Here is a 72089-nt window from a genome sequence, read left to right on the forward strand (position 1 = left end):
AATAGTATTAAACCAATGTCATGATGAAATTAGAGATTAGGATAGGATTTCATCAATGTTTATGGGTGGAATTGAAGCCATATGGTTGGGAAGGTGGTTAGTAAATGTAAAAATTAGATATTTGTAATATTTATATTATATAATTTGTATATAAATTAGCTAGCCTACTTTAGAAGGAAGGAAAGGGAGTTAAACACAAATTATAAATTCTAGTGAGCCATTGTAAGAGTGTGGAAATTAAGAGAGAGAAAGAAAGGAGTTTGGACCGGTGTAGAGAATTTACCCGACTACGCGCAACCGGCGAATTTATTTTAAATCCAAAAAGGCAAGTTATTATCTATTTTTCCCCTTTGAATTCATAAATTAATTGTTTAAATTATTTAGATTATGATGGGGCATTGAGAGCATGCTTAAATTTTATTAAATGATTTTTTTTTTAGTTTATTAAATTAATGAATTTTTAATTATTTAGGATGGTATATAATTAGTTATTATCCTATGATGTTCAAAATATCTAAAAATATTTCCTTAAGGCATTAGGGAATTTTTTTTAGAATTTTTAGGAATTTTCCGGGCATTTTCTGTAATTTCCGGCGAGACTCCGGCGAGTTTTCCGGCCACCGGCAGTGAGGAAGGTGACCAGAGTTATCTGGTGTGTTGCGGTGTATTGTAACAAGCATGCGCATGGATCAGCAGCCGTTAGATGGGTTGTGAATCCTTAGATTGATTCGGTTTAGCGCGGGACACCATATGATGGTGCGCGCTAATCATCAGCCGTAGGATGAAAGGAGCATAGGTGGATTGATCCGGTGTGGCGCGCGTGTAGGAAAGGTGATGCAGCCAACCAACCAGAGGACGCCACGTCAGCAGGAAGCCATCAACGCGCGCGTGGGAGCGCGTGCGCGCGCGTGGAACTCTCCAGACGCGCGTGGGAGCGCGTGCGCTCGCGTGGCTGATGCCAGACGCGCGTGGAGGCACGTGCGAGCGCGTGAAAGAGTGGAAAGCATAGGGCTGCGCGTGGGGAAGCTTAGGGCGGCGCGTGGGGGCGCGTGAAGCGCCGGTCAGCTGCTGGAAATTACCAAAATACCCCTAGGGCCTGTTTTGTAATTTCCAGAACCTTAAACTTGCACTTTTGGGCCTATGGTTGGTACTTACGGGTTTAACAGGATATTAAATTATTATTTTATTAACCGTTAGTTATTATTATGACTGATTAATATTTTTAAATATTAATTGTATCGTTTTCAATACAGATCACCATTAAACGGATGTAGTTAATTTAATGACATTGTTAATCATTAATTGTGTTATTATTTTATTAAACAGTATTAAATCATTAATGTTAAAATTAAATGATTACATGGTTTTAATTCAAATAAATTGTTCGTTATACATTGCAGGATTATTTATGATGTTAATGATGTACAAACCATGATTATTATGCTGTGTGCATTTCAGGAAATAAATGGACTGTTTAATTATGTCACATTTATATTATATGGATGAGTTGCCATATAGAACCATGTGAGCTGGCTAATACGTTTAGACTCATTTATACCCTATGCATTCGTTGCGATAGACAGATGTATGGCTGTCGGGGTATGTGGTTTAATATTATTGGCATGTGTTGCCTAATCGACATACTCGGTATATTTATTAATATTGTTGGCATGTGTTGCCTAATTGATATACTCAGTATATTCATCAGTACTTTGAGAGGTGTTATCACTGTATAGTTCGTTATAGTCTGTGTTGTCAGTACCGTGCACCATGTATAATAGCTGATTTCCCGGGTAGGGAAAGGTGACACTTAACCACCTAGTGTGAGTCTAAGTGATCACCGTCTATTCTGGTTGAGGTCATGTTATACATGGGATAGTTCCCTTAGGATGTATACAGATATAGTACTCAACCGATTTATAATGATTAATTTATTTGATTCTCTGATTTGGGTCATAGTAGAGAGGACTTGCTCGTAGGGTTGACCCACCATTGTTGTTATTTCAGGATACGGTCAGTACCCGTTCCAAGGTTGAGGTTAGCAGTGTGGGACCACCATCCGAACTCATCTACTCTTACGATCCAGTTCAGGGTAGAAGTTTTATGTATTACTTCAGTTTCAGTTTTTATTTACTTTTGACGTTGAACTCTCAGGGTTATATTTAGGGATCCTTGACATGGGATTTCCAAGTTGTAATGAAGTACTGTATTAAATAAAGGATGGATGGATGTTGTATTATTTAGTGTTCCTTTCTTGTCTAAATTCTTTTATTATCATCATTTTGTATTCCATGCTTGTATATTGCCAATTGTTTTTGATATCCCTCGTTTTTCGTGTATAAGCCTGATCAACTTATGCGTGAAAAATGTGGGGGTGTTACACGTCTGATTCATGCAAAGTTGAAGAATAATTAAAGTTGAAGTGCTCCTAGATGCGAGCCTAAACTGTTGATGAAACTCGTTGACACGAGTATAAACTGTCTACTTTAAAAAAAAAATCAAGAACTCCTTAACACGAATTTATATTGTCTACCTGAAAAAAAATCAAGAACTCCTTGACACGAGTATAAACTGTTTACTTAAAGAAAAAAAAAATCATGAACTCCTTGACACGAGTTTAAACTGTCTACCTGGAAAAAAAATCAAGAACTCCTTGACACGAGTTTAAATTGTCTACCGAAAAAAAAAAAAAATCAAGAACTCCTTGATACGAGTTGAAATTGTCTCAAAAAATAAATAAATAAATAAATAACACTCCTTGACATGAGTTTAAACTATCTACCTGAAAATATATATATATATATATATATGAAACTCCTTGACACGAGTTTAAACTGTCTCCCAAAAAAAAAAAAAAATGACACTCCTTGACACGAGTTTAAACTGTCTACCTTTAAAAAATAAAAAAAATAAAAAATAAAAAAAAAACTCTTTGATACTAGTATAAACTGTCTGGAAGAAAAAAAAAATTTTGAACTACGTGATGACTTGATCCCTGTTCAGGGTACGTAGGCATCTTGGAGGCCTGTTCCAAGTTCTGTCCACCAAAAAAAAAAAAAAAAGACTCCTCAAAGTTGAAAAATGGCGAAGTCACTCTTCATGCGATATCAAAAGTGCTCGTCGCACCTGTTAACTTGGCACGCCACCAAAGTATAGCTGCAAGGAAGAAATTTGGCCCGCTGCCAAGGTGTAGCTGCAAAGAAGAATTTTGGTCTGTCGTCATAGTTGTAACTACAAAAGAATGTTTGATCCGGCAAAGTGTAGTTACGAAGAAATAAATTGGTTCGTTGCCAGACTGTAACTGCCTAGAAAATTTCTACTCATCGCTGAGGTATTGCTAAAAGAGAAATTTTGTTTGCCGCCAAGGCGTCGCTGAAGAATCCGGTTCATCACCAAGGTGTTGTTGCAACAAAATTTTAACTCACCACTGAAGTGTCGTTGAAAGAAAAAAAATTATGCTCACTGCCGAGGTGTTGCTGAAAGAAAATTTTGACTTTCCGTCGAAGTATTGCTAAAAAATATTTGCTCACCGCCGATGTATTGTTGAAAGAGAAATTTGGCTTTCTGTTGAGGTGTCGTTGAGGAAAAAAATAATTCTGCTCGTCGCCGAGGTATTGCTGAAAGAGAAATTTGGTTTTCTGTTGAGGTATCGTTGAAGAAAAATTTTGATTGCCGCCGAGGTATTGCTGAAAAAGATTTTTGGCTTTCTACTGAAATGTCGAAGAAAAAATTTTGCTCGCCAATAGAACCATAAAAGAATATTAATGGCTGGGTACCAACATTCGAGGAATGCTATGAATACATTTCCATGGTGATCATATGAAGATAGCTCGCCGATAGAACCATAAAGAATATTAGTTGCTGGGCACCAACATTCAAGGAATGCTTTGAATACATCTTCATAGCGATCATATAAAAATAGGGAGGCAAATAGAGCACCATATAGTTGTTGTTTTGATAGAAAGTCATGGAAACGCGCCAAGACATCTTCTTACCACTCCCAATGTAGTTCGGTGTTTGGCAATTCAGCAAAAAGTATGCAGGGAATACTCCTTGATACTTCCTTCGCCTGAACATTGAGACCCAAGAGTGAAAATTGGTTTTCCTCAACAACTCTCTCATGAAGTGAATAATTTAATATCAAGACTTCCGAGACAAAGGATTCTTCATTAATTTGATCAAGACTAAAGTTGATAAGGTTGCCTGTAGCCTTGCGTGTCCAATGAGAAGAACAATGTTCATTGTCGGGATCTGGCATTTGAATGCGTGTCCAATGAGAAGAACAATGTTCATTATTAGGATCAGGCATATGAATGGCATTGCGACCGAGAAGTGAGTCAGATACGCTTAATGTGGTTCCTTGGCTTCTTTGACTATTTTCGCTCTCTAAGATAGCCATCTTTTGCTTCATAAAACACTTGAATACCACCATGATAGAACAACAAGCAAATTTGAAGCTCGATCGGTGTTATCTAGAAGGAAGATTTCAATTTCCGCTATGGCTAGCAAAATCAAGTTGTTATACCCAATCAAACCCTTAAATAAAAGGGGGGGAGGTTAGAGGAACATGAAAAAAAAAAAAAAAAAAAAAAAAAAAAAAAAAAAAAAATTTGCGGGAAAGAAAAAAAGAGAAAAAGGAAAGAAAAAAAAAAATATCATACCGATTATTCAAGTAGAGACCACAATCTAACAAGTCTTCAGAGACTTTAGAATTGATGGCAAAACCTATAACATTGGTGGTATAGGCAACAAAATATCTCCTGTTTGTACTGGGATTTGTATAATTCAGTTTAAATAGGAAATTAAAATTCTAATCCAAAGTTGGATAGAAAAGCAAAAGAGGAAATCTTACAATCCAAAGTTGGATTTAGAAAAAAAAAAAAAAAAAAAAAAAAAAAAAAAAAAAAAAGAAGAAGAGAAAAGTTGGATACTTCAAGTCCCATTTGAAAAAGGAAATAAGTCTTGTCAAACTTGGGATTCGAAGTGGGGGCAATTTGTTGACACTAAAATTTTAGTGGGCTTTGGTTTTGACAAATGGACCCATTAAATATGGGCCAAATGTTTAATTAAGTTATTTAATTGGCCCAAGCTTAGTCCACTTAAATTATTTAATTAGTCCAGCCCAGATGGTTAAATAAACAGATAATTATTCCTAATAAAATATATTTGGAATAATTATTTTTAAGAATAATTATTATAATATAACCGGCTCGGCCTAATTATAATTTTATCCTTATCAGGAGATGACAAGTGTCATCATCCTAACAACCCAAGAAGCCTATAAATAGAGGCCTAGAGGAAGAAGGGGGAATACACAAATTCAGAATTCAAAAATCCAGAAACTCGGAAATTCAAAAGGTCCAGAAACTGAGAGAATCAATAATCCCGAGGGCAAACCTGAAGGCGAAGAACACCAAGCACATCCAAAGTCGTGCCGTTCTTCACCAAATTCAATAAATTCTTTCATCTCTGAAGACGAAGAACAACAAACACATCCAAAGACGTGTCGTTCTTCCTCAAATTCAACAAAGGACACAAATTCAGAATTTAGAAGTCCAGAAATTTAGACACAAATTCAGAATTCAGAAGTCCAGAAATTCAAAGACTCAGAAATCCAGACACAAATTCAAAATTCAGAAATCCAGAATTTCAGAGAAAAATTCTCATCCCCAACATCCAAACCTAAATATGAAGAACACCAAGCACATTAAATCGTGCTGTTCTTCATCAAATTCCATGGTGATCAACAACAAGCACATCAAATCGTGTTGTTCTTCATCCAAATTTCACGGTGATTCAAGATCAAGCTCATACAACCCTTGGATCCAATCAACCAAAAAGGAGATCGAATCAAATAACCTTATTCTTTGCAAAGAATATTACAGTGGGTTGTACTCCAATTTTTCCAATTTAATAAAATATTATTTTTGTTCCATATTTTGTCCTTATTTACAAACTACAAAATTTGTGTGTACAGGGTTAAATAGTCATTTTTTCATATATAAAAGATTTATAGGATTGTGTATGTATATATTTAAAATTTTAAAGGGTGTCAATGTAAATTAAGTGCGTGCGAAGTATAATTGCAAATAAAAAGATTGTTTGTATTATTTGTTAGTTACAATGTATAAAGATTGTTTGTATCACTTGTTAGTTACAATATATAAAGATTGTTTTGTATCACTTGTTTTTATCTAATTTAATTTAATATTCAAATTCGCATCAATATTCAATGAAGGCAGGTTCTTGGAAGCTGCTTGCTTGAGAAGACTTGGTTAAATTGGAATGTGTGGGTTTGTTACATTAATTGTGAGGTAACTGAATACCCAAATTTTGTAACAAAAAAATTAAGGAAAAAAATATTGAGCAAATAATAATTTTATTGATTTATAAAAAATTGGGTACAATTTGAAGTATTCTTTACAAAAGAAAGAAATTCTAGTAGTGTGAGATTATTAAGACGTTTATGTTTGTATTTTGCTCATGCCTTCTACCACTGCCATTTTCCTCCTCCTCCTCTTTTAAAATAATTATAGAAGAATATTATTTTGATAATTTAAATATATATATTTTTTATCACTTAGAGTTCTTTAAAGAATCTACATTCCAACCAAATATTAGAAAGGTGATGATTATTTCATTTCTACATCATATTTCATATTTATAACAAAGTAGAATGAGAATGACCAATATTTCATTCTCATTTCGTTTCCACTTACACTCCATTGTCATTTTGCACACCAAACGTAGTATAAGTGAAATTCCAACAATGCCATCAGTTGAAAAAAAAAAGTCCAAAGTAATATTATTATTATTTGTAGTAACTTATGTATCCACATGTGATATGAAAAGAAAATTGTCCTTCGATAAATTTAATCATATTAATATAATTTTATTAAATATCTAATTAGCAAGTAGACATTTTTAATATTCATATTAAATATACATTTAATTTACTAGTTCTATAATTAAAAAGGTAGACATTTATATCCATATTAAGTTTGGCGACCTTGTGGACAGGTGTGCGTGGACTGGCGCGAGGCACTCGTAGGCTATGTGTGCACAATCTCACATTCCTTGGGTCTGGAAAAAAGAAGTGTTATATATGTAGGTGATACTATCTCCAAATGGTATGAGTTAGGTCTTTTGAAGTAAAACTTTTGAACAAAATCGTGCAAGCTCGGACGCAAAATAAATAATATCATATCATGTGATGAAGTTTGGCTAACGAGGATGTTGGACTCTAGATTTACATTAAATATACATTTAATTATAAAAACACGTATACATATTCTATATATATACATATTCTATATATATATATATATATATATATATATATATATATATATATAGTATTTAAGCTAAAAATGTCATGGTACATAATTATAAAATTTGAATTATTTATTCTAAATTTGGATAATTAAGTTACTGAGTTTGCAAATTAGAAACCTAAAGTTTATATATAATATATATTTGCAACTTAAACATTGCTAATTAATATTTCAAATTTGCAAATTATAAATGTTGCAAAATTAACTTATAAACCTGCAAAGACCTCCTTATAATTTCTAAGAGCATCTCCAACCGTTGTGTATATTTTTATCCTTATTTAAAAAAGTGTGCAAAAAATACCTCTAATCTTTTTACATTGTGCAAAAATATCTCATTTGACATAAATTAGTGTTGTAATACTCGTAGTGTTGTAATACTCGTTTTGCCCTTTTACTCTTCCAAAAATGCCCAAGAGGTATATATGCTATTAATCTCATAATATAGGAGTGTTATGTGCACATTACCTTTTATATATATATATATATATATATATATATTGGAAACTTTTTTTTCTATATATATTTCTAAATATTTTTTTATAAAAAAAAACTATGAGAATTTGTAGAACAAGGATTTGAATTTTTTGAGATTCCAGTTTAGGCTTTTTTACTAATTTTTTTTCTTTATTTTTTATTTTTTGTACCAACACTGTTAAACCAAAAAAAAATTCCCAATATCATGTGCACTGGTTTTCGGAGTTTGGAAAAATTTTGTTTTCTTTAGTTTGCACTTTATTTTTGTTTTTTGTTTTTTTTTTTCTTTCTATTTTTATCTTTACTTTTCTTTTACAGTTTTATTTTTATCTTTACTTGTCCATTGCCGTCATCCTTCAATAGTGTCATTTCTGGTCATTTTATAAAATTATTTATCTATATATATTTTATAAAATGGTTCAGTAAAGGTAATTTAGTCAATTCATGGTTTAAATTTGTCAGAATGACCTATTTGCACTAGATTGAAACTTTAGGATTATTTTTTGAGGGGCATCTCCAATAGTATCATTTTTTTGTCATTTTACAAAACACACACACATGTAAGCATAATAGGGATGCATTTATTATAATAGTCCTTGCACTTGGAAAGTTGTCAACAATCCTTGCATTATATTGTGCATGGCCAGGCCCAACGTTGAAAATAGAGAATTTTAAGGCCCATCAGCAAACAAATTATGAAAATATTTGTCACGATCCAAATCCGTAGGATCTGAGTCATGAACGGATATGGATATAAGCCTGACTTCTACTCAAGCCCAAACACCACACTATGAGTAAAATGGTCATTCATAAACGTAGCTATCAAGCCTATCATGTAGCTAGTCAGACATTTTAGAACATAGGAACTTCAATGCAAAATTTCGTGAACGTTTGAGAAAATTGGTATAAAATGAAACAGTTCCAATGCATAGAAATCATGTTTTGGTTTTGAAGGACCCGTTTGAAAGAGAGGTAAAATGACACTGCTATAATTGCCAGACCAACCTTATAAAAACCTTAAAACATGCACAAAGTGACAATGCAGAAGTCCCCTCACACACCCAGTGAAAAACCAAGTCAAAATCATATTTTTCCTTTGAACAACCAATTTTCTAAAAGACTGAAACAACCAATTTTCTAAAAGACAATGAGAAAAGGTGGGAGAACCTATTAGAAAGCTAAATTCATTTTATTTTCTTTCGGAGAGCTGGCTACTCTACCAACTAGACCACTAAATAATGCCCGATTTATTTTTTTTACTATTATTAATTTTTTTTTTTTCAAACATTACATGAGCAACATTAGAGGCATTGCATTTGCCATCAATTGTTGCATTATATTTTGCTTGTTTCTTATTGCAAAAATGGCATTTGAATTTTCAAGAGTGCAGCATTGAGCTTGGGCACTCGGCCCAGGGTGGCTTTAAAGTGCCTCTATAAGCTTTACAATCAAATCAAAATTACAATTCATGAACAAAATCTTCAATTCTCACCAATCCTAAAAAAAAAATCAATGGTTCATGCGAGAAGGTAGAAATTAATCGTTAAAGGAGCACTTGGGTGCTCAATATCAACTAGAATTTGACTTATCTTATCGAAATTTACCGATATTCTACCATTATGCAAACATTATTACTAAAGAAAAGGGCAAAATCCAAAAGATCTAACTAGAAGTTGTGATTGCAAACAATGTTGAAAATGACCGGAAAAAACGCAAGACAAATTTCCCAATTGAGGAGACTAATTGCTCTATATTCCCCATGGCAAACAATGTTGAAAATGACCAGAAAATAGAAAAGGTTTTTAAGTCTAAACTGCTAAAAATTCGCAAGCTCAATGGTGTCTTTTTGTTAGTTATAGAATGATACCGGAAATACTAAGTTCTGCACTAAAATTAGATCTAATCATCTAAATGATCAACCCAATGCATTGGTAACAGAGATACTATATATAAATTGGCAAAGCATTTTAGTAAAGAATATCTAAGAGCTTTAAAGAACTATTTAACGGCCATACAAATAAAAACCAATCCAGGGATCAATCAAATTATATACTACTGATCGGTACTGGCATTACAAGTGAACACAACTACTCATTAATTAAGCTCTCAATACTAAGCTAAACATTGATCAGCAATACATTTACTTTCAACCAAACTCAGATCCTCTATATTATGATTGAGCCCTTAAAAGTAAATTCAAGACATGCCAGGGAATTAAAAAAATACAAAATAAAAAATTCAAAGAAAAAAGAAACAACCACACTAATATTTAATTAAAGGTCTTACAAGCTTGATCCCCATATTTTATTACAGCAAGAGATAAAAATAGATTATTTTACCACATAAAAATGCTAAGCAAAAAAAAAAAAAACACTAAACTAAATTAACTCTAAACAAAATTTCCTAAAACAGTTGGCACAATCCAAATCGAGGGTGGCATATGATTATGTGAAGAATCAATGATGTAATGTGTCCCAAAGTTTCCATTCTCTATGTTGAAGATACCAATATCTCGGCGCCCAGATGGGGGTTGGTATAAAATTAGACTATAGTCATCTGTGTAATATATTGAATTCGCCTGACATCCAGGCCATTTGGAAGTTGAAACACAAATGGAATAGTTATCTCCCAAAAATAGCGTGTCTCCATCCAAGTTCTTCACTTCAAGTCGCATAAGCCAACCTTGCTCAAATTGCTCTAAAAGCAACTTGAAAACCTTAAACACTGAAGTTGCATGCTGTGAATCGTCTCCAATATCTAAAAATCTTTTTACAAGAAGTAAGTCCCCACTAGATGATTCGACAAGATACGTCTGTTGAGAATAGTTATTCGCTTGCGATGCAATTACCTCCACTTGTGGAGGTCTTCCATTAACATCAATCATTAGGACTCTATTTCTACTATCAACTGCAAAAATATGGCCCTTAAAATACATGATATCACGGACGGACATAAATCTCTTATCTATGTAAGTCCAAGCTTCATCTCCTGCCCAAATAAATGCCAAGTTATTACAACCACCATAGATGATGGTAACAATATAGTCATCAGTAAACAAAGCAGGGTCAGCTGACAATATAGTCTTCGTAACTTCAAACTCAACCTGAAGAGGACTATCATCATTGTTTTCAGGAGAAGGTTCCAATTCTGAGAGGTCCATAATTGGAGGAAGCTCGATAGTAGCGCCAGAGAACGGATTCATTAGAGTTACGCTCGATGGTAGTGCCAGAGAACGGATTCATTAGAGTTACGCCCAAGGAATCTTCCACTGTAAACAGCCAACCATGTGAGGAATCAAAAAGCCTCTTTTTGTAAGACACCCGTAACCGGAAATCATATAGCTTAGGGTAAAGTGCAAAAAACCCCCTTCAACTATTGGTCATTTTGCAAAAAACCCCCCTAATCTACTAATTTGACATATAACCCCCTTGAACTAACCAATTTGGTGCAATTAACCCCGTCCGGTGATGAGCCGGTTGAATTTCACCGTGAAAGCGCACATGATGGGTCACATGACAACCCAAATTTCTTTAAATGACCATACAACCCTTTACCTTTACACCCAAAACCACTTAAAACACCCAAACACGCCCTTATGCTAAATACACACTGTTCATCGTCAATAAAACAGATGATACCATCACCATCGTCCGGTCCGTCCCCCCAACTACACCTTCGACAACGACTTTACCCAAATCAGCCTCCGCTCCTTCCCGGTGCTTGACAGCGATAGGGATAGGCTCAATTGATGGTGTCGGCTGTGATAGAGGCGGCGGCGAGCTCGAAACGAGAAGCTCGGCCGATGAGGCGAAGCTCAGCGCTGACTTGCGGCAGTGCTCAGAACACGGACACCATAACCGCACAATACCCAATACACCAACCCTGCTAACAGATCCAAGAACCTCCTCACCATCCTCCGCCGTAAATCTCTGGCGCCCGCCGCCGCCGTCAACTGCAATAAAATTAGATTTCGCCGCTGCGTCACCGTTTTCTTTCTTCTTCTCTTCTGGCGGCAACCAGGCTTATTCGACATCTTGAAGTTCAATCCAATCGCAGAGCACCATGGATTCACAAGGCACGAATTTACGAAATTTTTGGATGCTATCGAGGTCGTCGCCGGTCTGTAGGAGGGTGCTGTCAGGGAGGAACTGAACGAAATAGCACCACGTGTCGATGAGGGTCGGATTTGGTTGGTCTGGAGGTCCAAGGCGACAGAGATGGGCTGATTGGATTAATCCACACACATCCATCAAAGCCACGATCTGAAGCTGTGTAACTCGTCGTACGTGTGTGAAACACTTCGCGAGAATGCTCTGTCTTTTACTAAAACAACGTAGTTTTATGTAAGGGGTAAAATTGTCTTTTACTATTTTCGTTTACGCCAATTGGCTGGAGATGTCACATTGGGGGTTAATTGCACCAAATTCAATAGTTCAAGTGGGAAAATTATAATTCAGGGGGGTTAATTGCACATGACCAATAGTTGAAGGGGTTTTTTTGCACTTTACCCTATAGCTTATTATGAGTGAAGTTATATAGACTACGTCTTTCGTCGCTATTATCTTTCAAAGGCACCATCAAGGATGGAACTTGTTAGAAAAACTTATTTTGAATGAATTTAAGTTGGTTATCCATTGCCACACAATGCCATGGTTTGCAAACCGCACCAAATCGAACATATTCAGAAAGCAATACCAACTTGTCCAGAATCATATCCAATAAGATCTTTGGAAGAAATGCCCAATCTGACTCCTCCATTGTCATATCCAATAAGTTTTTTGGAAGGGATGCCCAATCTGAATCCTTCATTGAACTCATAATGTTTATTTCCCTAATAACACTGCGATCTCAAACAAATATATAATAATCACAATACATCATATCTGCAATACTCCATACTCAATTCGAATGGATTCACAAAAAACAATACCTTGCTAGATATAAGTATGAATTACTTATTGGTGCAATACTTCTTTCATTGTACACTGAAGGTAACAGTTTTTTTTTTTTTTTTTTTTTCGGTAATTAAGGTAATAGACTTGCTACTAACAAATTTGAAAAAACTATTCTAATAAAATTAATTTTCAATATTAAAATCTAATTAAGCCACTACCGAATCCAAATCCCATAATCTTAAACTTATGATAGATAATCATAATCTAATTGATTTTATATATATATTGTGAATATGAACCATCAAAACAACTTACCTCAAGGCTGCAATAATCTTAAACTTCACAATTGGCCGCGATGCAAACCTTACAATATATATAAAGATGTAATCTTTTTCCTAATCCGGAAGGAATCAGAGGGAAATTTCGTACAATCCTAATAGAACAATGAATGGAGAGTTTAGGGATATTTAGGATGTACAAGTCAAGGTAAATTGCACTTCAACCCCCTCACCAAAGATTAAATTGCACACAGCGTCCTTGTCAGGTAAATTGCACTTCAACCCCTCACTAATGATAAAATCGCACAGAGCATCCTTGTCGTTTCATAGCATATGTTCCGCTTAGACGTTTGTGTTTCATAGCACTTGCCATGTAAGCATGGTTTACCCTTGTCACGTGAAAAGGTGTGGAAAAGATTCGGTTGGCCCCTCACAAAATTTGATTTAAGAGTCAGGGTGACGGTATTGGTTATAATCGTGCGGTGTAATAGGTTTGGATAAAATCAATGTAAACTCGCTAAGACATAAAAAAGGATTGTGTAATAGTTAATAAATTATATATATATTATTATTAAATGTGCAAATAGTTTCAGTATTTTAATATTTATTTATTAATTGGTATAAAAATTTAAATTAACAAAATATAAAAAGAGTCTAATTTAAATTACAAATTATCTAATAAAATTCAAAATATACTATATTATCATTTATATCGCACGATACAATAAATACAAAAATAGTCCTCCTCATGGTGAGGGAGAAAAAGAGTCTGTTTTGGAGTTAAATAAGGTCGCTAATACAAATTATAAAAAAAATATTTATTAATTAAATCTATATTCTCTTTATATAAAAGTCATTTTTGCCTTGATCTAATCACATCAATTTTCTTTTTTCCAAGGTACGGGTCACCCCCACCCCCTATTGGTAGAGGAACTCATGATGATGTATTATTTTTTTCACATAATTCATAATCCATGTTTTTTAGTACCGCTTGTTTTACCCATGCTCTAATTATATTTTTTTTCCATGCTCTAATCACATCAATTTTCTATTTTTTTTCCAAGGTACGTGTTACCCCCACACCCCCTATTGGTAGAATAACTCATTAGTTATGTCTTAATCATGCATTGTTTTATTATTAATCTTATGTTTTGATCATGCATTATTTTATTATATATATTGCCACATTTAGTGTATGCAAAAATAATAAAAAAAAAAAAAAAAACCTAATCAATTGTTTTTCTCTTCTTCTTATTATTTTTTCCAACTTTTGCCAAGATCGAAGACTTTTTTTGGCAAGGTACGTGGGGGTATTCATTAATTTTTTATTTTATATATATATATATATATTTGGGTTGTAATTATAATTTTTTTTAATTAAATTTGAATATTGTTATTGTTCTCTCAATATAATAAATTTAATTGAAAACAAATTTGTCAAATTTTGATTAAGTAAGTTTTTGCCTTGATTGTCCCAACTTTATTCCGGGTGGTTACGAGCCTTCTTGGTTCAATTTTTTGAATATAGTCTTATAATTTTAGGAGAATAAAAAACTTGTAAAAAAAAAAAAAATCATTTGGTTTAATTTTTTTTGAAAGCTGAGTTAAGAAAAAGGTAATTTCATATTGTTAATGCCTTTGAAAAAGTTGCGGTGTATCTTCAGAGTTCTTGAAATCTGCACCAAACATGCCATATATCACTGGGATTATTTGCTGAACTATCAATATAAGGGAACATAATGTGAAGTAAAGTGTAAAGTCTTAGCTCTCTAGAGTTCTTCCAACCTGAATGGGACTAGTAATTCTATAAATAATTTATTCAGCCTCTTTTTTATGTGTATGTTGGATAAATACTAGCATATGAATTGTAAAATTAAATCTAACTGGTGTTGATATGACGTACAACAGGAAAGAACGAAAAAAGAAAATTTATTTGGCCAATCCAATACATACATGATGAAGGTACACAAGGATGATGATTATGAATGATTTTTCAAACATTAAAATATACTAGCATATGAATTGAAAAATTAAATCTAAGTGGTGGTGATATGATGTATAATAAGAAAAAACAAAAAAAGAGAATTCATTTGGTCGATCCAATCCATACGTGATGAAGGTAAGGATGGTGATTATGAATGATTTTTCAAACATTAAAGTGTCATGTATTAATTTAGTGAAAATTTTCTTGTCATAAGGAATGTATTTAGACTTCAACTATTCGACGTTCTAAACATCCACAAAACCATTATCTTAGGTTTATAAATACTTTTGTTATTTTGCTAATGAATCAATTTTTTTTTTGAATTAATTGGGCTTGTCAAGGCTTGTTGATTTGTTGAACGAACTGATATAAAAAATATAATAATTTATCTAAAATTACATTTTATTACGAGTTTTTTAATAAAAGAAAATCTAATTAGGATATATTTAAAGAAAATAAAATAATTTCTATAAAACTATAGCGCAAATTACCTATTTTATTTTCAATAAAACTCTATCACATTAGACAAAGATATATTTAAACAGTTTTTATAAAACTCTATCACAAATTACCTATTTATCTATTTATTATGAGTTTTTTAATAAAAGAAAATCTAATTAGAAAAGAATTATTAATATAAAAATATTTATTAATTGATATAAAAAAATAAAATAATTTCTCTAAAACTCTAACACAAATTATCTTTTATTATGAGTTTTTTTTAATAAAAGGAAATCTAATTTAAAGATAATAAAATTATTTCTATAAAACTGTACCATAAATTACCTATTTTATTTTCAATAAAACTCTATCACATTAGACAAGTATATATTTAAAATGTTTCTATAAACTCTAACACAAATTACCTATTTATCTATTTATTATTATGAGTTTTTTAATAAAATAATATCGACAAAAAAATATTAATATAAAAAATATTTATTAATTGATATAAAAAATAAAATAATTTCATTAAAAATTTACCACAAATTACCTTTTATTATAAGTTTTTTAATAAAAGGAAATCTAATTAGACAAGGATATGTTTAAAAAAAATAAAATAATTTATATAAAACTCTACCACAAATTACCTATTTTATTTTCAATAAAACTGTATTATATTATTAAAGAGTTTCTATAAAAACTCTAATACAAATTACCTATTTATCTACTTATTTTGAATTTTTTTAATAAAAGAAATCTAATTAGACAAGTATTATTAATATAAAAAATTATTTATTAATTGATATAAAAAGTGGTTTTAACACAAACTACCTATTTATCTATTTATTATAAGTTTTATAATAAAATGAAATCGGTTTTGAAGGACCGTTTGAAAGTGAGGTAAAATGGCACTAATATTTTTCCTTTGAAGGTTCTGAAAAGTCCAACTGGAACCTTTTTCTTTTTCTACTCTCTTCCGGAAAGTTGGCAATGAGAAATGGTACGAAACTTTCTTTCTAAAAACTTTGTGACAGAATTGGAAAATGATTGGGATTTTGTTTGTTAACTTAAATTTATTATATATATATATATGACTCTCCATAATGTTTAGACAAGTATTATTAATATAAAAAATTATTTATTAATTGATATAAGAAGAGTTTTTAATACAAATTATCTATTTATTTTTTTATTATAAGTTTTATAATAAAATGAAATCGGTTTTGAAGGACCCGTTTGAAAGTGAGGTAAAATGGCACTAATATTTTTCCTTTGAAGGTTCTGAAAAGTCCAACTGGAACCTTTTTCTTTTTCTACTCTCTTCCGGAAAGTTGGCAATGAGAAATGGTGCGAAACTTTCTTTCTAAAAACTTTGTTACAGAATTGGAAAATGATTGGAATTTTGTTTGTTAACTTAAATTTATTATATATATATATGACTCTCCGGAATGTCTTGGAATTCACAAATCAATAGTATCTCTTGGAATTCACAAATCAATAGTATAAGACATCTTCCTGAACCAAAAGATCATTGAATTATATAAACTCTGGTTAAGACTATGAGATCCGTGAAGCATACCGCAGCATTTGTCGGAAGAGACATCTTATAATATTAATCTTATATATAATATTTCAATACTACAAAAAAAAAAATCTTACATTTATAACCTGAATCCAGTTTCTTTGAAGGAGCACAATGTTCTTCCAGTCACGATCAAACCTGCATATTCAGCGTGCTTTCAGAGAATTCCATAAAATGATTCACAAATATAAAAAAAGTGAAGAGTTTGAATATAAATTATCAGCGAAAATCAAACTATCAATTATGTTGGAAATTAAATTGTAAGACTAAATACAATATAAAGTTTTATATACCCCTAGTTTTTATTTCAAGAGAAAAAAGAAGAGTCTCAATTAAAAAATTGCATTCAAGCAAACACACGGATTGGGCTTAAGATATATTGTGAAGCCTATGGAATCCTTGAAGAGATTGAAGGCCAACTAGAAGCTTAAGGCTGCTTACTCTCTAATGAGGAGATATTGGTGGCTTGACTTCCAGCTTGGTTTAGGGACAATTACAGGTGCACAACATTCTTCTACATTAAGTTAGCCGAATTCAAATGCTATTAAAAAGTTACTTCAGGAAGTGGTCAGTACCTCTAGTCAGATTTCAGTTTGGGCTGTGGATAATTACACAAAGCTTTTTACAGGTTCTTCTACAATTAATACTGAGGAGTGTATTGAGCCTAGGAAGAAGCTGTCCGCTGTTTAGGCTCTGGAAGTAGGGTGACCGAGGCTGAGATTAAGAATGTGGTGATGGGATTCTCTCCTGACAAGGATCCAGGACCAGATGGGTTCCTTGCTTAGATTTTATATCAGTGTGTAGGGCTGTTCAGTTTTCCTTCAGCAAGTGCAAGATGAGCTACCCTACTGGCTGGGCATTTCCACCGTTACTTGTCATTAAGTAAGAACCTAATACTAGTACAATATTGTGCACCCGTTTTTGCCTAATTCCAAATTGAAGAACCTAATACAGTACACAATATAAGCAATTTTGATTCCCCTGATATACGAATATACCAAATTGGAAATAACAATCAAATACCTAATTGAAACCCTAATATACCAATTTGTTGTTTGTGTATAACTGTGTGTGAGTTGTAGAGACAAAATACCCAGATTTTAGCTTAGTTGATGGCATTTCTCTGCTAAACTAGATTAGTATATTTATTTGAATTTTAGTATCTGCAAAAAAAGACCACATACTATGAGAAAAACAAGATGTTTCTTAGGAAAGGACTCTAATAACATATTATATTATTTTTCGTTAAAGAACTTATAAAGAAAAATAAAATTTTAGTAATATATATTGGTATTATTTTTCTAATAAAATTTCAGTAATAAATACTGGTATTATTTTTCTTTTCAAGATTTCTATTATTATTTTGGTAATTACTAAAATTAAATATGAAAACTAAAAATAGGGTAAATTGGTTGTGTTAAAAGGAAGGGATATAGGTTGGTTTGGAGAATGACCGTTAGAGGATTAATTTTCTTTCTTGCTCCATGGGGACCAAGAGATCGTGACTCTATATGGATGTGTATATATATATATATATATATATGCGTGCGTGTGTTTTTTTAATTTATTTGTTCATTGTTTATATTTTTGCAAGTACTGATATTTATTTTTTGCTTATGATTTTATTAATAAGCCATTCGCCTCCAAATTAAACAGATGAAGTTGGGCAAAGTTGGTACTCAATTTCCGGTTTACCTCGCCTCTGTGAGGTAGAGGCGAGGATGGTATACGAATTTTTAATTCCGGAGTAGGGGCCGAGTTGGTACTCAGTTTATCCCGTGGAGGCAGGGATGGGATACGAATTTAAAACTCTTTCTAGAGAAGGGAAAAGTTGGTATGGATGATTAAGGTTTAACCAATTCCATACTTAACCCACCTCGTTGCCATCCCTACCGTTACCTAACTTAATTAATTGCTTCAAAACCCGATTTACATTATTATGCTCGATAAAAGGAATGTGGGAAGCTCCAATAAATAAAAAAATGGAAGGAAAAAAAAAAACTTCCAAGATGAACATGTTCCCATGCAATAGTAAGGAAATAGTATGGAATTTTTGACGAAATCGAGCTGGAACAACATGTTCTTCTTTAGGATCTCTAAACACAGGCCCTCCTCTACCAAGGCAGTGGACAACGCACACAACTCAGATTGGATCGGGATCGGGATCGGTTTAGGTATATTTTGAAATCAAATCGATCCAATTGAAACATTCAGTTTAATCCAATCTTACGATTCTAGATCAAAAAATTGGTGAATTGAGTTTTCAGGCAAGCTCAAAAATTTCTGGAGTCTAAGAAGCTAGGTTGGCTACACAAAATAGAATCGGTCTGAGGGGTTGTTTGTGTGTGTCCAAGGATGGATTTGGGTTCTCTGTTTTCTAGCACAAGGCAGAGTATGAAGATAGAAATCTAGGTATGGTAACTAGGGAAAAGGAAATGATCTAAGTTGTGCAAATATAATGGAAATGAAACAAATTAAGCACAAATCAGTGTTTGCAATTCACAACAGAAATGGAGTTCAAAGAATAGAGAAATTGCAAACTACGAACACATTAATTTTTAAGGTTCGACACCTGCCTACGTCATTGCCTATAGGAGAGCCTCCCGAGGATTCTTAAATCTCACTATCTTTCTGCTCTTTACCGTGTAGAGAAGAAACCTTGATGCTAGTCCTTTTCACAAGCTCGAGCCTCCCGAGGACTTTGATTGGTGCCATCACATGTTGAATAACCAAATAATCAAATAAATGAAAATCTCTACTTTTAGTCATCATAGTGAATACTCTAGACAACTTGAATAACCAAATAATCAGTAGATACCTATGATTAAATAAAAAAATAATTGATTCAATCAAACGAAGAATACAAGAAAACGTATACTCCTAGTCAAAGAAGTGCTACAGCTCCATGAAGTACAATAAAGTACAATATTTATTTGTTGATATATCTAAATGAAATTCAACGATCTTTTTTATCATCACCACGCCTAATTATAGAATAGTTGAATATATAAATTCATCACTTTGAATTAAACCAAATAAGAGATTCGAAAAAAGCAAACAACTCTCACTAGTTTATTTATTTGTATTGACATTCTCTGCACAGATGATTTTGGCAATGGCGGACAATTGGAGAAGAGAGAGAGAACGGTAAATATATATATATATATTGTCCTTATTCTATAATTTATCTTTTTAATGTGATTAATTCAGGAAAAAAAAAATAATGTGATTAATTTGATGTATTTAGGAATTCCAAACTGAATAGGAAGGAGTAAACAATTACGGTATAATAATAATAAAAAAAACCTTTTAGAATTCCAAACCGAATAGAAGTTAACAATTTTAAAAAAAAAAATTAATGTATTAATGAAAAAATATTTCATAATAATCAAAGACCTCTTTTATATTTGATTTGACAAAAATGATAAATGCTAAGAAATATGAAAAGGGGCTTACATTTTAGAAGTTTGGACTATTGTGGATTAGGCTCTAGAATTTTTGGGCAATTTTTAAAAAAAATTTGGGAAGCTAAAACTTTTTTAAAAAATGGCATTTTTTTCTTTTCTTTTATTTTTTTGTTTGGAATATTGTGGATTAGGTAATTTTTGGGAAGGTATGATTTAATGAGACGTTCTTAGAATTTTTATTAATAAATAAATAAATAATGTTAATGAGGTATGAATCATAAGGTTATTTAATGAGATGTTAATGAACTTTTTTATGTGAAAAAATAAAATAAAAAATGTTCTTTTGGTCTCCCTCAAATTTTTTTTTTTTCATAAAATATTTGGTGCTATCTAATATATACATTTATATATCCTTGTCCTATACTATTAATGATGTATGAATTATTATGCTTTAATAAAAAAATTTATATGAAAAAAAAAAAATACCTACTTTAACATTTTATACACAAATATATATATATATATATATATATATATATATATATATATATATATATAGAATACATATGGATTTTTATTATTTTTTTTTAAGTAGGTATTTCAAGAGATGTAACTCATGCAATTAAAAATCATAAAAAATTTCATATAAATTTTAATGAAAATGATTTATTATATACAAAATACTTTTTTAAAAAAAATAAAAATTGTTAAGAAATTACATATGGGTGTTTTTTTTTTTTAAAGTAGGTATTTCAATAAATGTAACTCATGCAAATAAAAACATAAAAATTATTTTTATAACATTTAAAGCAATTTTTTTTATTTGACTATTAAGCATAAAAAATTATCTAAAATGTAAAAAATAAAACATATGTACAGTGTAGATATATATACAAATTTATTATATAGTACACATATGAATTTTTTTGTATGGATTTTTTTATTATTATTTTAAGTGGGTATTTCAATAAATGTAACTCATGCAATTAAAAACATAAAATTATATACAAATATATTATATAGTATACATATGAATTTATTTATTTGTACAATGTAGATATTTATACAAATATATTATATAGTATACATATGGTTTTTTTATATTTTATTTTTAACGTATGAATTTCAAGAGACATGCAATTAAAAACATAAACATTTATATTTCCTTATCTATATTATTAATGAGGTATGAATTATTATGTTTTAATGAGTTTTTTTTATGTGAACAAAAAATAAAAAATATTAAGAATATATATATATATATATATAGACACACACCCACAAATCTTAAACCCACGCCAAATAAGATAGAGCAATACAAAAAAAAATGAAAAATGTATGTTTAAGTGTGCTTATGTGTATGTGAAAGGAAAAACAAAAATAAAGTAGGTGTAGAACCATTTCGGATGATCGATCATTCAATTCCTAAATCAAAAATCAAGAAAAAAAATACCGTAATCAAACTATGCAGACGATATATACACATATACATACGAGATCAAGCAATACAAACGCTTGCCCGGATTTCGATGAATTATTTAACCGGCCAGTTCTCAAGGTTTTTATTTTTATTTTTATTTTGGCATAAATACTCAAAAACGTTTATGCCTAAATTTATTTTTTGGTTCCCTCTTCTTTATTTATATCTTTCAAGTGTCTGAAAATTTAAGAACTGAGACTCTTAAAATTGAAATAAAAATAAATTTTGTTCAAACTTTAAATGAAAAATTCTCCAATTTTAATTTCAATGTATCAATTGGATATTCTAAAATGTAACATTACAGTATATTTATTGATAAATTTACTTATACTTTAGAATGTGAACTTGTAAAAAAACCATATACTATTGAACACCGGCAACAATAAAAAATAAAATAAAATTTTAGTAATATATACTAGTATTATTTTTCTTTCTAAGATTTCTATTATTATTTTGGTAATTACCTTAATGGTAAAATTAAATAGTTGGTTTGGAGAATGACTGTTAGATTAGTGTGGATTAATTTTCTTGCTCCATGGGGGCAAGGGATCATGACTCTATGTATACACACACGTATGCGTGCGCCAATGTTTTTAATTTATTTGTTCATTGTTTATATTTTTGCAAGCATTGATATTTATTTTTTGCTTATGATTTTATTAATAAGCCATTCACCTCCAAATTAAACGGTGCAGTTAGTATTCGATTTCCGATTTACCTCGCCTATACGAATTAATTCCGGAGTAGGGGCCGGGTTGGTACTAGGTTTACCCCGTGGAGGCTGGAATGGTATACGAATTTAAAACTCACCCCAAAGTAGGGGCAGAGTTGGTACGGATGATTTCTCAACTGGATAGAGTAAGGTTTATCCAACTCCATCCTTAACCCGCCTCGTTGCCATCCCTACCGTTGTCTAACTTAATTAATTGCTTCAAAACCCGATTTGCATCATTATGCTCAATAAAAGGAATGTGGGAAGCTCCAATAAATAAATAAAAATGGAAGAAAAAAATACTTCCAAGATGAACATGTTCCCATGTAATAGTAGAGAGATGTAGATGTCTCAGTAGCCTACTGAGTAAAGTGCCTCTAGTGAATTTTGGAGTGTAAGGCTTCAACTATTTGCACATGCTAATCTAACTTCTAACTTGCATAAAAAATTTTTAAAAAAAATGCAATAGTAGAGAATTTTTTACGAGCTGGAACACACTCCCTCCTCTACCCCACAACTCAGATTGGATTGGGATCGGTTTTGGTATTTTTTGAAATCAAACCGATCCAATTGAAAGATTCTAGATCAAAATATTGGTGAAATGAGTTTTTAGGCAAGCTTAAAAATTTCTAGAGACTGAAGCTAGGTTGGCTACACAAAATAGAATTGGTCTAAGGGGATGTTTGTGTGTGGCTAAGGATGGATTTGGTTCTCTGTTTTCTAGCACAAGGCAGAGTCTGAAGATAGAAATCTAGGTATGGTAACCAGGGAAAACGAAATGATCTAAGTTGTGCAAATATAATGGAAATGAAACAAATTAAGCACAAATCAGTGTTTGCAATTCACAACAGAAATGGAGTTCAAAGAATAGAGAAATTGCAAACGATGAACACATTAATTTTTAAGGTTCGACACCTGCCTACACAATTTTTATTACTATCTTTCTGCTCTTTACCGTGTAGAGAAGAAACCTTGACACTAGTCCTTTTCACAAGCTCAAGACCATCATTTACACTCTCTTTTCTTAGGCTCAGAAATCACCTCTCACTTGTTGAGGAGTAGCACTCACTCAAACTTTCAGTAAGGTCACAGGGGTTGGCTCACACTGAAATTCAATACAATCTTCTCTCAAAGAGATATACAATCAGCTCAATACAATGGTGTCTCTTCTTGGACAAATGTACAATGAAAGCCACACTACGAGTTCTCTCTCAAAGAAAGATATACTAGATAATGAATTCTCAAGTCTTCTTCGGATATTCAATGTACACCCCCCATGTTTGCCTTCCCTCCATCACACAAGAAGAACCTCCCTTTCTCTCCAAAACCACCTCCAAGTCCTTATGCTATGTTCGGCAGGAAGGATAAAAATAAAAATTTGACGGAAGGGAGAGAAAAATGGGGGAATGAGACATTCTTAGGGAATGAGATTGTGTATTTCATTGATGACTGAAGAGATTAAGCGTTTCCGCTTTTTGTATTTGTTCGGTTAGATGGAAGAAAATGAAAAAAATTGATAATTTAATTTGATCGGTAGGATTTTTAAGTTATTTTTATCATTAAACCCATCCCTTACTTTATTTATGGAATTTATTAAATATTTATGAAGGTCGATGTAATAATTTAAAACTTCTATAATAGGATCACTTGTTTCTCTCCTACCTTCCCGCTCATATTTAGAGGGATGAAAATTTATGAAGAAGGAAGAATGATTCTTCCTTCCTATTATCCTTTCTTTCCTTATATCATCACTACCAAACGAAAGAAATTTTCCTTCCACCCCTCATCTTTCCTTCCAACCAATCATAGCATAAGAGATAAAAAGAAAGGGAAAATTTTAATTATTTTTATCATTACATCCAATAATGTTTATAATATTGTACTTTATAAATGATAGTATTATAATTTAAAACATGTATAATTTTGAGATAATATTTTATTTAAAAGTTATAAAATAATCCACTTGCCTTTTTTCTTTTCGTTTATTATCTCTGCTGAACAAAGAAAGTCTATTTTCTCTTTACACCTTTTATTTCCTTCCTACAAACACAACATTGAAGTCAACAAGGAAGGGGCTTTCCAAAGCATTCGAGCAAGCAAGCTAGCCTTCAAGTCACTACGAATTCAAAGAGATCTTTCATAGTATTAGTGCTTCATTTCCACATGGTTGAGAACTTTTTGGGCACTTACCAATTACATTATTCTATTAGGGCCCACCCCAAGATATTTGGCGAAAACTCGTATCCCGTCCATTCCTTCCCACAAATCTCCCCTCCCCCCTTCTCTCTCTCTCTCTCTCTCTCTCTCACACACACACACACAGAGGTATGGATATACAATACTTGCCTCCCTCTTGCTCTTTGCAAGTAAAGAGCCACAGAAATCCAAAGTCAAATACATCATGGACTAGAAGTCATAAACAAAATAACATAATTTGCTTCAAATCCAGGATGTATGATGTAACTCCTCTCTCTCTCTCTCCATTAATTGCTTTCTCTTCATATCTGAGAGAACTGATATATTTCTCTATACTTTTGCAGCACCTATTTTGCTTGTGCATACTACAATTTACATAGAAAAAATACATCACATTCTTGGAAAGTATATGAAACAAAGACGAGAAAAACCATAGTAAATTTGAGAGAGCAGCCTCCCGAGGTATCCAAGAAAAAGGGTACTGTTGCCGGTGCAGTCGCGCTAATTATTGGAACCAGTATTGGTTCTGGGATTCTTGCCCTCCCCCAGAAAACTTCCCCTGCTGTAATTTCACTCTCTCTAAAACACTCTTTTCCTACCAGTAATATTCATGATTTTTATTTTTTTATTTTTATTTTTTTATTTATTTTTTTATGTTGAAGTAACCATGTTAATAATTGGACAAAATATACACTTAGGGCCATAAAATGCTTACCTATGAAAAATCTAAGAGTATGTCCCGTTCGTTCAGTTTTTTGAAAACAGTTTTTAAGGAATAAGAAAATAAAAATAAAAAATTCTAACTTCGAAAACATAAAGTTTTTAACAGCAAAGCTATAACCAAACAAGCTTTTGTACATTTTTATAATTTTCAGTTCGAAAACTGAACCAAATAGACCCTAATCAACTCACCTCTATCTCTTAGACACTTTGAATGTTTCAGGATTGTTTAATGAACTCTCTTTTACACTTGCAGGGACTACTTCCAAGTTCCATATCTCTGACAATCTGTTGGGCTTTTCTTTTGATTGAAGCACTTTTGCTAGTTGAAATCAATGTTGGTTTGCTGAAACAGAAGATAAATAGAGAAGAAGAGGATGAATTGGAGGTTATTTCAATCAGAACCATGGCCCAAGAGACACTAGGAGAGTGGGGTGGAACATTGGCCACTGTGACCTATGTTTTCTTGGGTTACACTTCTATGATTGCTTATGCTTCCAAGTCAGGTCAGATCCTTTACCATTTGATCAACCTTCCTGAGTCGATCTCAGGGATCTTCTTCACAGCCCTCTTCACTGTTCTTATCGCGGTTGGAGGGACACGAACCACGGATCAAGTCAACCAATGGCTAACCGCTTCCATGTTAGGTATTACTTTAATAAAATATGAATGCGGCAATTTAGGGTCATTGCTTAGTACAATGGTAACAGCTCAGATTGACACACGTCGTATCATGTTATGAGTTCTAGTTTTATAGCTGTTAAAGGTTAAGGGCATGCTTAGTTTTCTTGAAAATCTATAAAACTGTAGAAAAACTATGTTCGGTTCAGTTTTATGTATAAAAGACGGTTATGTGAAAACAGTTTCTTATTTTATGAGTTCTTGATAACTATTTTCAGAAAATTCAACCAAGCAGACCCTTGGTCTGTCTTTAGTCTGCCCCTCCTAGCACAAGGTTAGGTGGGATATATAATGGGTAATGACTAAAATGTACAAATTATTTGATGGAACAGGTTTGCTGCTAGGAATTGAGGTTCTAGCTGTCGTGTTTGGTGGATGGTCAGGACTGGAAGGCAGTGGTGACTGGGGAAAAGTTCCAGCAACCATTCCTGTGATGATTTTTTCTTTGGTCTATCATGATCTAGCGCCCGGTAAAGACGACGATTCTTCATATTCTCCTCTTCAAAATTTTGTCAAACCAATGTAAACAATGCCTTATAAATGATCTTCGGTTTTTTGCAGTTCTTTGTGCCTATCTAGGAGGCGATCTTAAGCGTATAAGGACTTCAGTTTTGCTTGGCAGTGTTGTGCCATTGTTAGCTTTGCTTGTTTGGGATGCAATCGCGCTTGGACTGTCGGCTCAGGCTGATCAAGTTACTGATCCTGTTGAACTGCTCATGAGGTACCTCAATCAGATCAATCTATCTTATCTAAATTTTGAAAAATAAAAAATAAAAAATAAAAAAATCTAGCTGATACAATTAGAATTCAAATCAGTTAGTAACCAACCATACAATAAACAAGTTTTAAGTACATAGCTTTTAACAATGCCTAGACAATAATGTGTGTGTGTGTGTGTTTTGGGTGAAAATATCTATTATATCATACAAAAAAATGTGCAATTGTTCATCGATATCACTGCACAAAGGCACAACTCATGTAGCCAAATTTCATTCTTATTACCAATTCATTCACAATATTTTCTGTATAAATATTGTAGTGTGAGATGGACCGGGGTTTCGTTTATGGTAGAAGCCTTCTCACTTCTGGCAATTGGGACATCAATGATCGGCACTCTCCTCAGCTTCTCTCAGTTCTTCAGGGAGCAACTTAATCTTTCATGGAATTCTCCCACCACACAAATGTTTCAGGTAGCTTTCATGTCCTTTAGCTTTAGGTCTGATTAAAAGTAGTCCTTCATGAACATTACTTGTACCATTTCTTATGTCTAAACAAATGGTAACAGTGACATTAGATGTATTGAAATAACAGAAACCAAACAAGGTCTTCGGTGTAAGAAGATGGTGGGGAAGAAATAGGATTGGGCTCACGGCAACAGCAATGGTCGTGGCTCCATCTCTCTTTGTGTCATCGACAGTTTCTGATGCATTCTCTACCGCGACAGATATAGCAGTAAGCTTTGTTCGAATGTTTGTTGCCCTGTTCAAGCCTAAACAAAATCTTGATGGCTTTTACACACACACAACACACACACAAAATCAAACTACTATAATCCTATTGTTTGTGACAAAAGAGTTGCTTGAAATGTGGTGTAGGGAGGTTACTGTATGACAATGCTATATGGAGTTCTTCCACCAGCAATGGCATGGGCAATGCACAACACAGAGAGTATAGATACAGATCAGAACACAATTTCAACAGCAAGGCCTGCACTTGTTGGGGTAGGACTACTAGCTTGTGGGATAGTGATGGAGCAATTACTTCAAGACCTCTCATTTTTGCATCCCTAATGAATACAATAGTTTCATGAAAAACAAAATGCCCTTTGTTGTGGCATCAAAATGTATATAAATCTTCACAATCAATTATTATTTTCTGCAGCTTGATCTCTCTATACATTCTTTGGCAGAGACAGAATCACTGGCACTTGCTTCTACTTTGTGCAAACATTTATATATCATCTTTTCCCATCACTTATTAGAATAACTAGCTTTTAGACTATTTCCACAGTAATTATATATAAATTTTCTGATGCTTAAACAAATTCTTGAAATTGGTTTTTCCATGACCACAAAGAGAGCACTGCTTCTCTACAAACTGTCCAACTAAAAGCACCTTTGTGTTGAGCACATATATAAGAGAGCACACATTGAATTGTTATATTTGACTAGGGCACAATCAAACCAATACGAATAATAAATATAATAAGATACAGAGAAGTAATTTATTCTCACCAAGCACAGGAACTCCAAGTTTTAATACAAGGGAAAAAAACAGGCATAAGGTAAGTTTCCAGACGATCAGATCAGCTCAGCTCAGCTCATTACTAAAGAGCCTAGTTCTTTACCGATGTCACCTGCTTCAGAAGCATCAGGACAACATCATGGGAAATTCTCGCAGCCTCTATTTTCAGCTGATGAATCTTCGTGTCTGTTTCTTTTTCAAGGCGTTTCACATTAGCACCTGAGTCTCCACTGCTCTGTTAATCAAAAAAGTGCGTACTAGTTACTATATGAATAAAACAAGTAATGCAGGGGCTAATATCAATTAAAATTCTTTACCAACATAACATGGAGAAAAAAGCCACATGGTGAACAATTTCTAAAATTAGGCAGAAAATTTAGTTTGGAAACGCACCAATCACTTGGAGTAGGATAAAGAAACTAGAAGCAGCGAGTACATTAAATCTAATACAGCTCTCATATGAATTGATTTTGATGAAGACATTCTTTCTTTCTCTTTTCATTTCTAATTATTACCTCTGCAATCTTTCTCTGAAATTCAGCTTCCATTTGAGCACGGAATTCAGCAATTTCCCTCTGAGCCTCCTCTTTGGCCTGTTTTAGCCTAGCCATTTTTGCTGAAAACAAACCAACCCAGGTTAGTCATCAGAATCCGTAATTCAACCAATACGACACCTTCATATTACCAAAGCAATATGAAATTTACAAGACATATTCTTTGTGTCCTACTTTTGCAGTCCACAAAAGATTCATGCTTATTAGATATCCACAAGTGTGTAGTCATGCAATCTACAAGTATGCATGTAGATTTATCTTAAACCCTATTTTTTTTTTTTATAAGTAACATCAGAGTATAGTGGAGGTAAATGTCATCCTATAACATTGGAGAACAACTCTATCTGAAAAGCCGAGAAGTCTCAAGCAGAAAGGATTGATGTTTGGTTTGATATACGCACAGATAAAATCCTAGAAATCATTTTCTCAACAATTTATATGATAAGAAGATTCCCAAGAAGAACTTTGTGCGATAATTCTGAAATCAAATAAAACAGCAAAAAATAAAATCAAAACCAAAACCAAAACCGCACAGACCAGTCAATGATGAAGAAGAGGAGGATATGCCTGGAGACAGAGAGAAGAGGAGCACCCCCAAAACCCTAAATCATAGTATTACAGATTTTTTTTTTTATTTTTTTATTTTTTTTTTTCGGATAAGTAAATCATAGTATTACAGATTTATCTTGAAACTATATCTATTATTTGTCTGTATTCCTAACAAATTACAATTTAAGATGTTGAAAGTCAGCATTTTTTTTTTTTTTGACATGCTCTGGCCAAAGTGTGGTTTGAACCTCAAGACTGCATGCAACAAAATGTGTTTATTGGCCTATTTATGAACATAGTAATATTTGATGGGTAATAAGTTGCGCGGCTACTTGTGCCTCTATGGAATGCTCAAATGTCTTAAATTATTCTAAATGAAATTATTACAGATATATGCAACTGGAAAGGTTCATGTGGTTAATTAAAGTCACGAAGGCACATATACTATTGTGAATTGAGTAGAGAGTTACATCTGGCTCCGGTTACCTAACCTGTCTCAGTGTGGAATCTCAAGATTGGCAACAAATAGACCCAATTGCATAAGCAAAGGTAGACATCTCACAGAGATCCAACTGTTGGGATTTCACAGACTTGTTATTCGACCAAAAATCCACGTGACACAAAGAGACACTCACAAATATATTAACATCTTCCCCTCATTTTCAAACATGCGAGCGTGCACACACAGTCTATATGCACGTGCACCAATGCACACACTAAGAACTCCTCACCCTAAGAGACTATAATTAGTTCTCCATCATAAGAAAATTTCAAAACCTTTTATATACCATGGAAATGAGAAATTGAAGAGCAATGATACGATAATAATCATCCCAACAACATACTAGAGTTTTTTTTTCTTATGGGAATTAATATACTAGAGTTGTGCAACCAATGTCATATAATTTCCAAAGGATTCCAAGTGTCCTCAGTATGAAAATGTAAAAATCAATCATGTTGCGTTTGGGACCCACCGAATTGGTGCCTTGGATTTGGAATGGGAACAAATTTAGTTCAAAGTTTTAACTAAATTTTCTTTAATTCCAAATCCAAGATGCCAATTCGGTGCTCCCAAACATAGTTTCACGACAATTAGAATAAATACAGAAACAAGGATATCAAAGAAAAGGAAAGCCCTCACCATTTCTTGCAGCATTAACAATCTGCTGAGCTTCTTGTTCAGCAGCTAGCAATAGTTGAATACCATTCTGGGCCCTGCTGCCTTCCATAGTTGTTGAAAGGTACTAAAGCAGCAACCCTGAAATATATGATATGATTGATTAGATCAAAAAGAACTCTTGAGAATATGGAAACAAGATGCTTCCCACATTAACATAATTGTGAGAGTTTCTACGTACAGTACTATTATAATGACCTTAAAAGATATAATATGCATAAATTGAAAAAAGAGATTCTGTTTTGGAAGTACTTTGGTTTCATATAATATGCATAAATTGAATGAAGCTGTCACTTTTTTGCATGTCTTGCAAAAAAGAGGGCCTTTCACGCACAAATTTGATAATGATTTCCAATAAGTCTTCAAGATTATGTCCAATTTAGTAGAGATGTTGGGAACACGGCAGCTTAGGAAGAAAGGTAAAGTGCTGAAGAAATTCCCGGTGTCCATTTTATGTTTTCTTTTCCCTTTTTCTTTTTACCATATACCTCAATCATGGTTTTAGATTGTATATGATTCAGGTTGGCTCATATTGCATTCTCCCTAAAAAAAAAACCCAAATTTTCCTTTTACATTCAATGCTACTTAAATGTATGCCTAATAATGCATATTAAATGAGAACAAGGAATATATATATATATATATATATATTAAATGAGAATAACATAAGACAAGGAGAATGGAGGAGAGTGTTAAGAATTTAATTGATTGAAGTGACATATATATAAAACGCTCATACTAGTAACCGGGCCTGACAACCCATTAACTATTCCATCAAGAGCATTCTCCCTCATACCTCTCACCACCTGAATCTCAAATTGTCACCTTCCTAAAAAGAAAGTGAATCTCTAATTGTCTATTTGATGAAAAGGAAACATTAAAGAAAGGAAACAGAAGAAGTATAAGAGAGTTATGGATAGACTCTCTGAAACTTGAAAGAAGGAAGAGAGGAATTGAAATTGCAAGAGAATTGAGAGGGAAGGTTTTCTCCTTCAAAGCCCACAAACAAAAATTTCTTCCAAAAATGGGGGAAATGAAGAGGAATTAATTTCTTTGGTTTCTTTTTTGCCCCCAATATTGTCAATGATCTCAATATTTCTCATAAAGAGACTGCCCTTTTTTTCAAATATTTTTGTCTTTCTCTTTCATGATGCTTTTGTTCTACTTTCGTCTTTTCTTTTTCTTGTTTTAAATCCCAGCAGTGACAAATGTATTTTTTTTTTTTTACAATTATCTTCTTTTCCTAGTTTTTTAATCCTTTAAAACAAATAACTTGTTCCAGTGGTCAAATCAAAACAGCTGTGTTGGTGGAACATAAGACAAACAAAAAAAAAAAAAAAAAACAGAACTTAATGAAACATATACATCTGCATGGTTCTCAAACAATAGGTTACACCCATATGATCAAGAAGCTTCAGTAATAAGAAATTTCGGGGCTACAAGTATGCCAAAACCAACAAAAAAGATACCAACAGAGAGTAGAAACGCAAAATTATTTATCCAAACGCATTAAAACAAATTAGTAGCCAAATGAAACCTGAACAAGAGCAAAGTAGAGGGCCACTCTCAGATTCTCCTCAACCAAAATGTATTTTTACCACCAAAAAAATAAATAAATAAAAATAAAAATCCAAGATAAAACATACTGATAATATGAAGTAGTCGAAACAAAATTCCAAAAGATATTCTAAAATCCAAAAAATTAACAATCTAAATATAGATTGAACTTGGTGATTTTACTTGAGTTCCTGAACTAAGGTTGTGAAATTTATTCCGAAGAACATCATATGGATCCAACAATCATCGTCTCTATAAAAACCACCTACATGTGAATATGTGATCATTCATGACTAAACCCCAATTCAGGGGGTAAAATTTCTGTAATTAGCACAAACAAGTACACAACATCATAATCAACAACTTAAACCCTTAAATCTAGATCAAATTAGTTATACCCACATCCAAAAATATAAAATTCGAAGTCATCCCAGAGACCCTTTGACTGAAAGTATCAGATCAGCTCTAAAATCAAACCCAAAAGAGAGGAGGAAAAAATATCTATGATTTATTAGTAGTTCATTAACTTTGGGGAAAACAAAATGCAGATAACAGTCAAGTATTTCAGCAACTTAAACCAACACAAGAAAACAAAATTAAAGTAGCAGAATAGATCGAGAAAAATTTAGCGACCCTGGATTGAAGATCTAATCCAATGAACTGAAAGCATGAAGCAAGATATGGTATCAAACCTATATAGAGAGAGATAAGAACATGATCTACCTAGAGAGAGAGAGAGAAACGAACCTACAGAAGTGGTGTTTGGTCAGTGAAATTCAGCGAGATTGAGGTTTTGTGCTCTTCAGACTCCGATTTGAAACAGATGCTGAATGATCGATAAATTGTCGTGACAACATTACCGAGGGACGAGGATTATCTAATGACAAATTTACCCCTAGTAACGTGTCCCATAGATTATTACTGTATAAGTTTTTTTTGAACTATATAAAATAAATTTTAAAAAAAAAAAAAAAATTTGAACTTTCTAGAGAAAATAAAAATATTATAAATTTATAAAATAGTTTTAAAAAGTATTTACGTTACATCAACAAGATTAAAAATTTATATATATCATTGTAAAAAAATTATATATATAACTACACCTACGAATTTATATATGTCAAATGCAACTAATTTTGAATATTTAATCAAATCGAATATAAATTATAATCAATCTAATTCCGATAATAATCCAATTTAACATGATATGTTATATAATATTTTAATTATATATTATTAAATACTTTAATGTATAATATTTAGATATTGAGTATAGTATATTTCACTTCGAATAATGTTTGTCTTAGGCTGAATAAGAAGAAACCTCCTCCTTATGATGAGGTGGCCCAATAAACCTCCTCCTTACATCGTCTTTCTCCATTGAGAGCATCATATCTTGAGAACGAACCCATAAATTGTAGGCGAGGACTTGGTCTTGAGTTTGGCAACTAACAATGATTGTTGGGATCGATTGAAATCAAGATGTGGGTTTGTTGTAAAAGAAGATGATGATGGAAGGAAATGAATTACATACACGTGCAGTGAATTTTATTTTTATTTTTTCCTAATCATATGGTTTTTTCCTAATCATATGGTGGATTTGGTGAAAGGATTTGGGTTTTAAAACTCTAGCTGGCCATGGGCGGACAGTGGAGGTGGCAGCCATGGACAGACATATATATATATATATATATATATATATATATAGATATGTGAAAGAGAAAGAGGGAGGATCAGTTTTTATTCCCAGTCCTCATAATTTTTTTTTTTTTATTTTAGAACTTTAACACTTATTGATGTTTTATTGGCCGACCTCATCATAAGAAGGAAGTTCCTTCTTATGTGGCCGAAGGCACGCATTGTCCTTTCACTTCTTCCTCTTCTCTTTTTATCCTACTCCCTAGTATAATTTTTAAGGAAGAAATTTAAGTAGTCCTTCAAGTCAATTCCACTATGACATCGGGCCACATTTAAATATGAACTAATTGTTAATATTGAGAATTGAGTTTGAATTTAAATATGTTGCATCTTAAATAATTGTATCAAGTTTAAATTCCATTACTAATTTGAATAATGGATTCAAACTGAATTCAAATAGCTATAATGTTTGTTTGCCTTTCGAAAATTAAATTGTTTATTATACTATGATATGATATTTGATAAAGTTAAAGCAATTTTTTTTTGAATAATACATGAGAAAAAGATAAGTAACTATATTTTCAATCAATTCAAGTAGCAATATTTTATTTTAACTTTCAGTATGGTACCCGAAAAGATTGGAAGATATCACTTGTGCTAAGTCCTTGGTAGTAATAAATTTCTGATTTTTTTTATTTTTATTATTATTATTTTTTACATTGATAAAAAACAACCTCCCTCGCTTAACCATGCGATTTGCTCACACCTAGAGCTCGAACCTCTTTCCTTTTCTTTGAAGATACGGAGGTTAAATACTATTGTAAAAAAAAAAAATTATTTATCTACAGAGTCATAATCCCATCCTTAACTGTAGAGTACAAAAATACATCATCTTCATTTCACTAACAGGGTGTGTGTGAAGCTCCATGAGTTAGTTCTTTCTTGATCAACTTTAAGATGTCTGCAACCTGAACAAGAACAAGAAAGAAAATGAGAGGGCAAAAATAAAAACACTGCATGTGCAAGTGACAATGAGCAATGCTATACTTATTGTTCGGTTTTTTTACCACTATTCCAATCACCAATATCTAATAAGAATTCCTAATTAGTGATTGATAAAGACTTGCCTTTCAGAGTGTTCAAATCAACAATGGACATATCTGTCGGTAAGACACATCTGTCGATAATTATACCGATTCGGAACATTTATCATTTTCGAGTGACAGTTACCACTTAAAAAATCAACATACACGTTTAAATACTTGCATAATTAGCATTGCTCACCTTAAAGTAGCCCGACAATATTGGTGAATATTGCTCCAATATCAAGTGTATTTTCTCAAGTAGTCCTAGAAGTGCATCCACTTGATCACCTAGCAAATCCACCTATTTCCCAACACAAATTCATGTACAACAATATTTCAATTATTTAATTAGATGAAATGTAAAATTGACGAAATAATTATAATTTCATGTATCTAATTAGCTGAAATGTGAATTTGATCATCAGAGTCCAAATTGCATTTTTGTGGGAGGGAAAGACTAATAAATAAACAAACCTCAGTTTCAGCTAGTTTTAGATTATGACATCTTCTCACAAAAGCCTTCCTGTAAAGCAATTCCCTTTTTCTCAGTACTGGCACAACTTGAACAAGCTGATCTACTTGATGCTTCATTTCTTCCAACCTGAAAGAGATTAGGATTGATTATTCCACATGTAAATTATATTTCCGAAATAAAGAATAAACGAAACTCCAGCCAAACTTTTCTGAGGATATATAGAAGGTGAGACTCCTGCCACTCGAAGGTGTCTGGGGAGGATTTGATATATGTAACCCTTACCTTCCCATTAGGAAAGGCTGTTTGGAGACGTGTGAAGAATGGAAAATATGATATCCCAAGTCTATGACCGTACAAAAATGTCATGAAAAGTTGATTACCTCAAACAATTTATTTCTAGTTTTTCTTGTACCATTTGATCCAAGTCCACTAGTACTGGTGAGAATTGCACAACTTGATTGTCTTTTGGTTGGGAAAAGGAGTGACTTTTGCTATCTGCAATGCCCATTTGAACATTTTCTAAGTCACCAACTGCTATGCCTCCCAACTCTCTCAATAATGTCTTGCTCTTAATCAGCTGTTGTAGAGCCTTCTCTATCTTGCTACTCACTGAACTGAAAGTGCTCACCTCCTCTGTCAACAACCATTCGATGGTGACGCGCTCTGGCTCTTCACATTCCATCCCCACAAGGTCATGTTGAGCATTGTGTTCCTTTATTTCAGATATTGCACTCAGCATCAAATCTTCCTCCACTTCGAAACATCTCAACAAAGAATTTAGTTCTCGGTTCGAGTTTTCCTCTCCCTTGATCTCTAAACTCAGGTCCAACTTTTTGTCTTTGTTCACGGCTTCACATTCTCTGAGAAAGACATTAGCATCCTTCACTGCCTCAACAATGACAAGCTGATATATCTCTTCTCTAATGAGGTTCTCAATGTCATTTCCATCTCTTTCCATCTTCCATGCCTTGACCATTTCTCTAAAGAACAACCTATGCTCATTTTCCTTCAATGAGCTTCTGATGGTTTCGGATAAATTGCTAACACATTTGAAATTGTCCTGAAAATTTTCCAGAACTCTGACCTCTTGATCTTGGCTTAATGCAAAATGGGCGAAGCCATGAAGATGGCCATCGATTTCCTTCACCGCCTCACTGCATAGGGTGTAATATATTTCCTCTTTCAAGAAATGTAAACAAATATCATCCCTTATCAAACTCATGGTGTCGTAATCACATAACTCAAAGCAAAAGTCTCTCATCAAACCTTTCAACAGAATCATATAAGCTTCTTCCCTGATCGTGGTTCGTAAATTCAAATCATCTGTCTCTTGTTCTAGTTTCCTAATCTTGTCATTTAAGTCTTTTTCACAAACATTTGTTGCTACATCATTTTTTGATATCCTTTTCTCTCGAGAACTGTCCTCCTCATAAAGACCTTTCTTGTTACCTGACTTGGGATTCCATTGAATGACATTGTCCAATCTTACAATCACTTCTCGGATCCTTCTTTCAAGGCCATTGGGGTCCTTGTCTCTCTTGCCAGATAGTCCCTTCTCTCGGAGTATTTCTCTCTTCAGCCATTGCAACTCCTCGCGCTGTTTCCTTATAATGGACTCATGATTCTTCACCATCTTCGCAACATAGTGGCTTCTCTCATCTCTCGAGTCCTCCTCATGGTGATCCTCCGTATAATCCACCTCCAGTAAGGGCTCACTGTTTGCTCTTTGGATCCGTGGTGGAAGGCCAGAACTCTCATTCCCTTTCGCCTTTCTCACCTGCACCTCATTGTGACCACTAAGGGCCTCAAGTTCACGACGCAAGCTTGTCATCTCATTGACCAATCCCGGCCAGTACACACTGTCCAACAACCCTACAGCGCCATGGCTGCCTCTCTTGCTCAAGTCCCCTTTGAAATTCTGCTGGAAATCGCCCATGAAGCCTCTGATCAAGATCGAGACTGTGTCTTTCTCAATGTTGCACCTCCATTGCTTCTCCAAGGGCAAGACCTCAGCATTTTGCATCTTCTCAAAGGCAACATCCAATGTCCCTTTCAAAATGTCTATGTCGGAGCTCACTCTTTCAATCACCATGTTCTGCTCCGGCCTCAAAGACACATTCAGGGACTTCACTTCGAAACCATCATCCCCATTGAGCTCCACATCCTTATTCTCGTTTGTTAGATTCATTCTCTCGTCCTCAAGCTTTTGCTTGATATTCCAAACCTGCTGATCCACACAGAATTTCAGCTCACCAATGTCCCCTTCTTGACCTTCATTAGCACCCTCTTTCTTTGGTTTTTCGGCTTCTTCAAAATTGGCGCCAAGAGAAGCTAACTCTTTTTCTTTCAATGCCAATGCTCGTCTTAGCTTGAATTCATTTTCCGAACTCTCCTTTAGCTCTTCGTCTTTCTTGACAATGGCGAGCTTCGTCTCCTTGAGGCGTCTGCGAAGCCTGTCCTTGATTTCCATGAGGTCTGAGAGGATTTCATGGCTGCTTTCGAGAATGTAGCTGTCTGTCTCTTCTTGAACTAGCTTCAAACTACCCTCCAATTGGATTATGGCCAACTCATAGAATTTTGATTTCTCATTCAAGCGCTCAATAGGACCGTCTTTGGATTTCAGTCTTTCGTGTGCTTTGTCCATGGAGGATTTCAGAAGCTTCATCATTATTGAATCAGATCCAAATCTGCAATTCATTTCACCAAAGATTTCATCCATTTCTCAAAAATGTTAAGAGACAAAAACTAAAGACGTGTGGTTTAGTCTGACCAAGTCTAAAGCATAACAAATATGATTTGATCCTACCAATTCTAATGCATTACAAGGACCATTTAGTCATTTACCATGTCATTCTCTCTCATGAATTCAGTTAAAAGGACTATGTTAGTTCTTTTAGTTAGGGACTGGCATATTGACAGCAATGCACTTCATCCATGTGTCTTTAGAACAAGTCAAGAGTGCAATTTTTTTAATTTTTTTTTTATTCCTAGAGTGCAAAATTTTACAAGTGGCATGTTCTTATTACATTTTCACATTTTGGTTGGCTACTTTTGGATACTAACGGTCTCAAAATTCAATCTCATATATTGAACGGGATAGATCTTACAATTTTTCTTTTTTTAATGAAACTCGAGAATGGTTTGAATAGTCATGATCATCAATGGCGTTATTTCGATAAAGAATGAATTATGAGAGTGAATGATAAGTGTACAAAATATATTATTTCATGTATCAAAATAAATATTTAAGTAGACATTTGTATCATTTAATGCTTCTTATATATGTGTTTTATATTTTGTATTCCAAAATGAGAAGGAAAAAAAAAATAGCATTATCGCCCAGTCACATGCCATGTCAGCAATTCTGCCCAGTCATCATCCAATCACCTTCGCCACATCATCATTGAAGAATTCCATGCCTTGTCATCTTTTCATTAATATATATATATATATATATATATTTATGTGTATATATATATATTTATGTGTATATATATGTCACGGGGATGATGGAAGAAAAGAATAAAGAATAATAAATAAAAATAAAACTTGAGAATGGTTTGGATAGTCATGACTATCAATGGCACTAATCTTAATAAAGAATGAATCATGAGAGTGGAGACTAAACCTATAAGATTGAAGGATTTATTTACAAAGAAATTGAATTTGATTAGCATTAAAAATTAAAGATAATTAAGCAGTTGGGCTAATCTTTACATGATATCCATCTTTTCTTTCTGCACATGCGACCATGACTAAAATCTTTTTACTTCAAATTCATAGTGATAGAGCTTGAGCTAACAAAATTCAGTTGATTACCATACTAATGCTCATGTCAATCCAGTTCAAACAATATATTTTTTGAGTTACAGAAACCCTAATGATTGTTTCAAATCTAACAACAAAGAATTTAAAAATTAATGCAGAATTCATTAGCACTGCTCATGATTTTGTATAAATAATTAGTACATCTTGTAGAAGTAGCGAATAAATTATATGTCTAGTTTTTTGCGGTATTTGATTTAGAGTGGTGATATAACGTTCGAAAGTAAGAAATTTTAACATAGATTCATTCAATTGTTGAATTTCATATCATTTTTGTTTATTTGAATTACGTCTTTGCCAAGTTTCATTTGATTTCATAAAGTGGAACTCTATTATTATTATTCAATGTTATCATTAAAAAACAATAATATCCCATTTAACAAATTATCATTATTTTTCTTAATAATAAGAAATAATAATTTGGAAAGATACTAAATTATGGATACCCATATAAACCATTATTATAATTTAAAATTCCTCCAATACATATCGTTTGACTTGAAAAACTAAGGAACATGACCACATTACCCCCAAGAAATAAAGGGCAAACTATTAATTATAATTTAAATTTTGCATTTTTGTTTTTATATAGGACTTGCCAAGAGGACAGATTGGACAATTCATTTGGTGAAACTCTCGTGATTAATGTGGTTCACTTATTTGTTCTGCCTCCATAAATTAATATTCCAATATACTTCCTTCTCCAAAAACATATAAAAAGCAGTATTATTCCTTTAGCAATTGAAGATATTGCATTCTCTTTCTTTTTATTTTTTATTTTTTTTTGGGTCATATATTCTAAGAAAAAGTTAAATTCAATTAAGCCAAATTGAGTACTTTGCTTAAGCATTTCAAACAAAAACCCATTTGCATGATCACTAATATTGCAATTTTTAATTTTCCACAGGCAAACTTATATTGTACTTATAGAGAGCTGCATAATCTAAGAAGAACCACCGTCTTCTCCGCCAGCTGCGGCGGCGCGTTCAGCCCTGGTCCTCAGCCACTCCACCACATCCCCAAACACCAACTCCACGCCCTCTTCAGGCTCACCAATCATCTGGTGCCACATCCCCGGATATATCTTCAACGTCTTATCCTTACTCGCCGCGCGTCGGTACAGCTCCTCCACGCACGCCGGGTCACACACCACGTCCTCGCTGCCGTGCACGATCAGGAACGGCACGTCCACCTCCGCCATCCTCGACTGCACCTCCCTGCATATCCTTATCAGCTCCTGCGCTGTCGCCGCGCGTGGCCTCGCCATGGTCCGCCTCGGGCTCGCCATCGCCAGCTTCCGCTTCCACTCCACCTTGAACGACACCTCCGGGATCGAGCCGCGCGTGGGCACCATCTGCCACGTCGGCGCCACCGCCGCCACCAGCGACAGAAAATGCTCCAACGGCCACGGCGGCTTGAACTTGGCGCTGATTCCACACATCGCTCCGTTCAGGACGACGCCGTCGTACGGCCGGCCGCCGCGGCGGAGCGTGATGAGCAGCGCGATCGCGCCGCCAAGCGACTCCGAGTACAGAAAGGAGGGGAGATCCGGCGAGTAGCGCGCGCGGAAGGAATCGAAGAACATGATGCAGTCGTCGACGACGGGGTTGACGTCGGGGATGTGAACTGAAAGTCCCTCGGAGAATCCATGTCCCTGGTGGTCGATCGCGCAGACGGCGAAGCCTGCTTTGGCGATGTGAACGGCGGTGAGTTCGAGGAACCAGCTGGTCTCGCCGGTGTAGCCGTGGACGAACTCGACGGTGCCGACGACCTTGGTCGGAGGGAGTGGGGACCACCACTGAGTGAAGAGCTTGAGGCCGCGAGGGTTTGTGATGAACTCGGAGGAGTGAGTCACCGAGTGGCGAGTGTAGAACTCGTCGGGAGTGAGTGAGCCGTAGGGGCTCTTATCGCTCGCCTCCGCCACAGGATGCACCATTTTCTCTACAATGCGCCGTGTGAATAGAATACAAACTATAGAGAGAGAAAGCAGGAGGAGAGAGGGGGGGTTTAAGTAGAGAGAGAGTGTGTGTGATCATCGAACGTTGACCGTCTGATTCTGTGACCAGTACAGGCGACCGATTTGGACACGGCCATTAACGTACATAAATGGTGATTAACTCGGCACGGTTGGAGCGTTTTCTTTAATCATCCACGTGTACGGTCAGAAAATGGATTACATTTTCGAGGATGTTGGGGTGGCATTTAAGAGGATGAGGAAATGGCGTTGGCACAGGCCAACTAACCTCTTCTTCTTTTCATCGTGATCATTTGTTTTTATTTCCTTTACTTCTTTTTTAATTTTTTTTTTCCTAAATAATTACGGAGTAATAAAATTGTAGATTACACTAATCTGAGAGGATAGCATAATAATTACCGTATATATGTGAATATTTTATTGTGTATTTAAAAATTACATTGATCTTGGATCAAATATTTCGTTATACGACATTAATTACATTGATCTTAAGGAATTACTACCATTTTACGTTTTTTTTTTTTGCCTTCAATGATTATTACCATATTTAGTAGACTAAGAATGAAATAGAATTTTTATTTTCATTTCATTATTTGATTTGTAATCATGGAATCAGGTTCTTTGGGAGATTAAATGGTTATTTGTTTGAATTTTCAAGGAATAAATACGCGGGTGACAATGGCCTTCGAAATATTACTAAAGCGCTTCATTACTACGTCTCCAAACTTCAAAAACTTTTTTTTGTCCGGTTTACATACAACATTTGGTTTAACCTTTGCAAGATTAAACCAAATGTTTAGAACTTATTTTTCTTTAAAGCACTTCTTCACTCGTGTACTTTGCCTTGAAGAACCTAAAATACAACCAGACCCAAAACACATTTTTCATTTAAATGTTGGAATACCTCATATACCAACACACCCACCCACATCGAGAAGGGAAAAAGGGGAGAAAAGTAAGAACAAGAACACGAAGAAAATTTGATTTAGCCAATGATGTTGTGATTGGAATTCTCTCAACCTGTAAAATCTGTGATGAAAATTTGGCTTTTGTCACAACCCCTAATTTCAGCCCAATGCACTTAAATAATTGCACTCGTTCTTCAACCTCCATATTAACCACCAATAATGCTTTTGCCCACCTCGCATTAGTGCCTATTTACAAGGTTACAAATGAACCCGCCTTCTTTTTAGACTCCTTTGGTATTTTCATGTCTTCAAAATAAAAGGTTAAGGTCCATGATTTCAGGTATTCGAAGCAATAAGTGAGTGTATTTCTTGTCTTGAAAAAATAAAAATATTATTTTAAAGATAAGTAAATGTGTGAGTGAGTGTGTTTTTTACCTTAAAAAAAATAAAAACATAAACTTGATAATGTGATGGTCTAAACCGAATAGCATTGCCGACAAAAAAAAAATAAAAAAATAAAAATAATAATAATAAAAGAAAGAAAAACACCCCTAAACTATGACATTTGTGCAAATATCATAGTGTAAAAAACACCTTTATAGTATTCTTACAATGCATATTACATCCCTCCCATGCAAAAAAAAACACCCCTAAACTATGACATTTGTGCAAATAGGTCCTATTTATAAAAATTAGACTAAAATGCACTTAGAAACACATTTAATAATATATATATATATATAAAATATTTTGTGAAATTATTAAAAAGGGTAACTAAAAAAAACATTTTCCCTTATTTTACTTCTTCTTCCCTGGCCACAAGCTCCAAAAGCCATCACCATGTGAACACAGACCTGAAAAGGGAGTGAACCGATTGTGGTTCAGCATTTGACAACTCTCAACCACACCTACCTGACTCTGCAAGCAACCAAGCCTTGTTCTGCTTAAAATTAGAGGGACTCTTATTACTCTCTCTCTCATCTTCGCCGGTAGCGCTTCGCCGCCGACGAGGTGGACCCAAATTATTTTATTCCATATGTTCTTGATTCTTAGCTCATTGTAGTCACTCTTCTGATTAGTAGCTGAACAAGAAATATCTGAGGAAATTGGGTCATTTAAAGACTTTCTAGAGTTATTGCAATTGTTTTGAGAAAAACCCATTTATGAAACAGAACTATATGAAAGCATCAAGAGAAACTCATAAAGCAAAAGGAGAGATAGAAAGCAAAAAAGAAATAAAGTTAGAGAGAGAGTTTTAGCTTATTTGCTTGAAGAAGATGGGAATATTTCTCAACAGGAGAGAGAGGGGGGTTATTGGGCATTGAATTAGTATATAAGAATATGAGAATGAAAGAGGCCCACGTCAATGAATGGGTTGATAGTTGATGACATTATTATTGTAACGACCGGTCATTTACCTCCTCTTCTTTTTTTCCTGAAATTTTTACGAATGAATTTTTTTCGTTTAATTTTCCTTTTTCAACTCTGTTTCTTGTCACTTAGCGTCGTCTCGAGTGTTTAGAAATGATTTATGAGACTCTTTTCCGTGAATTGACAACTTCCTTTGAGGATCGAGTCATTTTTGCATTTTCACTTTTCGGATACTATGCCTTATTTCGTCTTTTTCCCTATTCTGTCTTATCTCCGTTTGTCACTTGTTTGGCAAAACCTCACTTTTCGTGCTCGGAGTTAGTTTTTGACTTCACGTACCTTCATCTTCAGTGGTTTCCTCAAAATACGTGTCTTTACTTTTGCAAGAAAGTACTCTAGTTACTCCCGGTATCCATAGGGACATGGATGCATAATTCTTTGGAATTATTTTCTTTTCTTGGGGTGTTTTTCATTAATATCTTTTGAAGATATTTTATTTCAGGGGTATCTAAGAAAATATTTTTGGAAGATATTTTCATTCTGGGGCATTAGTGCAATTAACCCTTTTTGGAGGGGTCATTGTGCAATTAATGAAAGTTATTGCAAAAATATCTCATATAAAGGCTGGATCCTCGTACGGAATTTATTTTCATATTTCGTCGAGTCGTGTACTCTTAGAATTCCGTTCTGGTCGTTTTTCTCCAGTTTCTGAGTTTCTGACCCCGGTTGCCGCCGAACTTGTTCGGGGCATATCTCTCTATTCAGTACTCGGTTTTTGACGTCGTTTCTTCCGTTGTTCATGTTTTCTCATTTAAAATCTTTTTTGTTCATGGAGTTTTGTTGTTTAAGCGCGTTTACTCAAAATTCACTTTTTCAGACCCGGCGGGGCCCTTTCGAGGCACTTTTAAGGTTTTTCTATAAATAGGGAACTTAAAGAGAAAAATCAGAATTTTCCTCTTCTTCTTCCTCTCCCACGGCCGGCCAAGCTCCCTCCCATGACTGTCACCGTCTCTCTCCTCCTTTGGACCATTTTTCCTTGGTGAAAAGTCTTCGGCCTTAACGTTTAATGCTTGTCTTGATGCCGCGCACCTTTCACCCTTATTAGAACCCATTTCCGACCAAATTTTGAGTTCGGGTTTGAAGTCAACTTGTGTTTTTCATGGGGCTTCCTTGGGGGTTATGTTTATCGTGTTGTCCCCGATAAAACCCTTCGGTATCGTCGGATTCGGAGCGGTTTTCATTTGGTGGCTTTTGAGATTTGCATCTCAAATCGAGGTAGGGGGTGTTATAGGTTATATTCTTACTATCTTGCATGCTATTGATGTTTATACAACTTGTATGCTTGCTTTTGGTTCAAGATCTAGAAATTTATTTAAATTTGATTTAAATTCTACTTAATTGTACCATGTTTGTTTTCCATTTTTGACTTGATATATGGCGTGGCCATGACTGAACCCTTGTTATATATTAATTTTGGATCATTTGAACAACTTTGAAAATCTAGAGATTTAATTAATTTTAAATTAATTAAATTATGCATGATGATATCTTGCTCACTTTATGAAATTGATGTGATATTTGCAATCACCATGGAATAGACATTCACATATGTTATTTTGAGAATTTTTGGAAAACTTTGATTTCTAGAGAAATTAATTAATTATGTTAATTAATTTCTACTTAGTGTTCTAATGATTTGGACATCTAATTCATGGGGCTTTTTCCAATTTATCATATATCATGACTTCTTGCAACTTAGCTTCATTAATGTAGTTAATGAACTTGCACCCTTGCATTGGAATGAATTAATTATTCAAATGTTGTCAAACAAATGATTGAATCATTAATCTTATACTAATTATATACTTGCTTCAATGGATTTCTTATGCTATATATCTTGGTTCTAATCTATATAGATGCATACTATATTTTCTTGACATTTCACATGTCATTATAGTTGATGAACTTAGGGCATGAATTGTGTGTTCCAAAATCTTGGTTGTGCATGAAACGTGGTTAATGCATTTCTTGTATTTTAATACAATCTTGGCTTGCACAACTTGTTGATTTTGGGACTTGGGATATCAATCAAGAATTGGCATGGTTAGGACTTGGTTCTAGTACAGGGGAAGATACCCTTGGGTTGATAACCCTAAAGTGATCTCAAGAATAGAGGAAGATACCCTTGGGTTGATAGCCCTAAAGTAATCCCAAAAATATGAGAAGGTACCCTTGGGTTGATAACCCTAAAGTGATCCCAAGAGTACGGTTTTAATCTGGGGCGATATCCAAGTTTCCACATTGTTTGATTTCACTCTTTAGATTTCAAGTGTTACATTCCTCAAATTTTTAAAACTCCTTCGTGTTATAGGAAATGTTCCGTCCTTAATTACTTGCATAGATATTGTACCTTGTTCTTGAATTAATGTATGACTCTTTTCGTGTTAATCGGAATGTTCTAGTCTTGTTTACTTGCATAGATATTGTGTCTTATTCTTGAATTAATGTATAACTCTTTTCGTGTTAATCGGAATGTTCCAATCTTGTCTACTTGCATAGAAACTATGTCTTATTCTTGAATTCATGTATGACTTTTATCATGTTAATCGGAATGTTCTAATATTGTTTACTTGCATAGATTTTATGCCTTGTTCTTGATTTCATGTGTTCTCCTTGTCGTGTTAATTAGAATGTTCCAATCATGTTAATTGCATTGATAATATGTTCCTTGTACTCAAGTATCCTTCTTGTCGTGTTGTATGGATTATTCCAAGCCTTGTTCAATTACATTGATAATGTGATTCATGTTAATCTATAACTTTTCGTGCTTCATGAAATGTTCCAACTTTGTTTCATTGCATAGATATTATGCCCTGTCCTTGATTTCAAGTATTCTTCTTATCGTGTTGTATGGACTACTCTAAACCTTGTTAAATTGTATTGAAAATGCAATTCATGTTAATCTACACTCAAGCATCCTTCTTGTCGTGTTCTGTGGATTATCCCAATCTTGATTCGTTCATATACGTATGTATATCATGATTCTTGTTGATTTATGCTCTAGGGTAGCTTAGGATGCTCCCTGAGTCTCACTTTGACATAGACGTTAGGTGGCATGAGCCATTTGACATGTTTCACCTTAAGGTGATAAATTTATAAAATGTTAGGTCGATGCATGCTCATTTCCTACGAGTAGCTTTATGTTACTCACCCCAAAGTTACTAGGGTATATTTCACGTACGAAAACTTGGTTCGTGATGCTTATCGTTCCTTGGGTGACTCGTTGCCTTCAAGTTTCCATTTCATGCAAATGTTAGCATGAAACATCATTTTGTAGACTTATATGTCAAACTTGTATTATTTGACTCCATATATGGAATATTTCTCAACAGGAGAGAGAGAGGGGGGGTTATTGGGCATTGAATTAGTATATAAGATTATGAGAATGAAAGAGACCCATGTCAATGAATGGGTTGATAGTTGATGGCACTATTATTTAATAGAGGAAAGTTGAATTAATGGAGAGAGAGAGAGGAATGAGATTCTTGCTGCTGAGGCTTAGCAAGATAACCAGAACCTACGAAGAAACAGTAACTGAATAATTTGGGTAACAAGACAAAAACCACGGTTCGGAGCCCCGCGACCTCGGCATCAACAAGATCATCGTCTACACCATGGTTTGGAGCTTTATTGTCACTCAAGTTTGGAGCTTCGAGACCCAATTCATTACCGGCGCATCAAGACCTACCGGCAAAGCTTTATGGTCATCCATGTACAGAGCACTTTCAGTTCAGAGCTTTGTTCCCAAGCGACGGCAAATAACGGCGAGCACACGCTGTACAGAGCACTCCGCTGCTCTCTGCCGCCACCATTGCCCCCTACCGCGCCGCTGTTGTAATGACCTAGTCATTTTCCTTCCCTTCTTATTCCTGTTTTTACGGATTTTCTTTTTCCGTTGATGTTTCATTATGAGTTCGGGTCTTGCCCCTTCGGGTAGTCTTGAGTGCTCAGGAATAGTTCCCAACACTTTTTTTTTTTTAGATTGGTATCGTTCTTGTAAAGGCCGTGTCATCTTCTCTCTTTTTTCGGCGTTTTTCTTTTTCGCGTAACCTTAGGATTTTTTAAACCCGATGTAGGATTTTGAGTTTGGTTTCGTGCTTGGATTTGATTTTTGACTTCACGTGCGTTCACTTTATTTGATTTATATGAAATGTGTAGTCTTACTTTTATAGAAAAGCATGCTACTTGTTTACTTTTTCACGTAAGGGTATGGATGCATAGTTTCTTCGGAAACATTTTCGCTTTACTTGATATTTTTCATAATTAAATAAATTTCAGATATTTGTCTTAGGGACCATTTGCAATTTATTTTGTGAAATATTTTGGGGAGGGACTATTTTGTAATTTCTGAAAAAGTGTGACAAGTGTCACACTCTCATTGGTCCACTTGTAAGCATCTCAATGGTGACACTTGGAAGCCTTGGATGATGACATATGGAGGGTGAGGATTCACCCACTTGGTGGTCTTTGATTGGTACACTTGTTGGCCTTGGATGAGGGCAAGTGTAGAGCTTGGATTAAGCCTTAAGACGAGGCTTAAGATGGTGACAAGTGTAGGCTTAGGATGTGATCTTGTGAGGAGGCTTAGTTAGTTAACAAGTGGAGAGGTGAGATGTGTTGTGTGTGTGAGAGATGTAGTGTTAGCACACATAGTGCTTAATTAGTGAAGGAATACACCATTCTTCACTAATTTTCCTTCTTCCTCTCTCTCTAACCCTAGCCACCATCTTTGAGGTTTTATCCTCCACATCTTATTTTTGAGCCCTTTCCTTGAAGCTTTGGTCTTCCACCTTGAAGATAAAACCTTACTCTCTTATTCTCTAGAACACATTTGCTTAGTTTTCATTTTTACCTTTGGTTACCTTGGATTCTAGAAATTCTGTTCCCTAATGAGGTAGGGGTTGTTGTATGTTTATATTCTTAGTGTTTTCGTGTTTTTGAGGTTCTCTATATGTTATATACATGCTTGTTGAATTATAGGATTGTATTTAGATGATGATTCTTTATACTTGACATGAGGTTTAATGATTCAAAGCATGTATAGCTTATATATCTTGTGTAGAGAAAATTATTCCATTTAGTAGATTACTAAATCTATAATTTCATGTTTGTTGTAATGTGAAATTCTCGTGGATTGTTACAAGTATCTATCTTGTATACTTATCATTATGTGTTGATTCAAGCATGTGTAGCACGTGTATATATATATATATATATATATATATATATATATATATATATATATATATATATATATATATATATCTTGTTATAAGTAAATTGCTTCATTTACTCGATTATTAGGTTCTAACGATTCTTGTTGTAATAATGAATTCTTGTAGAATGTCCCTTGTAATTACCTTGCAAACTTATTACTAGGTTATTGTTGTTGATGCGAAAATCCTCGCAACTCGAAACGATGGCATTTACCTGCAAAACAAAGGGACGTCACCTCGAATAACATTGGTGGGGTAATAGCCGAGGACCCTCCGACAATCAAGTTAGTACTTGTAATCGTATCACATAATCATTATGTAATATTCTGTTTTGGGGTTTTTTCTCGTACCTTCTTTAACGGCTCGATGCCCTATTTATGGCTGTCGATTAGAATCAAATTGGTCTCACAGGAGATCCGCTTGTGCGAGATCAGTGGAGATCGTTTGTTGCCAGATTTGTCGAGGATATGATTTACTCCTTTGACTTTCTCAAATTGTGCCCAGGTTATCCTTACCCTGTTGAACCACGTCATCATTCATTATCCTGGATAAGAAATGTCATCATTCTTATCCGATGAAAATCTTTATCTCTGATAACGAAATATGTCGAAGAGGTCTGACGGCTGGTCAGGTAGGTTAGGTTTATTTTTCCCTATCAGTTGCTCCCTATTCCCAAGCTTGCTCGTCTAGTTTTGGGAATGTAATTTTTTTTATTTTTTTTTTTTTGCCCTCAGCACTGTTCCCTTGGGAAGAGTGCCCGCGGGTACTGTTCATGTAAACAATAACTTCTTTTTTCTTTTTTTTCTTTTTTGCCCTGGGCACTGTTCTGGGAAGAATGCCCACAGGTACTGTTCATGTTAAAAGTAACTTTTTTTTTTTTTTTTTTCCGCCTTGGATATTGTTCCCTTGGGTACTATTTTTGGTACCCTTGGGTAATCTTCCCTTAGGTATTATTTTTAGTACCATTGGGTACTCTGCCCCTAAGTACTATTTTTGGTACTCTTGGGTAATCTTCCCTTGGGTACTATTTTTGGTACCCTTGGGTACTCTGCCCCTGAGTACTATTTTTGGTACCCTTGGATAGTCTTCCCTTGGGTACTATTTTTGGTACCCTTGGGTACTCTGCCCTTAGGTACTATTTTTGGTACCCTTGGGTAATCTTCCCTTGGGTACTATTTTTAGTACCCATGGGTACTCTGCCCCTAGGTACTATTTTTGGTACCCTTGGGTAATCTTCCACTGGGTACTATTTTTGGTACACTTGGGTACTTTGCCCCTGGATACTATTTTTAGTACCCTTGGGTACTCTGCCCTGGGTACTATTTTTTGTACCCTCGGGTACTCTTCCTTTGGTAAAGGAATAAATTGTACGAGCTTCACTCAGGTCGTCACTCCTTTAATAACATAATTAAATTTTACGAGCTTTACTCAGCTCGTCCCTTTAGTAAAGAATTTTTATTTACTATACCTCATAGTAAGGGAATATTGATTACGGGATTCATTCAGCCTGGGTCTTTATAGTACAGGACACTTATTTACTATCCCTTATAGTACCGGGATATTAATTACGGGATTCATTCAGCCCGGGTCCTTGTAGTACAGGACATTTATTTACTATCCCTTATAGTACGGGGATATTGCTTACGGGATTCATTCAGCCAGGGTCCTTTTAATATAGGACACTCATTATCATCCCTTGTATTTCTTTAGTAAGGGAATTAGATTTTTGTCAAGCGTCGGGAATGCCAAGTCCTACTGAGCTAAGCATACTTGATGATTACTTTCTTGCCCCTTTTAATAAGGGAAGTGGATTTGCTCGAGCGTTGTGAGCTCTCCCTTTAATAAGGGAGTAGTTAACCCATCGTCTCTTTACCGAGGGAAGAAGATGAAGTTGATCATTCGTTCCTTTATGGGGAAAGAAGTGCAGTCTGAAGGAAGGTGACCCCTTTAATACGAGAGGTAGTCGTCTCGTCTTTCTAATAAATGAAGGAAGCTTTAATTATCTCACCCTTCTGTGTAAAAGGAGTAGTTGGCTTCTTATCCCTTTAATGAGGGAGAATATGTTGTTGGCCTCTCGTCCTGGACTACTAGTGCCCCCGAGTGGTCACTAAAGGAGAGAGACTAAAAGCCCGACTAGCTCGATGTACCAAGGTTGGTACGTCAATCTTCTAGACCTTATCATCATATGCAGATCGACAATTGATATCGTGTGATCCACTATTCTACCCCCGAGGTAGGATCTTGGGTGATGACTCATTCTAAATACGTTTATACAGTGGACGGAGTGCCTAGTGCTGCAACAATTTATAGTTGTCTAAAAATATTAAATTGTGTTAGAAATGATTACTGAAAATTAACTTGCCATGGATTATCAATCCAAAGTTCTGCATAATCTGAAGTCAATAGGCAATTATTGCAAAGGAAAAGAGATGACGACTGTCGTCTGGTAGGTGGAGGCTTGGTGTCCAGCGATTGGCGTGATGGGGACGTGGTACCCAACGGCTGACAAATGATGGTCTGGTGGCCAGTACCTCGTTGGGTCCAATGATCGCCCTTCACTTAGGAACCTCCTTGGAAATACAGACCTCATGGGATCTGGAGGGACATTAGACCTCCTTGGACCTAAAGGCTTCGATACATTCTTGGGTGTAGAAGGCCACCCTGATTGTACGAATAGACAGAGTAATGAGACTCCGTTGCTAGAGACATCCTCAGTGGTAGAGGGTTTACTAGTAGGTAGAAACTCCCTTATTGGTAGTGATCCTCTTGAGGGGTGGAAACCACCTCACTTATGTAGGCGCAGAAGGATCAGGCCTTACTCTTCAACGATCAGGCCATGGTAGTTTGCTGCTGCCAAATATGATATAGAGTTTGGTCTTAGACGACCAAACCTCAGTAGTGAGGGGACCAAGCATCGCTAGATGGAAAACACCACACTGGACTGCCTGAGTCAACATGCCAAATTTTGATTATTGTCATCGTACACTGGGTGGCATCACACAACCCACAGTTTTGCCCCCAATATGATGGACGGGTAATGATATAGAGATCCGTCCTTATATAAGAACATAGAAACCCGTTGTTAACTGATAACTTTGGGATGGTTTCCATGATCGGAAACTTTTGTCTTGCCTCCGAGCCAAGTCGTGTCAGGATTATTATTTCTTCAGAGAACTAATCGGTTCCCACAGACGGCGCCAGCTGTTGATGCGAAAATTTTCACAACTCGGAACGATGGCGTTTACCTGCAAAACAAAGGGACGTCACCTTGAATGGCACCGGTGGGGTGCCAGCCGAGGACCCTCCGACGATCAAGTTAGTACTTGTAATCGTATCACATAATCATTATGTAATATTCTGTTTAGGGGTTTTTTCTCGTACCTTCTTTAACGGTTCGGTGCCCTATTTATGGCTGTCAATTGGAATCAAATTGGTCTCGCAGGAGATCCGCTTGTACGAGAATAGAGGAGATCGTTTGTTGCCAGATTTGTCGAGAATATGATTTACTCCTTTGACTTTCTCAAATTGTGCCCAAGTTATCCTTACCCTATTGAACCACGTCATCATTCATTATCCTGGATAAGAAATATCATCATTCTTATCCGATGGAAATCTTTATTTCTAATAACGAAATATGTCGAAGAGGTCTGACGACTGGTCAAGGTAGGTTAGGTTTATTTTTCCCTATCAATTGTATACTTAGTAATTGTGGCTCACTTGATGGTAATTTGACTTAGTTGACATATAGTATCATTGTGACGTGTAACGAATCGCACATTGAAGATTCGACATGGTGTATGCCATTGTAGACATGAAATCCTAGGACATGGTTTGTGTGGTTTCACTCTACTTGTGCATGGAAGGTGCTTTCTTGCATTGTTATTTGTGTATGAGTTATGAACTTGTTGATTTTAGGAAAGCTTGTAAGGACATGTATAATGATACGACTGGCTAGGGCTTGGCTCTAGTACAGAAGGTACGAGTTCTCCCTACATCATTAGAGTGCGCACTATGTAGTACCTTGTAGGTCGTAATTATCCGAAATAACTTGTAAAGTCTTGATTAAAAACCAAGATCACATGTCCTAGTTTTTCCGACTACTTGATTTTGCATTCAATTCCAAGTTGTTAATCGTTAATTACTTGTAGCTTGTGATTTGGTGTGTGAGATTTCAATTACGTTTAGTATACTTGCACCTTGTATGCTTGAGCGTTGTATATTTCGTTTCAATATTGTTTAGTATACTTGTGCTTGTATATTGTGTATTCTGTCTCAACATTGTTTAGTATGCTTGTGCTTGTATATTTGTATATTGCGTATTTCATTTTAATTGCTTATGTAGCTTGAGATGATCCCTTAATTCACCTTGCAAAATAGACATTAAGTGGAATGATCCCTTATATTCGTCTATATTGAACTTGCATGACACTTGAAAGTTTAGGGTATACGCGCGTACTTCTTCCTACGAGTAACTTGTTTACTCACCCTCATTGTTTAGGATATTTTTCAGGTAAGGAGATTTTGTTTTGGGATGCACAACATCCCTAGATTTGCTTGGTTGCTTGGAGTATTTATGATGTATTTAGTATATATACGCGTGTTAGCATGTTTTACATCTTTTGGTTCGATATGTCAAAACTTGTAATTTTCATGTAGGATATGTAATATGTACTTAAACGCACTATTTGAGACTTATTTGACATGTATGTAATGAGGTCAAGGGCCAAACTTCTTTTATCTATGCAATGCATGATTTCTGTTTCAAGTGCTTTTAACTTTTTTGCAAAGTTTGTGCATAAGGGCATTTTGGGAATTTCTTTTCAAAAATAAGATTTGGCTTCGACATGGTGGTCGTATAGAAAATCACATTTTAAGGGAGTTTCTTTATAACTTTTTTTCAAAAAAGTCCGTTTTGGTGCCGAAAATTGGTTGCAGATCTGGAAAATCTGGTGCATTTTTGCAGATGGTGATTCATCGCCGATTTTGGGTGATCAATCGCTAGCCGTGGGCGATCGATCGCCAACTCCCCTAAGCACTTTTAAATTCTGTTTTTGTTTTCAAAACTTCGAGGTTGCATATCTCTTTCATCTAGACTCCGAATCAAGCGATTATTGAGTTTAACTTTATTAATTTTTCGTTATCTATCCAATTGTATGCACAGTGGCATCCATCTTTATTTTGAAATAACTATTTTACCCCCAGGGTTGTATTTACCCATTTTTAAAATTCTCTTCCGCATTTTGTTCTTTTTGGATTCCATGACTTCATGGGAAGTTACTTTGGGCGTCTTAGGGATGATGTATATCTATAGAGACCTTGTTTCTCTTTTCGCTTTCTCATTCGGGATCCATTATTGGGTCAGCTTTCGGGTCATCACAGATACACCGGGTTTATAAAACCATGGCCTTCACAATTGTCCTTTGCCGCTTCACCGGTCTCAAATCTCTATTCAATATTACACGTCAGTTACACTCCGGCCTCCTCAACCCGCGCCCCTCGTCCTCTTCATCCAGATCGCGTGTCAACACGCTCCAACACGCCGTCATACGCCCAATGATCATTCCCGCTGATCAGTTACCGTTTCATTGCTCCATCATCTCCGGCGCACCGCCACAAGCCGTTCCTCCATAAAAAACCCAATAGTAAATTCCCAACCTTCAGGGGTATTTTTGGAAGAGTAAAAGGGTAAAATGAACATTATAGTAATTTAGAGGTGTTTTTCGCACAAATTGAAAAGAATATGAGTGTTTTTTGTACACTTTTTTTAAATAAGAAGTAAAAGTGTTATGAAAGGTATACTTCAGGGGTGTTTCTTGCACTTACCCCTTCTTATTATGGGGTTGTTTTTTATTTATTTATTTTTTATTATTTTTTTTTGTACAATGGTGGTGTTTGGCTTCAAAGGAATTTGAACCCTAAACTTTTAAGATATGGAATGAGAACCTAAAATAGAATTTTAATTTTATTTAGTATTATATACTAATGATTTATTTATTTATTTTTTAATGGTATACTTATTATCGTGTTTGGTAGACAAGTTTAAAAGTTAGGATGAATAGGTTTCAATTTTTCTTTTCTTTTCAAATTACTCTTGTTATGTAAAATTAAATTAATAGAGTGACATATATTTGTATTATATGATAGAGTCCTGATCTCTTGCTGCCCATGAAGTAAGAAAATTAATCCACATTTTTTATTTAGACCGTTAGATAAAATACAACAGTCATTTTTCAAACCCACCTTTGGTATTTCCTTTTAACACAAAACCACTCTCACCCTATTTTTAGTTTCTATATTTAATTTTACCATTACTACTTACATAACAATAAAAGGTAATTATCAACTCTCTCTCCATTTCTTCGTGCGTTGAATTTGAATCCATGAACAAAAGTGTGGACAAATGACTATTCTCCATGGATAAGGTTGTGAGAAGAGCTTCACCCATTTTTTTTTGGATTACCTTGTTGTTTCTGAGGTGGATTCTACTGTCCTACCATACATAGTCAATATATCATTATCATCCAATAATCAAACTCACAAATTCAATCACATATTCAATAATGAATTGTCAGCGACGGTGTTGATCGGGTGTTTTACTGTCAATTTCACATTTTATCGATCGTTTGACCAACAGATCCTTTACCTGAAGATGACGACCTCGATTCTCTAAGTTCACGGTCATTATGACGTCGGAGAGAAATTGAAGTCTGTTGAGTGTTCGAAGAACCGATTTTGAAACTTTATCGAGTTAGCCAGAAACGCATAGAAGCCTTCATCGCCGTCCGGATACGGAATTCCAGCGTAGATCGTCCGCAATTCGTCGCCTGCAAGCACCGTCTCCACGGCGGCTTGGCACAGCTGCCATTTTCTGGCAGAAAGGAGACCAACGGTGCCGATTTTGAACTTCATATAGTTAGCGAGAAACGCATAGGAGCCTCCATCGCCATCTGGATACGGAATTCCAGCGTAGATCGACCACAATTCGCCGCCTGCGAGCACTGTCTCCACGGCGGCTCGGCACAGTTGCCATTTTCCAGTAAAAAGGAAACCAACAGCGCCGATTTTGAAACTTCATGTAGTTAACGAGAAATGCATATGAGCCTTCATCGCCATCCGGATACGGAATTCCAGCGTAGATCGGCCGCAATTCGACTCCTCCGAGCACCGTCTCCACGGCGGCTCGGCACAGCTGCCATTTTCCGACGGAGAGGAGACCAACGACGCCGTTCACCAAATTCACTGTGCGACCACATGCTTTAAACAACAGTGATTGAAACAGAGCTTAAACACAAAATAAAAAACAAACAAAAACTAAACAGAATAAGAAACAAATCAATTGAATAAGCAAACAGAAAACAAAGCTTTGATCAAATCAAATTAGGTTTTTGATTACCGGCTATTTTGTTATCCGGCACGGCAGAGATGAAAGCCATGAGTTCACAGTCGCCTCAACCACCATCTCCTCCATTAACGCCACAGCCTCTGAGGTCACCGCCACCTGGGACATCTCTCTTCTTAAAAAATAAAAAAAATAAAAAAAAACACCCTAACACCAAGCTCACCGACAATCTCGACGCCTCACTCTTCTATGCCGATTTTCTCCTATAACCCAGACAGAATTGTAGCAAAATGACAATGTTATGTTTATGGTCCTTTTTGGTCTTTTTACAAAATTTTATATTTTTATATATTTTATAAAATTATTGACTAAGGGTACTTTGGTCATGTTTGGTTTTAAATGTGCAACAGGGACTTAAGTGCACCAAATTGAAACTTGAGGGGTGTTTTTTGTACGAGAGGGGTGTGATATGCACTATATGCATACTTGAGGGGTGTTTTCTGCACTTGACCCATAATGAATTTCATCAAATACCCAACTTCAAATTGAAATAGAAAGAATTTTTGTTCAAACTTTAAATGAAATTTTCTTTAATTTCAATTCCAATTGATCAATTTGATATTCCAAAATGCAATATTATAGTATATTTGTTAGTAAATTTACTTATACTACCAGAAGTATATTAATTTACTTATACTGAGAATAACAAGATGTTTTTTTAGGAAAATGTTATAATATTATACTGTTGTTGCAAAATTAAAAGATACAGGTATTGTTTTTTTTTTTTTTTTTTTCAAAAAAACATCTAAATAAAAACAATTTTTTAGTAAAATATACTAGTATTATTTTTTTTCAAAAGTTTATAGAAACTAAAAATAGGGTGAGAGTGGTTTTGTGTTAAAAATAAATATCATAAGTGAGTTTGAAAAATGACCATTAAATTTAATCTAACCATAGAAAATATGAATTAATTTTTTTGCTCTATAGAAAGTAAGAGATCAGGACTCTTATATGATATATAACATAATTGTTATTCATAATACACATTGTATTATACTACGTGTAATACATAAAAATAAAGTGAAGAATAAGAGTAACTATATTTTGTCCTTTGAAAAAAAATAAAGTTATTAATGTTGTCAATTGGAATTTGGAAGCCTTGAGAGAGAGAAATTGACCATTCAAGAGTTTGTGGGTCCTCTCTTGTAAATTTGCCGCGGAAACATTTATAAGATGTGACGTCCTTAAGTACAACACCATAGCAACTGGTGTATTGTATGGTATCAGACAAACACTCTATTCAATACGGTGTACCAAAGAAGAGAATGTAAGAGTAATTTTAAAATATGTAATTAATCTATCTGATTATCAAATTCTCAATTCACATCATCATTTTATTATGTATTTCTTCCGTTTCAAAATAAGTGTTCACTTTTTTATTTTTATCCGTTTCAAAATAAGTATTTTATTTAAAAAATTAATGTACTATTTTTTATAATATTACTAATTTAACCTTCTTGCATCAAATCTATTAAAAATAAATCATCACATCACTGTCCACTAGGAATATATTTGGCCATTCATTCACTACTAATATAATAAAAAATATAAAAATCATTCTCTTAAAAAGTTAGATTCTCAAAAAGAAACACTTATCTTGAAACGGAAGAAGTAATAACAAAACACTTCAAAATGAGATAGCATGTATTCGTTAATGACTTGGTTGATCAAAAATATAATCAAGGAACAAAGAAAACAACAATTTGATCTTAATTATAATAACAACTCAATGTTTATGCAATTATCTAATAACAAAATATTTTGTCTTAATATAATTTGCAATTAATTAGGATGGTAATATTTGACACAAAATGTTAACATGACATGGGATAAGTTGGCTTGAGTTTGGATTTGATTTAATCGTGTTTATATTGATCTAAATTGAAATGATAATTAATCATATTGTGTTCGTGTTTGACTCACTAATTTATTTATAACCCGTTTAAATAAACCGATCAAATAAATTTTAGAAACTAAAATTATTCTAAGGAACATTTTATACAAATTTTCATATATATGTAAGAAAATTAAAAAAATAATCATATATAATATAGTGGGTGGGGTCGGGGCATGTGTCCCTTTGAACATACGTTGGCTCCACCCGTGGGATCATGAAATAATATGTCACATTCTTGTCATCCAGTTTATGTTATTTTTACATGCAAGTGTTGCTATTCACCATAAGGGTGTGTTCGCTGATTCTCCAATAAATTAGAGGATTTTTTTTTTTTACATTTTACATTTTTATTTATAAAAAAATAATTATACAATTTTTTTAAATCGGTTTTATGTTCAGGGTTACTCCCTCCCACTTAACTTAAATTTTTTTTTGACTTTCGCATTCGCTCCCCACCCTGGCACCTGCTCTACACTTACAAGTAATAGACAACTTTTGCTGCCATCTCAGATTCTCAACTCCTATATATCAACGTCGTTCGCTCATCCATCCTCATCGTTTGCATGTCTCAACCAATCAGGCGGCTACAACAAATCGCAACACATCTTATCATGAGGTCGACCACTTCCTAACATCCACTAAGATTCAAGCAAAAACAAAACCCACTGTACTTTTCTTCTCTGTGTCCGTTGTTTCCTAAGTTGCAATCTCTCTCTCTGGAATCTCCCACCTTCTCTCTCTCAACTCGAACAGACACTCTCTCTATATATCTATATCTATCTATCTATAAATGTGCATTTATATGCGCAGTATTTCTAGCTCAAAGCTCTAGAAGTCTTCAATTCAGTCAAAGAACTAGACAGATAGTACAATCTGAGAGCTCGATGGTCCGATCTGAGCTTACTGAACTGGTTGGTGACCATTTTGAGGGTTACAATCGATCGAATTTGGTTTCCTGAGTCGTGTTTCTAGAGAGAGAAAGTTTGAGAGAGAGAGATGTACAAGAACCAGCTGCAAGAGCTGGCGCAGCGGAGCTGCTTCAATCTCCCTTCCTACACGTCCATAAGAGAAGGCCCCGATCACGCGCCGAGATTCAAGGCCACCGTCAACTTTAACGGCGAGATCTTCGAGTGCCCTAACTACTGCACAACGCTGCGGCAGGCGGAGCACTCGGCGGCCGAGTTGGCGCTCAATGCCCTTGCCGGCCGTGGACCTTCGCACTCCCTCGCCGCCAGAATACTGGTCAGTGTAATTTTGTGCTTGACGTTAGGGTTTTGTTCCAGTTCCGTAGTTAATCAGTAGCTTTCGTTCACTCTGTAACCTAGATCATAGCAATGAGAAAATAGTTATTTAGCTATTAAAAACATGAAATTAGTAATCCAAATTTGCCTAACAAATTGATATAAGACAATCTAAGCTTTTATTGGGAAGCAATTTGAGCTTTTTGATTGGGAAAGTTAGGGCTAACAATCAAAGTTATATCTACTATAGAAGTCAGAAGGTTTTTTTTTTTTTTTTATAAAAAAAAATAAAATAAAATAAAAAGAAGAAGAAGAAGAAGAAGAAGAAGAGTACTAGATTTTGTGTCAGATTTGGTAGTATGAGTAACTAGCTGACAGTTATGTAAGAAGCATAGGTGGAGTTGATAATAACAGTCTCTTTGCTCTTACTAACTACTACATGTCACCAAGATATGACACCACCACCTGAATTATTAGCAGGAACGAAAAAGAAAAAGAATAGGTAACAGTAGTAATGTTGATTTTTATGCTGTGTCCAGGTGAATTGATGAGGTGTTTGCTGCGCACTATTAATGAATGATAAGTGAACATATCCTACTGTTTTGTTTTGATTTTTTGCTGGTTAATTCAGGATTATCTTCTGGATTGGAAGAGATCAGGGTGGATGGCTTTGACCACAGGATGACTGTGCACAATTATGCTTTTCTTTATTATAATCTTTTGTTATGGTAGAGTACGAAAGTGAGAAACTTTCTAAATAAATGATTAAGGAGAAGAGTGGAAATGAAATCCCTAAATCTAGAGCTTATTGTCTTGAAAGCATTCCAACCCAGTTCCAATAATGCACTTCTTGGCACATCATTGGTAGGGGAAAAGCCAACCCCTGTGGAGTGTTCTTCTTATTTTGAGTGGATATAACTTTAAGTCATTGTACCTCATTAAATCAAACAGAAACCACTGGTAGATCCTGGTAACTGTCATATGACCTAATTTGATCTCAAGAATAGTACTGACAAAGGTCGAATTGGAATAAATTATTTTTTTAAGCACCAATAAGAGATGCCATTTGAGGTAGAAGCAAAATGCTCTAAGGCACAAATCACGTCCCTTTTTTTTTTTTCTTAATTTTTTTTTTTATAAGTCGCACATATCACATTCTTCTTTTTCACTTTACCTTTGATTGTCTGCTTTCTCGAAATTATAAAGGTTTAACTATTTCCGATCCCTCCTTTCCCTTTCAAATAGCACATCTGGTTTTAGAAAAACTACCCATAAATAGATTTCAGTACTCTCATTAACTCTTTTAATTTTTCAAGCTACCTCAATTTGCAGCAACAAGGTTTGTTCTGCCTACTCCTTTAGATTCTATCATCTTTTTCCCTCTGCATTCCATTTTTTTCCCCTTCCTTTTGAGATGGTTTGACATTCTGCCCACTCTATGTGATTCTAATATCAGCTCCTTTACAGCAAGGCAATCCAAGCCTTTTAATTTGGAAAGTAAAGGTTAAGCAATTTAATTTATGTGTATAATTGAGAAGAAAGGTAAACAAATGGTTATCAACCTGTTACCGGAAGCCAGAGGCCAAATTTAATAAACGACAGTGAAGAAGGTTTGTGTCAGATCCGTTGCATGAGGCACGGACTAAGATTGCTTTCTCAGTTTCTTGGGCTTCCTATAGTTTAGTTGGACAATCTGAATTTTCCAAAATCAGTAGAGACTTTTGTATGAAGCTAAATTGTTTCAGGATTTTGTTGTACGATGCTCAGATGCTCAATAGCATATATTGTAGTAGCATATCAATTTTATTCTATTTTGAATTAAAAATGAAGTAAACTGTGTCTTTTAGAAAACAAAATAATAATAAACACATGCTTGTATATGTCATGTATCTATATTTGATTCACAAACCGTATCCTCCTATTGTATGCACTTGGTGCCTATGTCTATATCATGTGGAATTGTCATGCTTGATACTAAAAAATTAAGTATAGCATGGGAGTCTTGTTAGTTTCTGCAAATCGTAGGTGGCACTAAATTACTCTACACCATCATTTAGACATTTAACTTGATTCCTCAATATGTTTGATTCACCAATCTCACTGCGACCCTGTTAGTGAGCTGTCATTAGTCCAGCTAACCTTTGCAATTGACAGGATGAGACAGGGGTCTACAAGAATCTCCTGCAGGAGGTTTCACAAAGAGTAGGAGCATCTTTGCCCACATACACAACTTTCCGATCAGGCCTTGGGCACCTACCTGTCTTCACCTGCACTGTACAGTTGGCTGGCATCACATTTACCGGTGAACCAGCCAAGAACAAGAAACAAGCTGAAAAGAATGCAGCCATGGCAGCTTGGTCATCTCTGAAACTATGTAAGTCATTCAAATTTCATTTTTGTTGGGCAATTATTGGTATTAATATGAAAAATTGTATCACAAACAAGCTTGTGAAGGAATTGGTCCTTCTTATGGAGGAGGAACAGTCAATACCATTCTTTCAAACATTGGAGTGTGATGCCAAATCCTGAATTTGGATATTATTTAGAAAATTATTGTGAAAATATTGGCAGAACATGGCAGATGAGAGTAGACTAGAAGAATAAGTGATGCATTTAAATATAAAGAAGCATGCATTGTTATTCTAAATTATTTAGAATTTCAGAAATATATTCTTGAATCTTTTATGAGAATTATCTTAAATTGTTTTATGTGCATAATTTATAAGTTAGTGTATTGTTCTTGATAAATCTGCTTACACATGCATGATGAACTGGCTACAGTTTCCACATTAAGAGTGACTATAGTTGACATTTTTTACTCTATTCAGTGTGCATAATCTCTTACATTTTCTATGGAAAAATGTAATTTTTTTTCTTTTACACACTAATATTGGACATTGGTTGATCAATGGACTCTTGAGTTTATGCCTATCCAAAACATGTTGGTCCAGCTTTCATGGTTGATGGAACCTTTTTGTACATGCATGTTTGTAGATACATGATACATGTTGCATTCTCCCATACCTCTGGAAATTTGCTGTTTTGCGTACAAGGCAATTTTTATGTCTGCCAGACTATTAATTTTGATGAAACGTGGCGCTACTATGGTGCATTGAGATATCGTGGCCCCCTGTAACATGTTGTTAAAGTTGACACTCTAAAATTCTTCTAAAAAGAATGCATTGATATATCACTACCACAATCATGCCAACCATATAGTTCTCGAAACAAATCCAAACCAGTTTTTCTTTGCATCTTAAAAAGAATTATTTGTTGAAAGTATGATTGTCCAAATCTTATTATTGTTTTCCAAATTTGTATGGGATCAATTTCCCTCACAGATCTTTTAATCAACCTTGTTTCTACCATCCAAAAGTTTTCCTCATTACCTTACGTGTACCGTAAAAGTATAATCTGTTGGCCAACTACACCGATTAAAACCCAATCACGATTGAGTTTTTGCAAACAATGTTCTTGCAGTCCCTCCACCCTTGTGTAGTTTAACTATACTTTCTTGCCTTGGTTTGATAAAATAAATTGGCCTTCTGATTAACCCATCTTGATCAGATCCTCTAACACACCATATGGACAAAGACAATTGACACCATTCTATTGCCTTTGGATTAACCAGTGTGTTCATCTATAAGTGCCTAATATGTTTCTTCTGTTTGTCCAGTATCTCAACATTCTGAGAATTCATCATCAGAAAAAGCAAATAATGATGAGCAGGAGCATGTTACTGTAGCACGCGCTCTGCAGAATTTTCTTATGAAGGCAAAGATTTCTAATTTGTCATTCCCATTTAAGTTTCCAATACCGAATCCGAGACCACCAATTTCACATCCACCTCCTGTAATTGCATCAAAAATCCTTCCCTTAATATGCTCAAAGGCAGCTCCTTGGAGCAGACCTGCTGCCACGCCTGTAAACCACAGCCCAATTTGCCCAAAGACAGCTTCTAAAAACAGACCCTCGATGACAACAATAAATGATAGACCCATATGCCCAAATATAGCTCCTCAAAGTCAATCCCTAATCACATCGGTGAATGAGAGCTCCCTACCATCACCCAAAAGCCCTAAGGTCCGACCTCAGAAATTCCCTGCAGCTGGAGCAGCACCCTATATTCCTGTCCGACATTTTAGGGCACATTATGGAATTGCACCGCCAGTGACCATAAGAAATGCAATACCTGTTTTCTCTGCGAGGCCAGTTCCTCCACCTAGTCCACAATTGCTGCCTCGGCCTCTGGGTGTTGCCCCACCTGTCTGCATACGGCAGGCTGAGCCGGTTTATGGTGCTCCACCAGTTCGACTAGAGGAACCTCGTGCTTCTATGGTTTCTACCATCCCACTGGCCAACTCATCAGCACAAACGGATAAAGCAGAGAATGCAGTTCAGGACAAGAAGCTGGAATCTGAGGTGATTCAGGGCTTGGAAGAGCTAAAGACTTGACGTCAAACAGTGCAGTTCTTGAATTGCAAGAGCATTTATCAAGGTTTTGTACCTGCTTCCGTCATCCTATGAGCTTTCTGTAGGTTTTAGCATTGTTCAATCGTTTTCTTTTTTCGGTTATGAAGAGCAACATGGCGTCACATTAAGCCTAAGTTGTCTTTAATTTCTTGGCACTATGCACCACAGGAAATTGCCTGTCCAACTTGTTGGTACACATTAGGACTTCATGTTGGTTTCCAGAAAAGAGTACCAACAGCAATTGGACGGTATACATAATACAGACGGATAAAAATGAATGAATGAATTGAAAACCACGATTACTTCCCGATTATCTCCTCCCATTGGGTTTGACACCACCAGCAGAATTGCTCACACTAAACCCATGCCTTGGGCAAATGGTTTCCTAGTTTTGCCAGGTATTCTGCTATTGTATTTGCCGATGTAATTTCTTTCTAATTACTGTATCATGTAAATCAAATTTTTAGGACAAGAGTCCAAGAATAGACACTGCTCTAGTTTTTACCAAAACATAATATTATAGTGAAATGGACTTCCACTTGTGGGTAATCCAATTATGTTGTATGAGGAGTCCTAGTATGGAGGCAGAAGCAGCCAAGGGAACTATAATTCACTTTTTTCGACAGTGCTACGAAGAGACTTAATATATCTCAACAAGTTCGTTCCATTTAGAGCAGACTTGCTATAGAATTCTGTAACTTTTTTCTTGCATAAAGTAGTGGAAGCTTTTACCTTCTTTGATGTCTTTCATTTAGCTTACGAGGGGCTGTGGAATACATGAATATTGATTAAATTGGGTTTGGGGCTTAGGTCTATTCCCTTGCATTCTGGTGTTCTGTCTTGGATTTTGGTGCATGGTTGTAATGCAACATGCAACTTATTTCTATGGAATTCTGCTTGGAAGAAGTGGAGGCATCACTTTCATTCTTGCTTCTGTCTGCAATGTTGTTCCTTGTATTGTTGTAGAGATATGGCTTACTTTTATAATAGCCATCATCTTTTGTTTCTTCTTTTCTATTGTTTGTGAAGCCCTTTTGTTTTTCTTTTCTTTTCTTTTCTTGAGTTGGTGGCTTTGCTACTTTTTTTTATTTTTATTTTTATTTTTATTTTTTAGGACTTGTGAAGTTCTATTCTCAGATTATTGCTTGTCGGTGGCTCTGATTTTTCACCTTATTCTTCACAAATTTATTAATCTTATTTGATTCAATTTCAGACGCTTTAGAATATTTATCTTCAAAGCTTGAGCCTTTTGAATCAAATATATGATTCTTTATTAATCTTTTCATTTTATTTTCAAAGATTTGGCTTTTGAGAATAGAGCTTTCTTCTTTCAAGAATCCTTTTAACTGATAGAAAATATATATATATATATATATACTTTCAGCGACCATTTCCATTTTTGCAATAAGAACAATTAATATGCCAATTGCCAAATTTTAATCTTACTACAAGTTTCAATCCTTGTCATCTCACGCGCCAGATCGAAAAAAATATATATATCCGCTATAGCTACTGTATTGGTCCAAGCTATTTACCATGAGCGTTAATGTTATTTAATAAATAAATAAAACCATGGTGGTGCATATTTTTCATGAACGCAGTCACAATTATTTTCTTATGCACAACATGTTATTTGTATGAAGCTTAGTAATATAATAAGGTAGCATGTGACTTTGTTGATGGATTATGTGACTTTGTGGATGGATTAAGGAAATAAAGGAAAACTAGAAGTAATATTTGTGAAATTATTTGCACAAATATTACTTATGTATAACTGATGTATGGGAGTAAACTGAACGGTGACAAATCGGCGAGCGGCGAGAGGGTTGAATACGATATTTTTGTTGACTGGGTTTTGGGAAGGTATTGAAATGGAGTAACAGACATGTTGAACGATGTTAATAAATAAAAACAAATAGAATTCCAAATCATCACCAATTCCAAAACATCTCCAAAATCAATTTGATAAGTAAATTGTTAGGAATCGTGTCTCCAAAATCAATTTGATGAGTAAATTGTTAGGAATCGTGTCTAATAAGCCCTTGTTTGCAAAAGTTAGAAGTAATATAAGATTTAAGCTCCAATTAATTAAAAAAAAAAAAAATCAAGTAGGTTTCATCATCACATCCAACCACTGGGGATCAAGGGATATGGTTCCGAAGATATTGTAGACTTTCACCTAATCAACATGGATACAAGTGGATTAACAAGGTGTCTCCATACTCAATTGGTAGAGTGTTGCACTAAAGAGTATCCAAAATTAAAATTTTCTCCTTAAAAAACAAATAATGATAAGTAGTTCAAAAAATGAAATGTATCTAATTATCTCCAAGTCATAACATAAAACTCTAAATAATTGTCTAGTACAATGACAAAATGTTTTTAAATCAATCCATTTAGCTCAAATGGGGATAAAATAAATTCAATTATTTTCTTATCTATATATGATTGCTCGGTTTCCTTGTATTTACGTATTATAAAATTGAATGAGACTTTTTTTTATTCTTAAACAGAACGTTTGTGTTGGGCCGGAATCATACAAAAATTTCTTAAAAGTTGGACTGGCAATAGACTCACTAACAATCTCCAGAGTTGGAGTAGAGAACCCTTTCAGAAGCATGAAGGGATCAAAGTCCCAAATATATATAAGCTGCCTAGGTTATGAATTGTATGCATCCTAAGAGCATTCACAACGCTTTGGATTTTGCATAGTCCCCATTATTTGGAGATAACTTTTTCTTCTTGTGGGGATCTCTATTTGATGGGATCCAAGTAGAGGAGAAAAGATTTTGTTGGTGGGCCCAAGTACTGAATTGGCTTTTTAATACCAAGGCTTTTAACATCGATTTCGTCTCTAGATTACATTTCATATATATTAGGATACTTTCAGGGATTGATGAGTTATATTATTTAAGGTCAAAACTTTAGTGCTGCTCGATTTAGCAATTTGCCATGTGAATTATCTCTCTATTCCAAACTTTAGTGGTGCTTGTATAATAAGGATGCAAAGTAACATACAACCGTCTTTAAATGCATTATGGTGAAATATCTTTAGCGGAAAGAAAATGCGGTTTGTGAGAATATCCATAAAATTGTGACACTAAGTGGAAATATATATATATATATATATATATATATATCCGCTGTAGCTACTTTATTGGTCCAAGCCATTTACCATGAGCGTTAATTTTATTTAATAAATAAATTTATAAAAAAAACCATGGTGGTGAAAGGAGCATATTTTTCATGAACGCAGTCACAATTATTTTCTTATGCACAACATATTATTTGTATGAAGCTTAGGATTAAAGAAATAAAGTAAAACTAGAAGTAATATTTGTGAAATTATTTGCACTAATATTACTGATGTAAAACTGATGTATTGGAGGAAACTGATGGAGGAAACTGAAGGGTGATAAATTATAACCAATTAACTGGAGAGCAGAAATGTTGCTTTGTCGGCAGCCGGCCAATAAATAGGCGAGAGAGTTGAATACGATATTTTTGGTGACTGGGTTTTGGGAAGGTATTGAAATGAAGTAACAGACTGTAAACTCTTCCATATTGAACGTTCTTGAATTTTCTTGATCCTTTCTTTGGGGATGTGAGGCTAGATAAAGTACAAGTAAATTCGTAATAGTAAACTGGAGAAATTCACACTTTATTATTTTTATATAATTTACCATTATACTTAGGGATATATAGAAGGAATTAAATTAAATGGTGGGAAATTTTATAACCATTTAAAATTATGTTAATAAATAAATAAAAATCGAATTCCAAATCATCACCAATTCCAAAACATCTGGAAAATCAATTTGATAAGTAAATTGTTAGGAATCGTGAGCCCTTGTTTGTAAAAGTTAAAAGTAATATAAGATTTAAGCTCCAATTAATTAAAAAAAAAAAATTCATCATCACATCCAACTATTGGGAGATCAAGGAATATGGTTCCCAATGTATCATAGACTCCCACCTAATCAATATTGATACTAGTGGATTAACAAGGTGTCTCCATACTCAACTGGTAGAGTGTTGCACTAAAGAGTATCCAAAATTAAAATTTTCTCCTTAAAAAACAAATAATGACAAGTAATTCAAAAAATGAAATGTATCTAATTATCTCTAAGTCATAACATAAAACTCTAAATAATTTGTCGAGCACAGTGACAAAATGTTTTTAAATCAATCCATTTATTGATAAGCAGTCTCAATCATGGTGGTAACAAATACGTAGTATATATATATATAGAGATACCAAGCTCAAATTGTGATAAAATAAATTCAATTATTTTCTTGTCTATATATGATTGCTCCGTTTTCTTATATTTACGTATTATAAAAATGAATGAGACTTTTTTTAATTCTTAAATAGAACGTTTGTGTTTGCCGGAATCATACAAAAATTTCTTAAAAATTGGACTGGCAATAGACTAACATTCTCGAAAGTTAAGAATAGAGAACCCTCTCAGGAGCGTGAAAGGGTCAAAGTCCCAAATATATATAACCTGCCTAGGTTATGAATTGTTTGTATCCTAAGAGCATCCACAACGCTTTGGATTTTGGATAGGCCCCATTAGTTGGAGAGATAGAAAGTTTTCTTCTTGTGGGGATCTCTATTTGATGGGATCCAAGTAGAGGGGAAAATATTTTGTTGGTGGGCCCAAGTAATGAATTGGCTCTTTACATGTAATATATATATATATATATATATATATATATATATATATATATATATATATATATATTAAGACAACCACTGCATAGTAATTTAATTAATATTTTTGCATAATAATTATTCTGTGCAAAATAATTTAATTTTTTACATTTTTTTTTAATTACCACATTCAATTCACTTAATTAAATTACTCATAATGTATATGACATCATTTTATTATATTTACTTATTTGTTAAAAATATGTATAATGTATCTTATTTATTTTCTTTAAATCCAAATGAAGCTTCATCACCGGCAAACGGACGCATAGGGTGCCATCAATATATATGTATTGTGTTTTTTAATTTAGATATGTAATATCATTTTTTTTTTAAATATTATTCTTTTTAAGTTTCTTAAAAATATATATATATATATATAATATAGCCGTTGAAAAATGAAAAATTAATTTTATTAAAATTTAAAAATAATAAAGTTTTTTTTTTTTTTGTCAAATATAATAAAGTGAAAAAGTCTCTAAAAATACAGGAGATTGCCACGTAAAGCAAAATTGCCGATGCAGATGCTCTGAGAAACACTGCATAGGTCAAACTTGCTTACCTTCTCTTTCTCAGTGAACAACCAACACGATTGCTAGTAATTCAACTACCGGACTCAAGTACCCACAAACCCATTCCTTTCTTCTCCGCACTCTCACACTCATATCCCCGATCTCAAGCCCGTCACACTAACCCTAACAACAACAAACTTCTCTCTCTATCTATATATATAAATATGTATCTGTATAATATATATCTATCTTTCTTTATTTGAATTCTTTTACGATTTGTTTGGTTAGCGTGAAATAGATAGAAAGGAAAACAAACGGAATATTTTTTTAATTTTTTGGGACTTGGTTACCTAGAAAGAGAAAATTTTGGGGAAAGTGGATTCCCGTATCGGATAAATTTTCCCAAAATATTTCCCCGCATAAACTACAAGAAAGTTTATTTTCTCGCTTGAAACTGTCATTTAATTTCTAAATTTCCTATTATGCCCCAATTGAATTGTTTCTCCAATTTTTTTCAAAGAGGTTATTAAGTTATGCCATCTATTTACTATGACACATATTTGGATTCATCATATCTAATACCGTCGTTACCTAAATTTTTAAAAAATAAATTAAGAATTGAATGGTAGAATTATATTACTTTTAATTTTTACCAATATCTCAATAAATATATGAGAAGACATGAATTAGAGTCATATGGATAGAAATCAAAATAATATTTATTTTTTTATTATCTATACAGTTTTGAAACTTAATAGAGTTTTATACTCGAATAATATGTGATTTTTGTATAAAAAAATTTGCATGGTTCATAGTTATAAAATATGGAAGTGAATCGATAAATTATGCATGAACCAAAAAATTATTATGCATCAACTATAAAATGTTACTTTTGCATGACCAATTTAATCTTAGAGCACTGTCATTTAGTGTTTTTTCGAGGGGCTTGCAAAAAATATTATATTTAATATTTCAATAAAAATACAATATGTTATGATAAATGAACTACATTCTACATATGAATATAAATAATTATTATTTAAAACACAAAATAAAAAGAATTTGATAACTAAAATCGAGTCCTCCTTAGTTTGTTCTAATTTAAATATGAAAATAAATAATAATAATAATTATTAATAATCCATCATTTTACTATTTATTTGTTAAAAAATAATATAAATAATTAGGTATAAAGATGATTCATTTAACACAAAATTAATTTATTTTTAAGTATTTGAAATCATGAGGGTAGTTTTGGTAATTAAATCATTTTCTTTTCTTTTTTATGGTATCTAAACTAGTAAAATAATATTTTTCCACAACTTTCCTGAAAATTTTTCCTACTAACCAAATGTATGCAGGAAACTTAATTTTCTTTTCTTTCACTTCATTTTCACTTTCCATCATACATTTCTGTCTAACCAAACGGATCCTAACCGTTCTCTATCTAAATTTACCTTAACAGTTGCATAGTATCTGAATTTTGATACTATATATATATATATATATAGCTATTTTACTTTTTAATACCAAGGCTTTTAACATTGATTTCGTCTTTAAATTACATTTCATATATATTAGGATATTTTCACTGATTGATGAGTTGTATTATTTAAACCATTATTTATGGTCCAAACTTTAGTCTGCTCGATTTAGCAATTTGCCATGGGAACGTTTAATAAGGATGCAAAGTAACATACATACCCAAGTCTTTAAATGCATTATGGTGAAATATCTTTAGCCGAAAGAGAAGGCGGTTTGTGAGAATATCCATATAATTGTGACACTCATTATTGGAGGTCATAATGATATTATATCTTTACCTATATAAATGCAATCGGGTCAACTAAAAGGAGTATTCCACTGTATTATGAGTAAGAATTACGTGATTATAATAATGTCATTTTTTATTCATATAAATAGTATATAACATTCAGTTTCATTGTAATTACCGAAATTTTTCTTTGAAATTTAAAAAAGCTTAAAATTTATTCTTAAAAGTAAAAAGAATGACAAATAGATCATCCCACGAAAGGATTTGTACTCTGTCATAAGTGGAGATGTGCAAAAATTATTATATAATTTCGATCGATTACAAATTGACACATAAAACAAATTTAAATGGTTCTGATCAATTACAAATTGACACAATTTTGATCTGTTAGAATCACACAAAAGTACAATCTCGAAACTTGTATGTGTCCTACGTGGATTTTGGATAGGCCTCCATTATTTGGAGATAGAAAGTGCTTCTCGTGGGGATCTCTATTTGATGGGAACCAAGTGGAGGGGAAAAGATTTTGTTGGTGGGCCCAAGTACTGAATTGGCTTTTTCATATATATATATATATATATACATATATAAATAATGTTATTGTAAGAACGAATTTGTAAAAATCTAAACAACTCCCGTCATACGATTCCTTTTTCAGGAATTTCGAAGAGATAATTAATCAATAAAGAATTATTTGTGATAAGAAGATAAATAATTATTTTTTTCTCTCTCTTCTCTAATGGTTCTATCTTTCTCTCTTAATTAACACCCTCAACCAATTTATCTCTTTTTCTCTCTTGGCCCTCAAATAATGTCTCTTTCTCTCACATAGTTAAATTTTTGTCTTTCTGTCAAATAGTTTATCCACCTGCTCTCAATCCTTGTTTCTCTCTCTATGCCATCAATTCGGTTACCGAAGATAGGTGAAGCTTTGTTTTCTTAAAAGTTTGATTTTTTTTAATCTATTAATTAAAAGATCCTCAAACAAATTGAGTCATTTCCATTATCGGTTGATGAAGAAGAAGTTGATATGACGGGAGGGATGGTGTTCTAATTGTCGAGAAATTACTATCTAAGAAATGCTATTAACAATAATGGCTTACATAATATCATGAGCAAGATTTGGGGTTACTCTTCAAGGAAGGGTGGCAAGAGAGAGAAAGAGACAGATTGGTTAAGGGTATTAACTAAAAGAGACAGAGAGAATGTGGAGAGATGATAAGAGAAAAAAAAGATTATTTGTTTCCTTATTACA

The 72089-nt window shown here is 34.1% G+C and overlaps 6 protein-coding genes across 8 annotated transcripts; 2 read left to right on the plus strand and 4 right to left on the minus strand.

Moving 5' to 3' along the window:
* Positions 1 to 10197: 10197 nt before the first annotated feature.
* LOC132269965 (F-box protein SKIP23-like) lies at positions 10198 to 11010 on the minus strand. Its single transcript, XM_059771188.1, has one exon. It carries the CDS (start codon positions 11008 to 11010, stop codon positions 10198 to 10200), a length of 813 nt encoding a protein of 270 aa, XP_059627171.1.
* Positions 11011 to 24861: 13851 nt separating this feature from the next.
* Positions 24862 to 28067, plus strand: LOC132271063 (uncharacterized). 2 transcript variants are annotated; one of them, XM_059772323.1, is made up of 8 exons: positions 24862 to 25042; positions 25131 to 25350; positions 25763 to 26153; positions 26520 to 26657; positions 26749 to 26908; positions 27227 to 27377; positions 27499 to 27639; positions 27783 to 28067. In XM_059772323.1, exons 1-8 carry the CDS (start codon positions 24918 to 24920, stop codon positions 27975 to 27977), a joined length of 1521 nt encoding a protein of 506 aa, XP_059628306.1. In that variant the 5' UTR covers positions 24862 to 24917; the 3' UTR covers positions 27978 to 28067. The 2 variants fall into 2 exon arrangements, with proteins under 2 accessions (XP_059628306.1, XP_059628307.1); XM_059772324.1 differs by having other exon boundaries at positions 24909 to 25049.
* A 255-nt stretch (positions 28068 to 28322) lies between these two features.
* LOC132271064 (V-type proton ATPase subunit G 1-like) lies at positions 28323 to 33157 on the minus strand. The gene is made up of 4 exons (XM_059772325.1): positions 33016 to 33157; positions 30676 to 30792; positions 28947 to 29047; positions 28323 to 28666 (listed from the first exon to the last, which is right to left on the minus strand). Exons 2-4 carry the CDS (start codon positions 30761 to 30763, stop codon positions 28523 to 28525), a joined length of 333 nt encoding a protein of 110 aa, XP_059628308.1. The 5' UTR covers positions 30764 to 30792; positions 33016 to 33157; the 3' UTR covers positions 28323 to 28522.
* A 1651-nt stretch (positions 33158 to 34808) lies between these two features.
* LOC132269966 (WPP domain-associated protein) lies at positions 34809 to 38185 on the minus strand. The gene is made up of 5 exons (XM_059771190.1): positions 35879 to 38185; positions 35749 to 35765; positions 35466 to 35592; positions 35191 to 35292; positions 34809 to 34874 (listed from the first exon to the last, which is right to left on the minus strand). Exons 1-5 carry the CDS (start codon positions 38183 to 38185, stop codon positions 34809 to 34811), a joined length of 2619 nt encoding a protein of 872 aa, XP_059627173.1.
* A 1902-nt stretch (positions 38186 to 40087) lies between these two features.
* LOC132271065 (caffeoylshikimate esterase-like) lies at positions 40088 to 41479 on the minus strand. The gene has a single exon (XM_059772326.1). It carries the CDS (start codon positions 41225 to 41227, stop codon positions 40235 to 40237), a length of 993 nt encoding a protein of 330 aa, XP_059628309.1. The 5' UTR covers positions 41228 to 41479; the 3' UTR covers positions 40088 to 40234.
* Positions 41480 to 58785: 17306 nt separating this feature from the next.
* Positions 58786 to 64577, plus strand: LOC132271066 (double-stranded RNA-binding protein 2-like). 2 transcript variants are annotated; one of them, XM_059772328.1, is made up of 4 exons: positions 58786 to 59359; positions 61513 to 61732; positions 63035 to 63856; positions 64000 to 64577. In XM_059772328.1, exons 1-3 carry the CDS (start codon positions 59114 to 59116, stop codon positions 63811 to 63813), a joined length of 1245 nt encoding a protein of 414 aa, XP_059628311.1. In that variant the 5' UTR covers positions 58786 to 59113; the 3' UTR covers positions 63814 to 63856; positions 64000 to 64577. The 2 variants fall into 2 exon arrangements, with proteins under 2 accessions (XP_059628311.1, XP_059628310.1); XM_059772327.1 differs by having other exon boundaries at positions 63035 to 64577.
* The last annotated feature ends 7512 nt before the right edge of the window (positions 64578 to 72089 follow it).

The sequence above is a fragment of the Cornus florida genome, unplaced genomic scaffold (genome assembly GCF_030987335.1).
Source record: "Cornus florida cultivar Cherokee Brave unplaced genomic scaffold, ASM3098733v1 CherokeeBrave_3.0.0_Hap2_Chr08, whole genome shotgun sequence".
In the NCBI taxonomy this organism is placed as follows: Eukaryota; Viridiplantae; Streptophyta; class Magnoliopsida; order Cornales; family Cornaceae; genus Cornus; species Cornus florida.

Bases quoted from the DNA above. Each gene is read 5' to 3' on its own strand.
- LOC132269966 (XM_059771190.1), bottom strand. From the start codon at position 38,185: ATGGATGAAATCTTTGGTGAAATGAATTGCAGATTTGGATCTGATTCA. The intron at 35,293-35,465 runs GTTTGTTTATTT...GTTGGGAAATAG, and splicing joins TAAAACTAGCTGAAACTGAG to GTGGATTTGCTAGGTGATCA. The intron at 34,875-35,190 runs GTGAGCAATGCT...GTTCTTGTTCAG, and splicing joins TATTGTCGGGCTACTTTAAG to GTTGCAGACATCTTAAAGTT.
- LOC132269965 (XM_059771188.1), bottom strand. From the start codon at position 11,010: ATGAATCCGTTCTCTGGCGCTACTATCGAGCTTCCTCCAATTATGGAC.
- LOC132271066 (XM_059772327.1), top strand. From the start codon at position 59,114: ATGTACAAGAACCAGCTGCAAGAGCTGGCGCAGCGGAGCTGCTTCAAT. The intron at 59,360-61,512 runs GTCAGTGTAATT...TGCAATTGACAG, and splicing joins CCCTCGCCGCCAGAATACTG to GATGAGACAGGGGTCTACAA. The intron at 61,733-63,034 runs GTAAGTCATTCA...CTGTTTGTCCAG, and splicing joins TTGGTCATCTCTGAAACTAT to TATCTCAACATTCTGAGAAT.
- LOC132271064 (XM_059772325.1), bottom strand. From the start codon at position 30,763: ATGGAAGGCAGCAGGGCCCAGAATGGTATTCAACTATTGCTAGCTGCT. The intron at 29,048-30,675 runs GTGAGGGCTTTC...GTTTGTTTTCAG, and splicing joins TGTTAATGCTGCAAGAAATG to CAAAAATGGCTAGGCTAAAA. The intron at 28,667-28,946 runs GTAATAATTAGA...TTTGATTAACAG, and splicing joins TTCAGAGAAAGATTGCAGAG to AGCAGTGGAGACTCAGGTGC.
- LOC132271063 (XM_059772323.1), top strand. From the start codon at position 24,918: ATGGATATACAATACTTGCCTCCCTCTTGCTCTTTGCAAGTAAAGAGC. The intron at 25,351-25,762 runs GTAATTTCACTC...TTACACTTGCAG, and splicing joins CCCAGAAAACTTCCCCTGCT to GGACTACTTCCAAGTTCCAT. The intron at 27,640-27,782 runs GTAAGCTTTGTT...AATGTGGTGTAG, and splicing joins CTACCGCGACAGATATAGCA to GGAGGTTACTGTATGACAAT.
- LOC132271065 (XM_059772326.1), bottom strand. From the start codon at position 41,227: ATGGTGCATCCTGTGGCGGAGGCGAGCGATAAGAGCCCCTACGGCTCA.